This window comes from Dendrobates tinctorius, unplaced genomic scaffold (genome assembly GCF_039654945.1).
Source record: "Dendrobates tinctorius isolate UK_male_01 unplaced genomic scaffold, ASM3965494v1 ptg000196l, whole genome shotgun sequence".
In the NCBI taxonomy this organism is placed as follows: domain Eukaryota; kingdom Metazoa; phylum Chordata; class Amphibia; order Anura; family Dendrobatidae; genus Dendrobates; species Dendrobates tinctorius.
Window position 1 is genome coordinate 10,647,659 of NW_027361863.1, and position 72,089 is coordinate 10,719,747.

General features: G+C 48.4%; 1 protein-coding gene across 2 annotated transcripts; it reads right to left on the reverse strand.

Moving 5' to 3' along the window:
- Positions 1–11,910: 11,910 nt before the first annotated feature.
- PPRC1 (PPARG related coactivator 1) lies at positions 11,911–44,996 on the reverse strand. Of its 2 annotated transcripts, none has more exons than XM_073552879.1 (14): positions 44,951–44,996; positions 34,775–34,924; positions 34,380–34,523; positions 34,072–34,152; positions 31,113–33,831; positions 30,341–30,394; positions 29,783–29,840; positions 28,777–28,844; positions 26,614–27,418; positions 14,591–14,770; positions 14,446–14,503; positions 14,158–14,279; positions 13,117–13,268; positions 11,911–12,340 (listed from the first exon to the last, which is right to left on the reverse strand). In XM_073552879.1, exons 1-14 carry the CDS (start codon positions 44,951–44,953, stop codon positions 12,237–12,239), a joined length of 4,698 nt encoding a protein of 1,565 aa, XP_073408980.1. In that variant the 5' UTR covers positions 44,954–44,996; the 3' UTR covers positions 11,911–12,236. The 2 variants fall into 2 exon arrangements, with proteins under 2 accessions (XP_073408980.1, XP_073408979.1); XM_073552878.1 differs by lacking the exon at positions 44,951–44,996 and adding an exon at positions 41,441–41,721.
- Between the last annotated feature and the right edge of the window lie 27,093 nt (positions 44,997–72,089).

The window sequence follows — 72,089 nt, forward strand, 5'->3', positions numbered from 1 at the left end:
CCTTCCAGGTATGATAGTAAATCCTGGCTGAAGTTGGCTTTCGAGCCCTGATCATGGTGTTAACGACTTCCGGTGAAAAACCTGCTTGGGTCAAAACCCAGTTCTCAATGGCCACGCCGTCAAATTGAGAACTCCTGAGTTCTGGTGGAAGAACGGGCCTTGTGACAGAAGGTCGGGACGTGTGGGGAGACGCCAGGGAGCGTCTGCTGTGAGTTGCACGACGTCGGCGTACCATGTACGCCTGGGCCAGTCTGGAGCGATCAGGATGGTGGGAACTCCCTCTTGCTTGATCTTCCTCAGGACTCTGGAGATCAGGGGAAGAGGTGGAAAAATGTACAGAAGCTGGAACTGGGTCCAGTCCTGAACCAGGGCATCTGCTCCGCAGATCGCGCGTCCTGGCCATGAAATTGGGAACCTTGGCATTGAGATGGGATGCCATTAGATCCACGTCCGGGGTGCCCCAACGATGACAGATCTGACAGAAAACTTTGGGATGGAGAGACCACTCCCCCGAGTCCATTCCTTGTCGGCTGAGATAGTCGGCTTCCCAGTTGTCCACACCCGGAATGTGGACCGCAGAGAGTACCAACCTCGCATTCTCCGCCCATTGTAGGATACGTGTTACTTCGGTCATCGCCTGGATGCTGCGGGTGCCGCCTTGATGGTTCACGTATGCCACTGCCGTGGCATTGTCCGACTGTACTCTGATATGAGAGTCTGCTAGCAATTGATGGAAGGCTTTCAACGCCAGGAAGATGGCCCGGATTTCCAGGATGTTGATGGGCATGGTCGCTTCCATTGGTCACCACCTGCCTTGCGCTCGGTGATGCAGGTACACCGCGCCCCAACCTATAAGGCTTGCGTCGGTGGTCAAAACCTTCCATTGACCGGAGAGAAAGGATTTTCCCCTTGCAAGTGAGGTTGGCTCGAGCCACCAGTGCAGGGACCTCCTGGTTTTTGCTGATAACCGGAACTCCCTGTCGAGGGAGAACAGATTCCTGTCCCAGGACTTGAGGATGGCCAGTTGAAGGGGTCTGAGGTGAAACTGGGCAAACGGTACCGCCTCCATTGCTGCTGCCATCCTGCCAAGTACTCTCATGGCATACCGGAGATATCTGGGGGACTTGCGGAGGAGTGTGTGAACTCCCAGACGGAGAGCCAGTGCCTTGTCTCTGGGAAGAATCACCAGACCCTTGAAGGTGTCGAATAACATCCCCAGGAAGGTCAGAGACTGACTCGGGGTAGTCGAGGACTTCTGTAAATTGGCTAACCACCCCAGGCGCCTCAGAGTGTCGATCGTGATCGAGACGTTGACCTCGCAGTCCTTGAGGGTGGGGGCCTTGATGAGAAGGTCGTCCAGGTATGGAACGACTACTATGCCTCTGGAGTGCAGAACGTCCATGGTAGCGGCCATGACCTTTGTAAATGTTCTGGGAGCCGTGGCGAGACCGAACGGGAGGGCCACAAACTGGTAATGGTCTTGGTCGATTGCGAATCTGAGGAACTTCTGATGGGAGGGAGCAATCGGTATATGCAGGTATGCGTCCTGTATGTCTATGGAGGCGAGGTATTCTCCTTTTTCCATGGACACAACGATTGACCGGAGGGATTCCATGCGAAAGTGACGAACTCGAACATACTTGTTGAGTTGCTTGAGGTCTAGTATGGGTCGGACGCTGCCTCCTTTCTTGGTATCACGAACAGGTTGGAGTAGAACCCTCGGAAGCGCTCTTCTGATGGGACCGGCACTATGACTCCTGCTTGCCGGAGGGAAGAAACCGCTTGACGGAAGGCCTGAGCTTTGAGTGGGGATTTTGGAGGGACAGAGGGAAAAAACCTGTGCGGTGGGCTGGTAGTAAACTCGATTTTGTATCCTGAAGACACTATTTCCTTGACCCACTTGTCATCTGTAATAGGCAGCCAGACCTGCTGAAAGAGTAGCAGTCATCCGCCTACAAGTGGGGTGTCTTCCGGAGGGCATGAGTCAAGATGAGGGAAAAGTCTGAGGTTTTCCTCCTTTAGATTTCGCTTGGCTTGCCTTTGACTGCCAGTTCCTGTCCGGCCTCTGTGCCGCACGTGTGCTGTCCCTGCGGGGGGAACGACTACGGTTTTGTGCTGGGCGTGAGACGGACCAGCCTGAAGAATTCCGAAAGGATCAGAAACGAGATTGATTACGTCTTTTAAACGTGCGTTTTGGTCTTAATTGAGGGAGGGAAGTACTTTTGCCCCCGGTAGCATTGGATATCATTGTATCCAGCTTTTCACCGAAAAGACGGCCACTGAAGTACGGGAGATTTGTTAGGGACTTTTTTTTTTTTGAGGCCGCATCCGCTTTCCATTCTCTTAGCCAGAGAATACGCCGGATTGTGATGGCGTTTGATGCTATTGCCGCTACCCCTCTTGCAGAGTTCAACGCTGCATGGACCATGTAATCTGCCACCATTGCAATTTGCACCGCCTGGTCCGCCAGCTGAGGATTTGAGGCTTGAAGGCCCTTTTGCAAGAGATCAGCCCAGGCCATGATGGCCTTGGCTGCCCAAACTGAAGCAAATGCGGGAGCCAGAGAGGCACCTGCCGCTTCAAAGATTGAACGAGCCATGCATTCAACCTGCCTGTCTGCTGTGTCCTTGAGGGTTGAACTGTCCGGCAGCGAGAGAAGCGTTTGTGCTGCTAGTCTAGAGACTGGAAGGTCCACTTCAGGCGGATCTGTCCAATCCTTGGTGTCTTTCTGTGGGAAGGGGTACTTTGCTTCCAAATACTTGCGATTGGCGTTTTTTGAAATTCCGGGTGATTAGGGAAGACCTTCGATGGTTTCTGAACACTTTCAAAGGCAACCTTGTGTTCTGGTGCATCCGGGGTTGGATCTGAAATATCCAGCACCCGAAGGATGGAAGAGACGATATCCTCAACTATCGCAGTATTGCTAGGGGGACAAGGGAGCAGAGCGGCCTCTGTTTCGTTATCTGAGTTGGAGTCACATATGCCCTCTGAGTCTTGCGCATCGCTAAGGAGCTCCCTTGCGGGCGAACTAGAGCGGAGGTTTTCCCTGGTCTGGGATTGTGGAGACCCGCATTGTCTTTCCCTATCAGGGGACGGCCTCGGTGACCTGGAGCCACTGTGTCTCTCCCTGGAGGGGGAAGGCCTATTGCTATGTGAGGACGCAGATGAACGCGACCTGTGGGTCCGCTTACGCCTCGAACTGTCGGAATGAGACCGGACGTCCCTTTGCTGGGTAACGTTCATAGCCGAGACATGACCCTGCAGAGCCTGCAGTAATGTGGAGGTCAGGTTATCTATAGACTGTGTCATAGACTGCGACATCTGAGTTGCCCATTCCGGCGCAGTAGCGGTCGCAGAAACGTTGGTAGGGACTTCTTGGGGTTCTGCTCCGGTTTTTTGGGTACAGTCCCGGCAGTGCGAATACGTGCTGCCGCTGGGGAGAGTGACCTTGCAGGCTGTGCAGGCTGCATAAAAGCAGTCTTGCCTGGTTCTTTTCTTTGAGCCCGACATAGTACCTAGGCTGATTAATAGAGGCCCTACAGGGGTATCTATGCAGAGGAAAAAGGAGTAGGAGAGCGCTATATGGTATAGGAATTCACAGCTGAGTACCAAGGACCCAGCTGTGATCTTACCCCACCGGTGCTCCCCTTAGGTCCAGCGCTGATAAGCCCCACGTCCTGTGCCCCCCGGAGACTCTGTGCTGCCTTCCTCCAGGTGCAGCAAGATGGCCACCGGATTCTGAGGTGGAGAGGGAAGGGGGCGGAGAGCTGGAAAAGGGCACGCTGGGCCATGTAAAAGCGCGCCCTTCCTGCCTCGATCCGCCCCTTCTATGACACTGCAGTGTCGTTTTCGTCATCCGGGGGGCGGGCCGGGGGCGGGGAAAAGGCGGCGGCTTCGGCTAGGCTGAAGCCGCGGTCTAAATTAGAGGCCTGATGCCCAAGAGGGCTCCAGAGCGGCGCGGTAGTCCGGGAGGGGGTCGGATTTGCATCGGATCCCCCCGGATTGGGCGACTGGCTAGCGGTGGGGGCAGCAGGGCTAGCGGTTCCTGTGTGGGGGGGTCCCTGGAGCGCCATGGAGCCACTGCTGCTGCAGAGGCAGGGGCGCAGAAAGCCCTGTCTCTGCTGTGCCACGTCTGCCTGCACCCTCCCCCGGCCCCAGCAGGATCCCACAGCTGGTCTGGGGTCCCTGGTGCAGAATGATGTCTGTACTCCGACCCTACCTGCGGCGTCTCAACCTAATGCCCCCTGCGGGGGATTAGGGAGGGTGCGTCTGTCACCGTCAGGGGGTCTTCATCCTTGCCTCAACCTCAACCCAGACCCTGAAGGGGGTTGGGGAAGGAGGGGGGGTCTCAACTTCGGACCAGTACCCGAGGGACTGGGGAAGGAGCGACATGGGGAACCGCCATCTCCACTTCAACTGGGCACCCCTAAAAAGGGGGCCAAGGAAGGAGCCATGCCGGGAGTCTCGCTGGAGACCCACTTTTCTTCATCTGTTCCGACGAAAGGAAAAAAAGAAAAAAGGTGTGCCTCCTTGCGACACTAAGCAAAAACTGGAGAAGGCTGACGCCGTCCAGGGGTGTATACTGCAGAGGAGGAGCCAAAGTTAATCTTTTTCAGATTATGCATAGTGTCGCCTCCTAGTGGACAGCAGCATAACACCCACGGTTCTGTGTCCCCCAATAAGGCGACAGAGTAAAGAGTCTGTCTTCCGGAACGCATCGGTTCTAGTCAAGTAGACCTTCGTCTCCCTGACCAGGTCCAGTCTGTTCAAGGAGCGTTACCGGGAATGAACTGGAGCCAGGCAGAAAGAAGGTAGAACGATGTCTTCATTCAAGTGGAAAGCAGATACCACCTTGGGAAAAAAGGACGGCGGAGGCCATAGAACAACTTTATCTTAGTGAATCACTAAAAAAGGAGGTTGACAAGAAAGAGCTGCTAACTTCGAGACACGTCGGATGGAAGTAATGGCCACTAGAAAGGCCACTTTCCAAGAGAGAAGAGATAGAAAAAACTCCTTGAGAGGCTCAAAGGGGGAACCTTGTAGAGCCTCTAGGACTAAATTGAGATCCCAGGGATCCACTGGAGCCCGATACGGAGGAACTGCATGGGCCGCCCCTTGTAAAAAGGTTTTTACCTGCGGCAGAGATAGCGTCTTCTGGAAAAGAATTGAAAGCGTCGAAACTTGCCCCTTTAGAGAACTAAGGGCCAGACCCACATCCAGGCCTACCTGGAGGAATGCTAGAATAGAAGGGAGCGAGAAAGACATTGGCAGAACGCGATTGGACTCACACCAACAAAAATATGCCTTCCACGTTCTGTAGTATATTTTGGAAGACGAAGGCTTCCTAGCCCAGATCATTGTGTGAATTACCCGATCTGAAAACCCTGACTTTTTCAGTACCGCGGTCTCAATGGCCACACCGTCAAATTGAGCGACCGAGAATTGGGGTGGTAAATTGGACCCTGAGACAGCAGATCTGGTCTGTCTGGAAGTGTCCAAGGAGCGTCCGCGAGAAGGTTGACGATGTCCGCGAACCAAGACCTTCTGGGCCAATCCGGCGCGATGAGGATAACTGGTAACCCTTCTGCCTTGATCTTCAACAGCTTGGGAAGAAGAGGAAGAGGAGGGAACAGATAGGGGAGCGCAAACTGTGACCAAGGACTGGTCAGAGCATCGGCGCCCACCGCGAGGGGATTGCGGGCCCTGGATACGGACCGTGGAACTTTCTTGTTCGGACGGGACGTCATCAGATCCACGTCCGGAGTACCCCAACAAAGGCAAATCTGTTGGAAGACTTCCTGATGCAGGGACCATTCCCCTGTCGTTATCCACCCCCGGTATGTGTACGGCAGATGTCGCTGGGACTGACATTTCTGCCAAATGAAGTATCTTGGATACCTCGGCCAACGCCGAGGAACTCCGAGTCCCTCCCTGGTGGTTGATATATGCCACCGCTGTGGCATTGTCCATCCGAATCTGAATTGGCAGACCTTTGAGCAGCTTGTTCCAATGAATCAGGGACAGGGAAATAGCCCGTATCTCTAGGATGTTGATCGGAAGAGTCGCTTCCTGCCTTGACCAACGGCCCAGTACTGTGAGATGACAAAACACTGCGCCCCAGCCCAGAAGACTGGCGTCTGTCGTCACTACTTGCCAATGTACCGGAAGGAACGATCGGCCCTGGGCGATAAGAGATGTTAGCCACCAATTGAGGGACAGCTTGACCTGAAATGAGAGTCGAATTGGAAGATCCAGTGAGGAGACAGACTTGTTCCACTGCGACAGAATGGCCAGCTGAAGCGGTCTTAATTGGAATTGGCTGAATGGAAACGCCTCAGACGTTGCAACCATCCTCCCTAGAACTCTCATGGCTGATCGGAGGGAAATGAGTCGGGGGCCCTGAAGCAAACGAACATTCCGAAGAGTAAAGCCCCCGTTACACACTGCGATATCGCTAGCAATATCGCTGTAAAGTCACCAATTTTGTGACGTTGCAGCGATATTGCTAGCGATATCGCTGCATATGATACTTACCTCCGACCGGCTCCCCCGCTGGTTATCGCTGATCGCGCGAGAAGCTGCTGGATCATTTCTCGTCGGCCACTTCCTGCTGGGGCTTCCTGTGGCGCCGGGCAGGACGACGCAGGATCGCCTCGTCTGACAGGTAAGTAGTGATCCCCGTCCCCAGCGATGTCGCTAGTGAGATCTGCTTGTGTGGCAGCTCACTAGCGACCACCTAGCGATGCACCAGCGATCCTGACCGCGTCATATCGCTGGTGCATCGCTAGGTGTAACGGTACCCTTACTCGTCGTCGGGAAGGAAAACCTTTGCCTGACTAGTGTCGAAAAGCATGCCTAGAAACACAAGGCGTTGTGTTGGAACTAGGCAGGACTTTGGGTTGATGATCCACCCGAACCGAGCAAGAGTGTCGCAGACAATGGTCAGACTTTCGAGAGCCTGGGGCAAGGATGGAGCTTTGATGAGGATGTCGTCGAGGTACGGGAAGCGCACGAGACCTCTGATCCTCAAAATGGCCATCAACACTGCCATGATTTTTGTAAAAACCCTGGGGGCGGTGGCGAGCCCGAACGGCAGGGCGACAAACTGAAAGTGATCCCGATGTATCGCGAAACGCAGGAATTTTTGATGACCCAGGAAGATATGGATATGTAGATAGGCGTCTTGAATGTCTATGGAGCACAAGAATTCTTGTGCCTCCATGGAAGCGATTACTGAATGAAGGGACTCCATCCTGAAAGGTCGCAGACGGACCCTTTTGTTCAGTAGTTTTAAGTCTAGAATGGGCCGAACCATGCCTCCTTTTTTCGGCACTACAAACAGGTTCGAATAGAAACCTGTGAAATCGCTCTTTTTCTGGTACTGGAACAATTACTCCCGACTTGAGAAGAGAATCGATGGGTGTAAAGAAACCGGGAACCAAGGCGGGGTCTTTCGTGGGTCGGGATTCGAAGAATCGATCCCGAGGACGAAAAACAAATTCTATTTTGTATCCTGAAGATACAACTTCCCTGACCCAAGCGTCTTCCACCGAGGCAAGCCATACGTCCCTGAAGGCAAGACGACGGCCGCCCACCTAGAAGTATGCTCCGGTGTTCTCATTCTAGTCATGCGGAGGAAGATCTTTCAGGTCTAGGTCTGGTAGATCTACCCTGGGAAGAATGAGATCGCCAGGAAGGAGTGGGCCTAAAGGAGACTCTTTTCCTATCTTGGCGCGGTTGAGGCCTCTGCTGGTGGGAAGACTATCTGCTGTCGTGAAGCGACGAAAAGGCCGAAACTGAAGTTTCGGAGGAGGTCGACGAGATTTTGACTGGGGAAGAAGGGAGCTTGTGCCCCCAGTGGCATCCTTAATGATCTGGTCCAGCCCATTGCCGAAAAGACGCGATCCCTGAAACGGTAAACTGGTGAGGGACTTTTTTGACGATAAGTCCGTTTGCCAAGCCTTAAGCCAAACTGTGCGCATAATAGCCAAGTTGCTTGATGCCTGAGCTGCGCAGGATTTGGCATCCAGGGAGGCCGAAACCAAATATTCGCCTGCATGCAAAATTTGGTCAGCGAGATCCGCCAGCTGCTTTGGCTGGTCTCCAGCCAAAATGCCTTGGCAGAGGTCCTTAGGCCTTTTCGCAATGGCCTTAGAAGCCCAAGTAGAAGCGAAGGCCGGGCTTAGAATAGAAGACCCCGCTTCGAAGGCTGACTTAGCAAAAGATTCTGACTCGGTCATTAGTGTCTACTAGAGATGCTCCCCCAGAAATCGGAAGGACCGTGCTGTTAGATAGTCTTGAAACCGGAGGGTCCACGGTCTGTGAAGCTGACTAGTCTGCAATGAGTTCCGGCGAGAAAGGATATAACACCCCAAGGCGTTTTCCTCTTTGAAAACGCCTGGTCGGATTTTCTCTCTGGAAAGAATCTTCTGGAACTCTGAATGATGAGTGAAGACCTTGGAAGGTGGTTTCGACCGTCTGAAAGAAACTTCCTGGTCTGCGGGTTCCGCAGGAGAATCTTTGATATTGAAGGACTGGTTAATCGCTGCAATGAGGCTCTGAACTATATCCCTCATATCAGCGATTTGGTCCGAGTCCAGCTCCAAAACATCTTCGGAGGGTCCATCCGAGAAAGTCTCACCTGGCTCAGCGGAGGAAGATCTTGATAAGGGAGGCTGTTTGTACGGACTATGGGGCGATGCGGAACCGGACCGGTGCTCCAGTCTGGCTCTTTTGCGGCTAATATTAACAGGCTCGACAGGAGCATCCTGTGACCTGCTGGGTCCTGCAGAAGTCTGTAGTGGCAACTTATCCAGTACAGACACCAAGGTTTGGGACACCTTGGTGAGATCCGCCACAGATTGAGACAGGGAGGAAGCCCACCCTAGGATAGGGGCCTCAACCTCAATCGGGACAACCGGGGGCTCCTGGGCGGAGGGTTCAGTGGGCTTGCTGCAGTCCTGACAGAGGGGAGGGGACTGACCTGATGGAAACTTGCGTTTGCAAGAACATGCAAAATGACTGACTACCACAGAGGAAGAAGCAGAGCGAATTGGTTTAGAATTAGACATTATGAGCTAACCCACTAACATTGCCAGACGGTTAGGGGTCGGATAGCTGAGAAGGGTGTCAGTCTGCAGCGCAGAGCTACTCACGGAACCTGTGTACACAGCACGCTGAAGCGGAGACGAGCAGCTCACAGGCTGAGGAAAAACTGTGAGGTAAAAACGCGCTCCTGAATGCTGTGGGTGGGAATCAGCTCACCAGAGGGGGCGGAGCTAACCGCTGTTAGGAGCCTAAGAAAACTCCACTCCCTCCTATACTGGGAGGAGTGGGCAGGCCCCTGCGACGCCTCTAACCCTCAGAAGCAGTGGGCGGCACCAGACGGGCGGGACTGTTCCTCAGAAGAAAAAGACCGCCTGAAAATGGGGGCGTGGCCTCGCCTCAGAACTAGGCCCGAACTAAAGCTGGGGCCTGGATTAGAAACGGCGGCCGCCGGAGGGCACGGGGCGGCGCGGAGGTCCAAAGAGAACCGCAGTTTTGCGGCACTGGGAACGCTAAATACAGGTAATGCCGTTTAAGGAAGCTTGCCCGTTCCCCACCGCCCAGGGGGGGGTTACCATCATGGGAAGGAGGGGTTCAGCCTGCTGATACTTACCTCCTGCAGTCCTGACTTACCCCATTTCCAGTTGCAGACCGTGTCTCCATCCACCGACAGGCTCTGGTAGGCGAGTGGGTGAGAGACAGAAGGCGAACACGCATACGTGTTCCTGGCCGGGAGACATGAGGATACGGGGTGGCAGTACAAGCTGTACTCAGTCTCTTTGTGGGAGTACAGATGCGACTATTCACACTGTATCCCTCCGGAACCTGTAAAGAAACGACGCACACTGAGGTAGATAAGGGTCTAATGAAAGACCCGTGTTCACCTCCTACTGACACTAAGCTAAACTAAGTAATTGAGCGCCAGTCGGTGGGGTGTATACTACAGAGGAGCTAACTTTATTTGCATAGTGTCAGCCTCCTAGTGGCAGCAGCATACACCCATGGTTCCTGTGTCCCCCAATGAAGCGATAGAGAAAAACATTTTTTTAATTTTATTTTTCCATAACTAAGGGGGTGATAAAGGGGGGTTTGATTTACTATATATGGCGGGTTTTTATGTTTGGCAGCTGTCATACGCTAAAAGACGCTATAATTTTTCCATATTTTGGCCTACAGAGTCATGTGGGATCTTATTTTTGTTGACGTTTTTATTGGTACCATTTTCGGGCGTGTGACTTCTTTTGATCGCTTTTTATTACGATTTTTGTAGAATGAACAAAAGCCAGCATTTCATGAATTTCTTTTTTTTTTGGGGGGGGGGGGGGGGTGCGTTTACACAGTTCCGCATGTGGTAAAATTGATAAGGCGGTTTTATTCTTCGGGTCAGTACGGTTACAGAGATACCTCATTTATACCTTTTTTATGTTTTGCTCCTGTTATACAATAAAAACATATATAAAAAATTACTTTTGCATCGCTTTAATCTGCGAGCTATATCTATTTTTTCGCTGATGCTGAATGGCAGCTCGTCTTTTGCGGGACAAGATGACGTTTTCAGCGGTACCATGGATATTTATATCAGTCTTTTTGATCGCGTGTTATTGCACTTTTTGTTCGGCGGTTAGAAAGCATTGTTTTTTTGCCCTTTTTAAGGGGTTCAGTAAAGGGGTTAACTAGTGGGACAGTTTTATAGGGCGGGTCGTTATGGAAGCGGTGATACTAAATGTTTACTTTTTTTGTTTTACATAGAGAAATGTATTTATTGGGCAATATTTTTTTCTTTATTTAGGATTTTTTTAAAAACAATTTTACACGGTTTTTTTTTTTCCACTTTTTTACTGTCCCAGGGTGGGACATCACTATATAATGTCAGATCACTGATTTGACACTTTGCACAGCACTGTGTCAGATCAGCGATCTGACAGGCAGTGCAGGAGGCTTTCTCAGCGTCTGCTCTCAGCAGGCACTGAGAAGCCACCTCCCTGAAGGACCCTGCGGCCATCTTGGATCCGGGGTCCAGCAGGAAGGAGGCCTTCGGAACAACGCGATCACATCGCTTTGTTCTGAGGGTCTCATGGAAGCACGCAGGGAGCCCTCTCCCTGCCTGATGCTTCCCTATGCCACCGGAACGCTGCGGTCATGTTTGATCGCAGTGTGCGGGAGCAGTCCTTGACCGCTCCTGGCACAGTGCCGGGTGTCAGCTGTGATAATCAGCTGACACCCGGCCGCGATCAGCTGCGCTCCTCCCCCATGAGCGCAGCTGATCGCGATGACGTACTATCCCGTCCAGTCATACGGGCCCGGGTCACCTGGATGGAATAGTACGTCAAATGTCAAAGAGGTTAAAATCACAAATAAGACACAAGTATAATGTCCCTGTAATGATAACGACCTGCACAACACAGCAATCAGGTTTACAGGAATCTGTAAATTACATAATTGATATTTTTTCCTCTATTGAAAACGCAAGCCTGAATCCATTTTCACACATAGCGTAGAGGTCAGATTTTTTTCCTGCATGTGTCTGCACCACAAGACGCAGTGACAATCTTCTCTGATTATTGCATGTTTGCTGGATTTCTTTTAGTCGTATTCCCCCTTATTCCACGTCTTTTTGGTGCAGATGTGAATTTGCGTTTTTAATGCTTTTTACACTGCAGAAAAGATTTGGTTTTGCTCTCACAAATACAGCGGCTTTTTTCTTCATGCACTTTTTTAGGAGCCTATTGGGCACAAAAAGGCAGTATTAAGCCTTTCCTACTGAGCAGAGTTTGGCTGAATATATTGTTTCGCCCCTCCACAAAAATGAATCACCTGCCAAAAGATCACGCCGTCCACTCCGAACCTAAATGATGACACAAGGAGGCCGCTGAATGTTATGTTTATTAGCGATCTGCATAGTGATTCCTCATCAGATCTGGGCAGTGCACACTAAGCGTCCGTTAAATAGGTTAGAAAAAAAAAAACCAAAAGTATCAATATTAAAAAGAAAAAAAAAATTATGACCTTATAACTTTTTTTTGATTATTTTTTTTTTAAAATTTAATTAAAAATGAAAAATAATCCAGCATTTGTCTCCCCGTCTGGGATGTTGGGAGTCTCATGCTCGTATTTAGTGAATGGCCTTCTCTCCAGTGTTTGAGGTAACTTTGTTATACGTGATTCTTCTGTACTGACGTCCGGGCGTGGCGTTACCTCCGGTGATTCTTTTGCGCTTGTTTTAATAAGGTATCGAAATCTAAAGCTTCATATTTGCTTCTAACCGGCGTCGGATCAAAGTCGTCACGGTTCGAATCTGCGAAGAAAAAAATAAAATAAAAATGATGGTAGTTGACATTTGCCTTCCTGGCTCGATAAAGACCCATTGGGTTTCTGAAATTGTATCATGGGGACCAAATGGAGGAGACAGGTTCAAATCGCTTAAAATGCCGAGGTCGCTGATCGTCACAGAATCCTGGTGAAGCTGCTACAACCAGAGCGAGCTTAGATACCGGCGAGTTTCTGCTGTGTAAATTATCCAGCATCCACCAAGGATGGAACAGGCTGTAAACTTTATCCATACATAGACAGCAAGTGTTAGAAATGGGTGGACGACGGGCACGGGAGATGCCAATTGGCACAGACACCTTTTCCCCAGCTTACGAGCACTTTAGCAGCTGCACGGCCTGAACTGAGGCTTAAGGGTATCCAGTCCAAGAATTATCTATTCACTGGATAGGCTATAATTTTTGGATCACCAGATGTAGAACTTATATCCCGTTCTTCCCTGGCTGACAAATTGCCATTCGTCCTGACTACAGAAGAAAAATCATCATCATCTATAAGTCCCCAGTTTGGGAATTATTACCTATCCAGTGATCAATTTTGGAAACAGGAATACCATGCCCGATACACATGCGAACACGAATGTGCACAAGTCTTGTTCAGCCCCAAGCGCAGATGAGCTGAGGAAGCGAGGAGCAAAAAAACACAAATAGAGGTTGTTTTCTGATCAAGCCTTACAACGCAGTGTCAATGCAGACATTGCTTGGGTATGTGCCCATGTCACACCACCAGTACGAAGGTACTTACCAAGGTCAGCATAATTACTTTTACAAAATTGTCTTCTGCCTCCAAAGCAGAGATCAAAAGGCAACTCGTCTGGAAGGCGCAGTTTGTGGCCATTTTCTATAGCAGCAAAGGCTTCCCTGGTAGAGCTGTAGGTCACAAAGCCATAGTTATCACTGTGGGAGAGAAAAGATGAATGCACATTACAAGAGAGGTAACCAGAGCGCCGGAGGAGCAATGTGTCACTCACAGTGTCGTGTGGCTTCTGGAGACGTGCACAATTTATTTCCTACTGAGTGCGCCTTCCTTTGAGCCCGGATGTTGGGCCTTATATGGTTAACAGGTTGGTTGTCCCAACTGGAGAAATCCTTCATTAACGCAAGCTGCGGAGACCCTCAGCAATCGGTACACAATCCATAACGGGAGTACCCTACATGGAAATGGCTGGGAGCTTGTGTGCATCGCGATAGACTGGAAGCAGCGAAGATGGCGGAAGATCGACAGGAGTTCAGTGATCAAAAAGTCTCATGAGCTGGTCCCTTATGGCAGCTGAGGTCCTTCTGATTTTCCGCCGTCTTCACTGCTTCCCCATGTAGCAAAGTCAGATTAACCAGCTTTCCTCCCATTGCTGCTGTTGGAAGCAGATGCCGACTATGTAAGAGTCTATTAACAAGACGTCTTTTTTCAGTGGATTCCCCCTTGGAACCCAACAAAGAAAGTGCTGAAAATAACAGCAATAAGAATCAACAGCAATGACAAAACCACTTGCAGTGCACACGATCCGTCACTTTTTTTTTGGAAGCCGCCACTATATTATACACCACCGACATTTTCCTGATGAGTGTTCCTATAGTAAAAGCAGTGCGGGTCGCCGGCACCTAATCTACGTCATGTGCACAAATCCCAGCACAGTTCATAAATCTGCTCCACACACTCGCATATCTGTGCCATACGGTAGAAAATCCAGTCATATCCTGATTCCAGGAATTGGCACGGAACCACGACGTGGAGCCGCAGAGGTGTAGATTAGGGCCCTTACTTTCCGGCTTCATACTGATCACATACCCCTCCTCTCTGAAGTGGATGGTGCACTCCTCTATCTCCCCAAAAACAGAGAAGCGGCGACTCAGCTCCGATCTTGTCATGAGACTGTTGATTTTGCCGACGTACACGACCCTCCGCTCCTCCTGAAAAGTAAGGAGCAGTCATCTTAACCACAGGTAACGCACACAACAGCAAAAATCATACACAGCCTAAACATGGGACAGCGTATTATTTCTAGAGAAAAAAAAACTGTCAATCTCACAATAGTCTTGCGGGGCGGTGCACAAGGGCCTGGATGGAAGTACTTACGATGGCTCGCTCCTTGTGAAACATTTTCCTCCTGTTATAACTTTCTCTGGATTCGTACCTGTCAAACAGATGTCACATTACAAATGGCAAAAAAAAAAAAAAACATAAGACCACAGCCCATAGTTACATGTACAACCAAATTTACCTCCGACTTCGGCTCCGACATCTCCGCCCGTAGGGGGATACAGATCGTGACCGGGATCGACTGGAAGAAGGAGTGCAGGATCGGGATGAACATGACGAAGATCTAGAGGAGCCGCTGGTGCCATAACTAGATCTGGAGGAGGAGCGAGACCTGCGCCTGCTTCTAGATCTGTATCTGGAGCTATGAGAAAGAAAAAAAAAACAAAACATAAAGCCGTGTGCCACACCGACCATTACTGTATAACCAGGTGCATACATCCTGCTTTGATATTCCCCTTGGGTGATTTTAGACTCTCACTTTCAATCGTTTCATAAAGAGTTTTCACAATTCCTTATCATCAGAGGCAGGATTACAGTGATTGATAAACACCCCCATACACAGCAGGATTGATGAAGGTTCGACCATTGGGACTTACAGTTATCACATAAAGGAGGCCACCAAACGCCCCCGTCGCAATGGAGTGGTAGTCCCTCATGCATGCCACCGCCACTCCATTCATCAATAATAGGCTCCCTAAAAAAAGATGAGCACTGTACTCCATCTCTGGCAGTCCTGTCGGCAATACCCATAAATAGTTTTAGTTTCTAACCCGACAAAAATTAAATTTAACAACTTTCCAATAGGCAGAAAGTCTAAAAAAAAAAAAAAAATGTCCAGCCGTTGTGTCTGCAGCTCAGATTCTCCAAGGTAACAGCAATGTCGAACAGTATTTGGCAGCAGGCCATGCGACTTCTATGGAGGCCCGAAAGCCATCAGGCTCTGTGTTAGCGCCCGCACCGGGCCCCCTCTTAAAAGTCAGCACGAGCAACGATGATGGAGCAGACGCTTACACCCCCATCATTCCAATGTAACATCATTCTGCCTAGGAGTCTGACGTGTCAGAGCAGCAGACGTGATGACATCATTACAGCGTGCCCACTGTTCTAACATGTCCGGCGCTTCACACTAAAGGCTCTGGAGACCGGAGCATCAGGTGGAATGAGGAAGGGCGAGTATTGTATTTCAAAATCAGTGACTGGAGGCCATAACAGTACGGGGGACCGCGAGGGGGCGCATCATACTGTACGGAGGACCGTGAGGGGGCGCATCATACTGTACGGAGGACCGTGAGGGGGCGCATCATACTGTACGGAGGACCGTGAGGGGCCGCATCATACTGTACGGAGGACCGTGAGGGGCCGCATCATACTGTACGGAGGACCGTGAGGGGCCGCATCATACTGTACGGAGGACCGTGAGGGGCCGCATCATACTGTACGGAGGACCGTGAGGGGCCGCATTATACAGTACAAAGAACCACGGGGGGGGGAAGCACATTATGCAGTACGAAGGACCGTGGGGGGCGCACTATACATTTCAAAGGACCACCGGGGGGGGGGGGGCGCATTATACAGTAGGAACCATAGGGCAAATTATGCAGTACAAAGGACCATGGGGGGGTGCATTATACAGTACACGGAGGACCACGGGGGGGGGGGGGGGTTTGCGCAACATACAGCAGAGGATCAGGGGTGGGGCGCATTATAATACAGGGTGGACCAGAGGGGAGAGGCGCATTATACTGTGCTGAGGATTATGTGGGGCACTTTATGGTGTGCGGAGGACCATGGTGGTGCATTATACTGTATGGAGGACCAAAGGAGGAGCATTACAATGTACGGAGGACCATTGGGGGCGCATTATAGTGAACAGGGAGGACCATGGGGGTTCATTATAGTGAATGGAGGACCATTGGGGGGAGGTAGCGCATTATTGTGTACGGAGGACCATGGAGGGAGCATTATAGTGCACGTAGGACCATGGGGGAAAGTATTATACTGCAGGGAGGACCATGGGAGGCAACCGGGGCAGTTGCCCTGGGCGCAGCCGGCAGGGGGCGCAGTCCGGGCCGGAATGCAGCAGTCCGCAGTGTCCTCTCTGGCGGCTGCGTTCTGCCGCCCCCCCGGCCTGAGAGTCGGCGGTTCTCTGTGTCAGCTGTCAAGCTGACAGCAGGCGCAGAGAAGGTGCGCGTGCCGGCTCCCAGGGAACAATTGTACTGACGTCTGTATAGACGCCAGTACAATTGCAGCTCTGACCGCGCCGGGCCAGAGCGACGTCAGCAGCGTGACATGTCATGTGATCACGCTGCTGACGTCACTCCCCGGCACCCAGAGTGAACACTCAGCACTGGTGGTAAGTGTGCTCCAATGTGGAGCTGAAGAAACCACCGAAGATGAGGGGTGTTAATGTGTGGCGATGGGGTTAATGAGTGGGGATGGGGTTAATGAGTGGGGATGGGGTTAATGAGTGGAGATGAGGTTAATGTGGGGATGGGGATTAATGTGTGGGGGGGTTAATGTGTGGGGATGGGGGTTACTGTGTGGGAAGAGTGGGGATGGGGGTTAATGAGTGGGGATGGGGGTTAATGAGTGGGGATGGGGTTAATGTGTGGGGGGTAAAGAGTGGGGATGGGTTTAATGAGTGGGGATGGGGTTAATGTGTGGGGAATGGGGTTAATGAGTGGGGGGGTTACTGTGTGGGGGGGTAAAGAGTGGGGATGGGGTTAATGAGTGGGGGTTAATGAGTGGGGGGTTAATGAGTGGGGATGGAATTAATTTGTGGAGGGTTAATGAGTGGGGATTTGGAGTGGGAGGGTACATAGTGTGTTGGGGGATTTGGGAGTATGGACGGGGGGGTTAATGAGTGGGGATGGAATTAATGAGTAGGGATGGGGGTTATTGCTTGAGGGGGTTAATGAGTAGGGATGGGGTTAATATGTGGGGGGTACATAATGTGTGGGGGGGATTTGGGAGTGGGGATGGGGGTTATTTAATGTGTGGGGGATTTGGGAGTGGGGATGGGGGTTATTTAATGTGTGGGGGATTTGGAGTGGGGGGGGGCGCCGAACCAAATTCTTGCCCCGGGTGCCAGGAAGCCTAGATACGCCTCTGGGGGGCACATACTGTACGAGGACCATATAGGGCTTATTATACTATAAGGAAGGCTATATTGGGCCATTATAATATTTGGAAGGCTACATTGGGGGGGGAGGCAAATATACCGTATGCTGTTGTGAGTTCATTTTTCCCTTCAGTATTGAGGTCTGATGAACTCCCTCCTCTGGTGAAGGAAGGTGGTGAGGCTGATTATCAGACACCTGGGCAGCTAGATGATGATTGGGTGGCTGGAATTGAGGACTGGCTATAAGGCTGCCGACGCCCTTCTTCCTGGCTGGTGATTTACCTGCTGGATTCTTGGAGACCAGTCTGATTCCTGCATCTCAAAGCTAAGTTTTTCTGCTCTGCTTTGTACTCTTCAGTTTTGTTTTTGTTTTGCCTTGTTTTTTGGGAGTTCTGCCATCCCCGGCCGGGGGTGAGCTGAATTCCATTTTTGTCTCTGATCTGTTGTTCTTTTGCTCTGTCTTCAGAATATACCTGAGTGCTGATATAGTCTTTTGAAGCCTAGCGACTTCAGAGCCTGTTTTTCCTATCAGTCGGTTGGCTCATTTTTATAGGGTTTTTGCGGATGGCAGACAGCAGCTTTCCTATCCTGTCCTATGTAGTTAGCTTGGGCCCCATCATTTGCTCAACCTATCTATCTGTGTTAGTGCTTTCATCTTGCTTCACCGTCATATGTTGGGGGCTGCCTATTGCTTTGGGGTCTGCTCTGGGGCTGTTTAGTTTTTCCCCTTTCTGTCTTTAGGCTATATAGTTCTCCAGCTGTGATCGAGGGGTCTAGGGCACCGAAGGAACCCCCCACAGCTACTGCTAGTTGTTGTGATAGGTTCAGGGGTCTGCAATCCGATAGCTGCCAACCTCTCTGGTTTTTCTGGACTTAGCTGGTATTTTGTTTTTTCCTCCTTCGGTGACTCATCATAACAGTATGCCAGCAATTTTACAGCATGAAGGTTTGTCTGCGGTCCATCATACTGTGTGGAGGGCTGTGTGGGATCTATTATACTGTTTGGAGGGCTAGTGCGCGCCATTAAGCACCGTGGAGAGGTTTGGGGCCATTATTTTGTATGTAGGCCCATTTTACTGCATGGAAGGTGTGTGCGTGTGTGTGTGTGTGTGTGGGGGGGGGGGGATGTTATATTATGTTGGGGTCACCATGCTTTGCCTTAAGAGTTGATGTTGGGTACAGTTGGGTCGTTATACTGTGCATGTGGAGGAATTCACCATGGGGGTATCATACGGTGTTCGAGGACACTTTTGTTGGTGTCCTACTTTAAGGGGACAATAAAAGAGGAATCTGATTTCAGCAGGAGGAAAGTTACTATGTAAAGGCGAAAAAAGTTGTGAGATTTGCTTTTTTGTGACCCTGACAGGTTTAGTTTTTTTTTGTTTTTTTTTTTAAGGGAGCCCAACTAGAACTTTTGCTATAGGGCCCCATGCTTTCTATGTACACCCCTGGGTAACACAGACTACAAATAAGACCCTATGTAGTCTGATCCTGCAGTCATGTTTCTTTCCATTTGTCCTCTACTTTATAGTTGTGTACGTTTTGTAGATTATCTAGAATAGCTGGACATATAGGAGATGACTGCCGGATCAGACTACAAACTATTCCTTTGTAGTCTGTTACCGTGGAGACGTAGAATGTTAGGGAGCTGTAGACAAAACTATAGGAAATAGGTTTGCAGGGGTTCAGGTTTCGCGTTGGAGAGAGTGCAGTCACCACAGGAGAGTATAGGTGTTATTTTAAAAGGGGGAAAAATGCAAGTGGTTGTCCCAAGTACCAGGGCTGTGGAGTCGGAGCTCATTTTAGTGGCGTCGGAGTCATTGAAACTGAGAAGTTGGAGTTGCTTGGAGTCAGAAGTTTGGCTTACAGACTCCACAGCCTTGCCAAGTAGATGACAACCCCTTTGGCTGCAGTTGGTTTAAAAAAAAAAAAAAAAAGCTTTATTCACCCTCCCCGCGCCAAGCCAGAGTTTCCCGCTGCTGTTTCCTGATGTTTGTTATTGTCTGCAGCCAATCACTGAGCTCAGCAGCTTTGCCCAGGCTGAGCTCATTGACTGGCTGCAGCGTTGTTGACGTGACATCAGCACTACACACAGACACCGGGAGCAGCAGTGGAGACTAAGAAATGGACATGGAGAGGGAGGGGGAATAGAATTACATTTGCCGGTAATTTGGTTTCTAAGACCATCCATGACAGCACACAGGAGGTTGCCTCCCCTCCTAATTAGGAACAAGAAACAAGAGGTTTAAAAAGCCATCCCCTTCCCTCAATCCCCAGTGTTTTCCAAGGACCACACGGAACGGATGCTTGAGTTGTTTTCTAATTTACACTAAGGAATCAAATGAACATATTGGGGGGATGGGGGGGGGGGGGGGAGAAATTACCCGTACTGTCGTGGAGGGTCTTAGAAACCAAATTACCAGCAAGTGTAATTCTATTTTCTCAAATTCCTTCCACAACAGCACACAGGAGAAATACCAAAAAATGGTTAGGGAGGGACAACAGCCTGTAGGACTTTCCTGCCAAACGCTAGATCTCTTATAGACAGATCTAATCTGTAGTTTTTAGTGAAGGTATGGACCAAAAACCAGGAAGCAGCTCTGCAGATCTGCCCAATGGGACGCATTGGCCCTTTCCACCCTGGAGTTGGCTCTAGTGGAATGGGCCTTTAGCGATTGTGGAGGTGATAGGTCCTGATTTCTGTAAGTGTCTCTGATTGATTTTTTGATCCAATTCGCCAGAGAGCTCTTGGAGGTTTTCTTTCCCTTGTTTGGTTCACCATACTGGACAAAAAGATTCTGATCCTTCCTTCTAAGGTTTTGTTTGACTCAAGTAGAAGAGAATAGTCTGCTGAACATCCAGTGAACAGAATCCTACTTCTCTCTCATCCTTTGGATTGTCACAGAAGGGTAGAATTATTTCTTGGGACCTGTGAAAGTCAGATGACACTTTTTGGCAAAAATGACGGGTCTAGGTGGAATATTATTCTGACATCCAGAATTCTTAAATAAGGTTCCCTAAAGGATAGGTTCCATACACTTGCCAGTCCTACTCTAACATGAAAACCACAGAGAGAGGAAAGAATACTCCAATATTTGAGAAAAAACCAAAACAGGCAGAGATGCTTACTTGTATAGACATGTCTCAATACAAATGCAGCGGACCCAAGTAAAATGGCAGCTGCACAGGTGCAAAAATACCTAATGAAACAGCCAGCCTACAATCAGGGATTGGCCGTATGGTACACCAGTGCAAAAAAATAATCCGTATGTGGCAATGTTCACACAGGGAATGCAGAGCATATGGTTCACAGCCTCTTAGTAACACCATAAAGGGGGGCTGCCTAGTGCTAACTATAATGCATCCCGTGTGAACAGAGGCCACAGTTTACAGAACCATTTGGGCCCAACTGCACCCTGAAAAGATAAAGTGCACAAAAACATATCAATATACAGGGGTTGGACAAAATAATGGAAACACCTGGAAACATCAACAAAAGTTAGTTTAATATGGTGTAGGTCCACCTTTTGCAGTGATTACAGCCTCAATTCTCCGAGGTATGGATTCATACAGGGTGTGAATTGTTTCCAAAGGAATTTTAGCCCATTCTTCAGTTAAAACACCCTCCAGTTCTTTGAGCGACGATGGCGGCGGAAATCAACATCTAACTTGAATCTCTAAAATCGACCATAAATACTCAATAATGTTGAGGTCTGGGGATTGTTGGGGACAGATGAGATGCTCAACTTCATTACAATGTTCCTCGTGCCATGTTTTAACGATTCTAGCTGTATGAATTGGTGCATTATAATCCTGAAAGATGGCGTTCCCCTCCGGGAACAGTGCTTGATCCACAGGATTCACTTGGTCGCCCAGAAGTGATGTTCTGCCCAAATGAAAATTCTTGCTGAGACCTGCTGCAGACTCTCGAATTTTGTGCTGCCTTGATGACCTAGATGAGCCACGTGGTCGTGTTGTCGGAGTAAACTCGGACATGGGTTCCCTGGAGTATTGGTTTTGCTGCTCTCGGGGCCTCCTCTCAATTCTCTGAAATTGGAGGAAGGGTTGTCCATCTATTTGGGCTAGATTCCCTGAAAGACTCCTCGAGATGTCACTGCTCCCCAACCGCGTTTGCTGGCGTCTGTTGTTACTGAAGACATTGGATTCTGGATCCAAGGTATTCCCTTTGCCAGATTTTCTCGGCTGAGCCACCAGTTGAGGGATAGTAAAACATGTTGGAGGAAGAGAGATTCTTGTACCGAGTGTCCCCTGAGCTTTGTGCCAGCGAGAAAGGATACATTTTTGGAGGATCTTTGAGTGAGCCTGGGCCAAGGGAACTGCCTTAATACATGATATCTTTGATCCCAGGACTGACTGACATTGCAAATCTTAAGATCACCCTCTTCTGGGTTATTAGGGTCCGAACCCTTGATCTTATGCATAATTGTTTAGTGACCGGAAGAAAGGATTTTTGGTTTTGGGAGTCTAGGTGGTTTCCTAAAGACTCTCTCGATTGATGGGTTCACATCTGATTTCTGCTGATTTACGATCCAGCCTAAAGATGTTAGAGTATGTAGAAATGAATGGAGATGCCCTCTTACAGTAGCGCTGGAGGGAGCCATGACGAGAAAGTCGTCCAGGTAGGGAACGATGCAGATGTCTTGCTTTCGGAAAAAGGCTACTACTTCCGCCATCATCTTTGTGAATGTTCGGGGTGCCAATAATATGCCGACGGGAAGGACCTTGAACTGGAAGTGACAGCAAACCTCAGATACCGATGGTAGCTTGGATGAATGGGTACATGGTAGTATGCCTCCTGGAGGTCTATGGTGGCCATGGCAAAGTCCTTCCCGATCAACAGGATTGTAGTTTTTACCGACTCCATTTTGAATCGTTGATACACAATTATTATTATTATTATTTATTGTTATAGCGCCATTTATTCCATGGCGCTTTACATGTGAGGGGGGTATACATAAAAACAAGTACAATAGTCTTAAACAATACAAGTCATAACTGGTACAGGAGGAGAGAGGACCCTGCCCGCGAGGGCTCACAATCTTCAAGGGATGGGTGATAATACAGTAGGCGAGGGTAGAGCTGGTCGTGCAGCGGTTTGGTCGATCGGTGGTTACTGCAGGTTATAGGCTTGTCGGAAGAGGTGGGTCTTCAGGCTCTTTTTGAAGGTTTCGATGGTAGGTGAGAGTCTGATATGTTGTGGTAGAGAGTTCCAGAGTAGGGGAGATGCGCGAGAGAAATCTTGTATGCATGCACAATGTATTGATTCAACAGTTTCAGGTTGATAACCCAATAATCTTTACTCAGCTTCTTTATAACGAGCACCCGGGAGTAATGACCCTGGCCTTGCTCTGCTTCCAGAAATGGTGATATTACCGCAGAGGATAGTATTTGCTGGAGCTCTGTGTACAGAATTTTCTGTAGCCTTGAAGATGGAAGGAATGTCACCTCTAGTCTTTGTGGGGAAAAGGAGGAAAATTTTATTTTTACTCATCTTCTGAGTCCAGGATTTTGTAGTCTGATGTTACCTCCCGTCATCTTGAGTAGTTTAAAATCCTGCCCCCTACTCGTTTGGAGTCATTTTCTATCTGAACGGGGGGTTCTGAACAGGGCTGTGGAGTCGGTAAGCCAAACCTCCAACTCCACCAAAATGGGCTCCGACTCCACAGCCCTGGTTCTGAAAAATATTTCTTCCTTTACCCCCATTCGGGTAGCTCCACCGTCCAGTTTTAACTTTCCCTCTGTATTGAGGGGTCTGAGTTCGAGGTGGACGAAATGGCCTCTTCTTGAGGGTTTTTTGCTCTGGAAGATTTTTCTTTTTGTCGGTCACCTTCTCCAGTAATTCGACCAGCGCAAGTCTGAACACGTATTCTTTGAAGTGAATAGAGCATAGTTTAGACTTGGATAGGATGTCTCCGCTCCACATCTTTAACCATAGCGCCCCTCGGGTGGTGTTGGAGAGTACCGCCGTCCTCGCAGCAATGCGAACTGACTCAGCTGAGGCGTCTGCAAGGAAACCAGCAGCTTTCTGTAGGACAGGTAATGAGGCCAGGTGGTCTTCTCTGGGGGGTACCACCCCTAACCCTTAAGGACAGGAAAACACTGGGGACTGAGGAAAGGGGAGGGCTATTTAAACCTCTTGTTTCATGTCCCTAGTTAGGATGGAGAGGCAACCTCCTGGGTGCTGTTATGAGGAGATTAGAAGAAAAAAAAAAAAAAAAAAAAGAAAGAATCTGCAGCAGGGGAGAGAGGTTTTCTGAAACTGGAAAAGTTTTTAAATATACTTATCAATGTGAAAAAAAGACCCAAAACATCATAACGTAACAATATGCAGAAAAGGAAGATGAAGAAAAATTATAAAACACGAAGTGGACAAAAAAAAAAAAAAAAAAACCTAACCAAAAACTAAATACTTGACATTTTAGGAATAAAGAAATAAGTCCCTAATAACAAAAATACAACAAAAAATAACTACATAAAAACTGGGGTTATTCTAGTTAAATCACCACATGTGAAAAATTATTAAAATGTTGGGGCCGCTTCTCTGGAGGACCTGCCTTCCCTAATCACCTTACAGACAGAGAAGAGTTTTCAAAAGGAATGGTGTAATGCTACACTTCTCCTCTGGGTGTGCTGCAGAGTAAGTGAATACTTGATCCTCTTCAGATCAGAGGAGCCTAGAGAGCCCCTATACACATTAGATGAAAGTCGGAAGTCCCTGAAGTGTTAGGCCAGATTAATACCCTGAGATCAGCTCATATCAGGTAAGAGGGCCACATGTAACGGTGCCTTTCATGTAGCCACACGGCCCAACACCGAGCGGAAGAGTGAAAGTAGAAGACCGTCAATTACTTCTGTAAAATCCACTCATTTTGCTACTCTACATCCTGTGCAGGTGTTGCATGTGGTTGGGGTGAAGCAGATATGCGATTTACACCCGACAATTCTCCAATGTCTGTGCACCCGATGCAGCCATGGAGGACGGAGCACCGAGAACATACATGCACTGCAAAGAGTTAAATCCACAGTAAAAAAAAAAAAAAAAAAAAAGGCATTAAAAAAAATGCTGCCTGTTTACAGTCTGCAGTGTGTGACGGAGCTTACAGAAAAGTCGCATACAGGTTAAAAACAAACTTCATTGTACTCGCCACTGTCCACACTCTAAAACCCAGAAGCCCAGCACTATGCTACACAGCCGACCCGCTCTCCCAACGAGACCCTGAACTTCTCTGGTCTGTACAGACTTGCAAAGTGAACGAACAATTAACCGGCGCAGTCAGCAGTTATCCGGGCGTCATGCTATGTTTTGACACCTCTGCTGCACACGCGGCTCTAATGTGATCATCAGGCAGACACGGTGTCAAAACATTCGACTTGTATCTCAGCGGCACATTAGAAGGGTTTTCCCACATTCTGCTGATAAAGCTCATTCATGCCATTTCCAGATCTCCGCTTGCAGTCAGTGAATGGAAACCTGTATTGTTTTACTGCTAGAGTGCTTTTCTTTCGACTGAGACCCGCTCCACACGAGCAGGATGGGGTCTCCTGGAAGTAAGCCATGAAGCCACTGATGGGCAAGAGGAAAGATCTTGATAATTGCAATTTGATGCAGACCTAAACACCTAAAGCTTTCACCTTGGACCACTAGGCAGTAATTAGGGCAGTACAAGTGGCAGGAACCAAACATATAACCACAGGTGGAGCGGACGGCAAAAGAGGGGTTCAAAGTAGACAACCTCTTAATTAAAGGATATAAGGTGTTTGTGTTTTTTGGCTAAAACAATTTTGCAACAGAGTTTCATTAAAAATGTTTACTACTTTGACCTGTTCGCCCCTGTAGAATGTAAAGGGCAGGGTCCTCTCCCCTCTGTATCAGTCTGTGATTGTTAGTTTGTTTACTGTAAGTGATATCTGTAATTTGTATGTAACCCCTTCTCATGTACAGCACCATGGAACCAATGGTGATATAAATAATCTCTGCGCATCCCTGCATGTCCCCTACGCATCAGACAAGTGTATAAGCTCTTCTGATGGTCTGACAAGTCGTTGACAATCGATTTGCACATCCGGATGCTTCAGCCACAGCAGTAATTGTGACCGCATCAGACTGTTCTTTCCATTACCCAGACTGGAATGACGCACATATAATGTTACACTAGGCCGGCTAATAAAAAAAAAAGCTTCGGACAGCATCAGGTAAGCAGCGGCTCTTGGGGCACCTGTGCAACAGTGTTATAACACCAACATTTGTGACTCCTATCTCTCTTCTCCTGAACTGTCCTCTAAGCTCATTTCAAGTTGAACTTTGATGTGGTCATAAATGAGCTAAGAAGATAACTCCGAAAAAGCGAGATAAGAGTAAGGGCCCCGTCACACATAGCGACTCACCAGCGATTCCGACAACGATATAAACTTGTCAGGATCGCTGGTGTGTCGCTACATGATCGCTGGTGAGCTGCCAAACAGGCAGCTTCACAAACGATCAGGACAGGGACACGCGGGTAACAAGCGACACACGTCGCTTAGTTATCCGCAGTGTACGTTAAGATACTAGCGCGCTGGTGCAGGGAGCTGGTAACCAAGGTAAACATCGGGTTTCTAAGCGCCACGCGGCGCTTGGAAACCCGATGTTTACCTTGGTTACCAGCTCCAGCTCGCTGGTCTCCCGCCTGCCACACGCAGCGATGCGTGCTGGCCACTGGGAGACCAACAATCAAAAAAATGTCTAGGCCATTCGAGCACGATCAGGGATACCCAGCAGGGGGGGGCGGTCGCTGATAGGTGTCACACACAGCGATCTCGCACGTGAGATCGCTGTGTTGCGCCACAAAACTTGTGACTCAGCAGCGATCTAACTAGCGAGATCGCTGTGTGAGACGGGGGCTTTAGGCAATCCCTTCCATCAGAATCACCTCTTTGACAAATTTGCAGTAGCTATGTACAGTGATATCGAAAGGAAGTAGAAACCAAAGCTTGAGAATTCTTTAGGAAACCCTTTGACAAAAATGCTTTATAGCCAATACATGCAAGTATAAAAAGTAAAAGCCCCTAGAAGAGAAACTTACGTTCTTCTCCTCTTTGATGCAGGCGACCCTGACAGAGACCTTGAGGACGAGGAGGAAGAGGATCTTGAGCCTGAGCGACTAACACTAGACCGGTCTCGCAATGATTTTTGGGGACTGGGGGAAGCCTTGTATTTCCTATAGCAGCGCAGAGCCCTCCGTGAAGAGGCGTCTGCTCTTTTCACATCAGTTCTACTCTCTCCATTTTCACTACGACAAGGCGAGGAGTCCGGTGACATTAATACTGAAGCTGGTGCACTGGCAACTGCCAATTCGGCCATAACCTTAGTCCTGTGGTCCAGGGGGTCTGTGTTAGCTTTTCGTATGCTATCACAAGGTGCAATTGGTTGGACGGGGCCACAGGTGGTGCTTTGGTTGGAGACTGCTGAAGGTGCACTTGGCGCAGGCGGTTTTGGGCAAGCTTTGTGCTGCTGCCGTTTGTTGAATTGCACTATGGGTTTTATGATGATATTTGGATGGTGCTTGACGTTCCAGCGAGAGCCTTCTTCACAGGAGGCAGATGACGGAGTAGCGGTGGCCTTGTTCTCTGCCTCCTGGCTCGGTAAGATGCAGTAATCATGGTCACCAGAGGCCACATGGACAGGAGGCACGGCGACAGCGGGTGAAGGGACAACACTGCGGCTTTTCAGACGGCTTTGTGGCAATGGCTTTGGCGCGATGAGTTTCACAGTTTTCAGAGGTGAGAAGGTCTTTTCTTGGCCATGCAAAGTCCTGGACTTGCCAATACTGGACCCAGTAACTACAGACTTCCAGAGCTGATGTGGTGGAGTTGCAGGAGGGGTAAGACCTTCAAGAAAAAAAAATGGTTTTATTTTTTAAAGCCTTTTACACATCCTAGAAAATATCTCTAATATACAGCAGAGTATCATCGAAACTCCCATAATGCAGATCTTCAGCAGCATGACAATCATGGCAATACAGGGGGCCATGGGTGTTCTGCTTAAAGGGAACCTTTCACCAGGTCACCAGGTTTGGCCGATATGAGGTTAGACCTCCACCTTTTAGAGCTGATACACAACGTTTTATAATGCTACATTTCTGCCCTCAACTTTACCTGAACGAGACCTTTTACTATACTCACTAGCGGGGTGGTCCGGTTAGAGCGGTGTCACTTCTTGAGATGCCGCCCTCCTTCTGTGCTTTGTGTGGATGACACGTCTCTACGTTATCCAGTTTCTCCGGGCATCGCGCTCCTGCGCAGGTGTTTTTCTCTGCCCTATTGAGGACAGAGTAAAGTACTGCAGTGCGCAAGGGCCGAAAAGGTCAAAGAGCCGCTGCGCATGCGAACTGCAGTACTTTACTCTGCCCTAGTCAGGGTACAGAAGTACGCCGCAGCAGGAGCATGATGCCAGGGGACAGTGTGTGGCTGATGTATGTAGGGAGGCATCATCCACACCAAACAAGGAGGGCGGCATGCAAAGAAGATGGGAGGCGCAGGAAGAAGAAGCAAGAAGAGCAACATCCCTCAGGCCGGTATAATAAAAGCTGTTTTTCTTCTCTTTCACATGGGGTGGGGGCATATTATATATATATATATATATATATATATATATATATATATATATATATATATATATATATATATACACACACACATACATATACACATACACACACACACAGCATTATAGAATGCTGTGTATCAGGCCTGAAAGGTGGCCGTACCTCATATTGGACAAACCCGGTGACATGTTCCCTTTCAACCTGTACGTAGCGAGCTCCCCCTAGTGGTGGTTGTATACATCTATAGGCAGCGAGCTTCCCCTAGTGGTGACTGTATAAATCTGTAGGAAGCGAGATCCCTCTAGTGGTGGCTGCATAAATCTGTATACAGCGAGCTCCCCCTAATGGCAGATGTATAAATCTGTATACAGTGAGCTCCCTCTAGTGGCGGCTGTATAAATCTGTATGCAGTGAGCTCCCTCTAGTGGTGGCTGTAGAGATAAATATGCAGTGAGATACAGCGACTGGTAGCTGCAGGAAGACACAATTGTAGGATTTAATAGTATGACAATGAAGAGCAGCTGCACAATCAGGAGTGTGACATTACAAGAGCATTCAGCAGAGTTCTGCACCTCTGATCAGCATCATTAGTGTATTTACCGAAGGCAAGCGTCGACTATACGTGCGATAGCGGCTACTCACCAGCTGTGTTCACCAACTCCGGCGCCAACTGTTTCTCATGAACTTTCTTCTCCAATGTTTTCCCGGTCCTGCCAAAGAAACAAAGCGCATCACAATGACAATCATCACTGCCCCAGATACTCCCAACAAGGAGCTTCAAACCAGTGTGTGATTGTTAAGAACGTCCCAAATGAATGTAGCATTTTTCAGACCTACATGTAAAGTACATGGGGCACCAAGCTTTAGCAAGATGTCGAGGGTGAAAGAAGGATCGGGGTGATCCTTAGCTCTCATACTGTAAACCACCCCTCTCTCCACTGAGCCAACACTTGTGCTTTTTGCAATGGAAACAAGCACCCAGCTCACAGCTAAGGTGCACGGCCGGTTTCAGACTATCCTGGTACGGCTAGGCAGAGGATAAAGGGTTATTACGGCACAGCTCACGTCCACACGGAGACGAGCAACTTCGGTAGCTACCTGGTGACCGTGCACGCGCCTCAGCAACGTGGTCAGCAATGCAAAAGTGAACGGCACCGGACTTGCCACTGAAAATTGCCTCCGATCGCTCCCCCATAAAAATAAAGTGCTTTTTTTGTTTTATCGATTTTTAAATTTTAAAGTTTGGATCTTCCAGAACCGTACTGATCTGCAGAATAAAGTGGTTAGGTCATTTTTTTTACCATGCAATGAATGCCGTAAAAAAAATTAAAAAAAACAAAAAAACAAATGGCTTTTTTCCACCCTTTCAGTCCACTTGGAATTTTTAGGTAGAGAAAAAAATGAAAAAATTGCCCACGGCCAAGAGTTCTTTAGGATTTGCACAGTGTATTTTCTGTACGAGCGGCTATGATTATGCCGGGTTCCGCTGCTCATCAGATTCACGCGAATAGGACAAACTGCGGTAAATGGAACGAAACCTAGAAACGTTTCATACGTCGTCCGTGCGGTCGGGTACTTATGCAGGAACGTCTGCACGCTCTGCCGCAAGCAGCGGGGAGAGCAGCTGTAGGGTAACTCTCCTACTTACCCCGAGTTTCCTACAGCCAATCTATCAGGACTCTGAGGGAGCCGCTCCTCCTCTTTAGCTGCAAAGAACCAAATGTGTTAAACGTCTGTAATCAGGACGCGGGCGAGATCGACAGGTCATGTGCAAGACAAGAACGGAACGGATAACAAGATATAAAAATTACAGCCTGGAACTGGCAGCGTGCCGCTCATCATCGCTGCCATGACTTTTTCGAAGGACTAACCCTGCGGCGGTAAAAAACGAGGATTTTGCAATTTTGTATTAAAATCAGAAGATTCAACACAAATATATATTTCTTTTAGTATAGTCAAATATTAAAATGGGATGGTTGCCACTTGTGCACAAAAGACTAGGGTTAGGTTGTCATTGTATGGGCATGTCTCCATTTTACAACCTGATCCCATTAAGTATTTACCGCAGAGCAAGCCAACCCCAATAAAAGGAGCTGCTCCAGACTGAGCACATTCTCCCCGAGACAAAGGGACGGCACTGCTCCCGTGTGTCAGCGGCAGAGAACTGTCAAAAAGGGAAAAGTAAAAAATATGGACCCCGGCTTACCTTCTGACTTCTCAAACTGCTCCAGCAAGCTGGTGAGATCCGTCGCTTCAATGCCTGGAAGAAATAACAGTCAATTCCCATCTATACGTCGCATCCTTAGATAACACTATCATTTTCCTCCCACACGATTTTTTATTTTTTTTCCTAGAGCCAAATCAGACCTTGACTTTTTGGATATTGGTGACATTCTAAGAATATTCTGTCCCCAGAAAACCCTTTAAAGTATCCATGATGATTTAGCGAATCCTGTTTTGAGCAGGGGGTTGGACCAGATGGCCCAGGAGGTCCCTTCCAACTCTACGATTCTATGATTCTATAGATGACGACGCCTCCATACCAGAGCTAGAACTTGGCAAAATTAGCATAGAACTGCATAGCGCACAACTCGAGACCACTACTCAGTTGCGTTCCTCAGAGGAGGGATTATAAAATAGAAATGAGCCAATCAATTATCAAGGCACAGGTGCAGAGGTCACAGAGTCTGTGGCCACTGGACAAAAGCCCCGTCAACCTGCCGACATCCTTTGCACATTTTCTGACTAGTAAGCCTAGCACGATGCCATACACGCATCACAATGATGCCACAGAGGATTCTTGCAGGTATGAGGACTGTTTGCAGAGCTCACGTCCAGCAGCTACAAACAGACATGGTTGCTGGACCCAGGTCCTGGGAATAGATTGGCGCATCTCTATAAAACATTACCTTTCAGGATTTTATTGCCTACTGATCAACACAAAGCCTTAAAGGTTACGGTGCACCCTGACTTCTCACCTGATTCACAAGTAAAGCTTTTCTCAGGTTCCTTCGGGTCAGATTGGACTGTAGTTTGGAAGCCTTCCTCAGACGTACAGCTGGGTTCAGCACGAGGGAGGACGCAAGGCTCTGCAGCTACGGATGCCACCTTATCTTGTGCCGCTTCTTGGGCGGTACCCCTTCCAGTGGCTGGAATCTTCTCAATTTTTGTCTTCTCGACCTTAGTAGAAACAACTGGTAGCGGAACAGTTTTTTCTTGTGAGGGTAGGATGTTTACTACCTGCATCTTAACATTTGCAGGAACCGTCTGCTTTGGCTGCTCTGGTTTCAAGCCCGATACAGACGGTGGCACCTGAATTCCTGGTTGCGCATTGGCAATGTTGGCATCGGATTCCGGCTTTATTTGGAAACCTAATTTCTGGGCTTTCTTCAAAATTTCCATTATTTTAAAAACCATTTGGTTTGCAGATTTCATATCTGGAATCAGAATATTTTCCTTCTTGGGTTCTGGGACGGGCGCATTTTGGGGTTTCTTAGCAACTTTCATGGACAGCGAGGACGCATCAGACTTTGGACATTTAGGTTTTGCACCCTTTTTGGGCTCTTTTGGCCCTACACTGTTCTCTGGCTTCATCACTGGTATCCTATAAGCCTGGGGTCTGCAATCTACAGCTGGGACTGCACTTTCCTTCCTTCCTTCTGGAACTGGTAGCACATGGAGACTGGATGCACCAAAGGGAACAGACTTTTCATAAGAGTTAAGAAGGTACTGACTTTCATGCATTGCTTGTGCCATTTGTGCATTAGGCCAATAAGGTGTTGGTGGCCCTGGTACCCAGCCAGTAGGATGTACTGGTGGCATTGCAATAGGTGGAGGTGGAAACGGAGGCCAGCTCATGACAGGTGGTGGTTGTACAGGCATACTATTTGGATAATGAGGCACTGCCGCCATGGGTGGCATGCCAGGGTAAAAAGAAGGATGCGGAGGGACAGTCGGCCACACGGGTGGATAAAATGGAGGTGGCAAGCTAGGCTGGGGAGTTATTGGCGGTGGAGCAACATATATACCAGCTGGATGTGGTTTCTCATTTAAGTGGTGGACTTCTTGACTCGTCATTGGTGCAGGAACCGAGGCTAAACTTACTGGACATTCCTGTCCAGAACTGATAGCTTTTTTTGGTGGACATGGTTTCTCTTCTACTGATGGCTTCTTTGATTGCTCAGGTACAATTAAGCAGGGTAGTTCTGCCAACTCTGTCGGGGGCTCGGGAACAGTTGGCCACTTGCTACATGACAGGTTTTCATTTTCTCGAGTAGGATTCTGTTGCCGGTGCTGAAGTCGTTTCCGATATTCACTTAAACTAAGAGACTTGGGCTTCGCTTCCTTTATCTTCAAAGAATCACCATCTTGCGCATCTTCAACCTTCGAGGCTCCAGATTCTTCTCCGACGCAGATATCAGAAGAACCTAAAGCATCTCTGCCATTATCCGTACCAGACTGTAAAATTTCAACCTTGGCGACAGGCTCTGAAGTCTCAGCAGAACCAGGATTCTCAATTTTGGGGTTTTGCTCCAAATTGTTCCCAACATTTATTGCACTCTTTGCTTGTTCGCTTTCTTTAGACACAGGCTTTACTTTCACCACTGCGACTTTTTTCTCAGTGTTGGAAGCGTCCATGCTTGCACGAGTTCTCGCCTTGGCACGGCCGGTCTTGGAGGAGCGGAGCTCCATCTGGGACTCCATTTTAACCTGGTCTAATGTCTTAACCAAAAAATCAGATTCCTGCAGAGAGGGGTTGGTTGGACGGCTCGAGGGTGGTTGGACGATGCTTTGCACCGTTACCGGTTCTGGTGCATTTGGAGGTTTGTCTTCAGTGACAATCTTAGTTTTACTTTTCGACTTTGTTTTAGAGGGTTTCTTAGCTCTGCCAGTTCTCCTCACCTTCTGTGGCAGGTTTTCATGAGCCACTATCGGAGCAGCGATAACCGGTTCACTATTATTTTTTTGATCTGAAACCACTTCCTCCGAGTTATGGGAGTCGTCATTATCCGGAGACTTATTAACCATTATGTCAGTCGCTGGAGGTTGAGGGGGTGAATCCCCTAATTTAGGCACAACTGTAGCGTCCATCAATTCTTCATGGACCCCATCTGCTTCTTTTATGTAAACATTCACTTTTCCATCATTCATTTCTAACTCTGGGACAGCCTTCTCCGGTGAGGACAGGTGATTAGGTAGATTTTCAATTTCAACATCCATTCCCGTCATTCCATCTAAAGACTCCGGACTTAAGATGTCTGCCGGCGGCTCCACAACTACCGGGACTTTTATACATTCTCCTTCTTCGGACACAATCTCAAGAAACACTGCGTCCTTTAGGTTTTCGTCATCTTCTGACTCTAGGCACATAGTTATGGCAGGTAGGCAGTAAGGGTGCATGTACTTGACCAATTCACTGAGGGCGAATTTTTCCGTATTTATGATGCACGGCGTTCCGTGCATTAGGATCTGATCGGGATCCCCGTCATTAACGTTCAAGTCATTGTCATGTGTTAGTAAACCGGGGCTTTTATCAGTAACACACTGCAGTTCTTCATCCTCTCCATCGCTTCGTTGGTGGGTTTCCTCCGCTTCTGCCCTTCGCGGTAAGCACGCTACGAAGCTTTTAAGTCGGGGGCGTCTCTTTGGTGTGGAGCAGATTGTATCTGGAAACAGTTCCCAGTTTGGCCCAGAAATCTGTAACGAAGCATGAATATCATGAAGTCTACCAACGTAAAGCTCTATAGGACACTTGTCCTAGAAATGGCGCTTCTGCAAGGCGTTGTGCAGCCCCCTTCTCCTCCACCTTAACGTTATGCAGGGAAAAGACCTGGTGGCTAGGCCCATCCGACATCTTGCACGTATCGAGCGAATATCTGGCAGCTGAGTCAGAGAAGGGGCTGCAAAACCTCTTAAAAAAATGGTAAATTTACTCACTTTGCTTGGAGTAGCTCTTCGCTGGCTGTCCAGGGAGAACATGTCGTGATCAGGGGGTGTACGCGACAAGGCAAACAACTTCTGCAACAAAACAAGGAAACAAATGTGAGCTTCTAAAAACAGGTAACAGCATTTCATACCGATTCCCCCCATACACATGCACGGACACTTCATCTGAGCATGCATATCACTGCCGGAAAAATAAATAAGCTGCTGCCAGACATATCTGTGTGGGCTGGGGGTTCAAAGCCAACAGAGGACACGGCTATACTTGCTGAAAGCCCAAATCTGTCTACATCTGGACTTACCGCGCCGCCCTCCCGCGGTGACACCAGCAGCTCTGAATCTGGAATGGAGTCAAACGGCGACATATTTTCGTCATCGGCATTGTCCAGGATTTCTGTTAGAGCTGTCAAAAGTGACAATTCGTTTTCATCGTCGTAAAGACCTTTCTGTTGGGGGAAGAAAAAAAATTAAATGGGATGTAAATGGCACAAAACCATGATTGTGGCGCCATATCTGACCAAAGGTTGAATGTGGCATTGCAGCTCATCCTCCAATGTGTGGAGGATGAGTGTGGGTGCTGCAGCAATGCTTTTTGCGGATTGTACGACCACAAGAGAATCGAGGTCCTGCCACAAAGGCATCAGTATCATGGCGGCTAGACAATGCGTGGAGATGAGAGCCGCTGCACGCCTCGTACCTCGGTCTGTGCAGCAGGATCGTCGATGATGGAAATGATCGAGTTGTCGATGTAGCCTTGGAACGTTCCCAGGATTCCTCCTGCGTCCAGGGATGACAGCGTGAGGTCAGCGAGGCCATCATAGGTCTCGTCTTCCTCCAGGTCGTGACACTGCAAAACAAAGGGAAATGTGAAACACACCGCCAGGAGCAAGAAGGCTCTAATAACCTGCAAGACACTTTAAGAAAGGAGAAACATGGAGACTTTGGCCAATACACCGGTCGCGGGGTCATAGATCGTTCTTACATTGCAGTATATCCTGAGTATACGTATATCACTGCTTATAGAGGAAAGGAGGGAGAGAGGAATAGACATGCAAATAGAATAAAATATAATTAAAAAAAAAAAAAAAAAAAAACACATTAAAATAAATGTATACACCGGACCAAAAATAATTATTGGGATAGAGAGAATAAGTCATTAATTAATTCCACTTTACTAATGGGATATAATTTACCTTATGTAATTAGAGACAGTATTAAAAGTATTATATTTTAGATTAGCACTGAGTTTAGGAATCCCTAAAATGGTTGATGGGAATAATGGTTTATAATATAGTGCATAATCCAGGACATTGTCCTATCAGTTACTTTATACAGCTGGATCTATTGTATTAGTAGTTAATTTGTAAAGTTTGGACTGACTATGTTGCAACTGTTGCATTTACAAGTGTATAAAGGAGGTGTTACAGCGTTTACATATCTCTTAATCCCTTTTGGGATGGGTTTTCAGTCCATACAATAGCAGAGGAGATAAATACTGTGAATAGTTAGTACACCTTAGTATTCACAGTCTCTGAAGAAATAAATACAAAAGCTGCTATAGATAAACACTGAGGAGTGAACTATGAATGGTCAGGGATTTAACAGTCTCAGGAGAAGCTCTGCTCTATGCCAGGCTGTTAGAGGAAGAGGACAGTTGGTGCTTTTAAACTCCCATGAAGGGGAGATGGGGGAGGAGCTAGTGGAACACAGACATTCTGCTGCAAGTTCATTATAGAATGTTCTGAGCACCAACTGTCATCTCTTATCTCAGTAATGGGAACTATCAACCCAGGGGGAGAAAGAAGCAGATTTCTCCGATAAGAAATATTACAAAGTTTCTTATTTTCATGTTTACTATTGATGTAAAAAAAAAATTAAACTTTAAAACGACGGTTGCTCTCCAAATATAGCCTGAAACAACGGACAATGATTATTTTCAGCCATCAGTTCAGTGTCACGGATAGTGTTTGCATTGTGTTGAAGGAGACGAAAAACTGTCACGTTATGTTTACGCCAATAGAAAAGAAAAAAAAGAAAAGAAAGTGAAGGCAACCCTTTAGTAGGAACGTCAGGCCACATGGACGCTCCATATATAGCCCGAGGAGTGATTCTAACACCTAAGCCAGACTCAGGGCGTCCTTAAAACCAAGACAAGAAATACAGGTCTGACGGGAAGTCGGCGTGAGACACAGGAGTAGGAACCTGCTGCACTTTTTGTTTGTACCTATCTTGGTTAAGGGCCTGTTAGAAATCGCTAAAGCGTCACCGATTTTGTGATGCAACAGCGATCTCGCTACATGTGACGCTCACCTCCGACCGCCCCCCCCAGCTATCGCTGATCGCGCAAGATCGGCCTGGTCCATTTCTCGTCGTCGGCTTCCTGCTGGCGCCGACGAGCGAGCCATGGACACAAGCGGAAGACGGTCATCATCGCTGCGTCTGACAGGTGAGTAACGACCGCCGCTGCATCGCTGGTGAGATCTGCCTGTTTGGCAGCTCACTAGCGACCATTTAGCGATGCACTAGGTCGTATCGTTGTCGGGATCGCTGGTGCATCACTAAGTGTAACAGGGCCTTTAGTCTCTCCCATGGACTCAATTCAATAACTCAACAGCCAAGCCAGCCCCCTTCTCTGTGAATGTATCATCCATGACTGTGAGACAAGGGGATGGCTTAGCTAGTCTTCATGAGCACGACTGTGATGGGGACTGCTTGGATCATATCAATAGCTGAGCCAGCCCCATTTACAGCAATACATCATCCAGAATGGAGAAGGGAGCTGGTTTAGGTATTGCACATGAGCACTGCCATGAACTTAAAACTGGCTGGGTAACTTCACAAGCCCATCCAGCCCTTTTCTTTGGCAAATCATCATCCATTACTGTGAAAGTAGCTAGTCTGGCTGCTGAATAAGAGCAGAGAGCCAGCCCCCTCAACTCACTGCTTTGGCCATGTACAGAAACAGGAACCTATGTACTTTATAAAGAACAGGACCAGGAATGCTGTCGAACCTGAGATGGGAGAGACCCTCGGCACAGAAGCCTATGTGACACTTCAAAGACTTTAAGCCCAAAAGTGGAACATCTCTTCACATAAACAGCGAAAACAAAAACAAAAAAAAAAAAAAAAACATCCTGACAAATAATATAAGAACGAGACGCTAATTCATTGCACTGGCAGCAAGTCATTGTTTCATGTGAAGCAGTAAAACATTACACCAAGTGACTCAGGAAGCAATTATTACAAGGCCAAAGTGTGGGAAATTCAACTTAAAGGGGCAGCACTGTGTAATGCTTCGTGTCTCCTGTGGTGGCGCTGTGGAGGAACTGAACACTTGCACAATCTAGTGGGTGCAACTACAAGATCAGCAGCGGAAGGGGCGCCGCATTACACTGCCGAGATCGGAGATAGCTCTGATCTCTTCCATTAATTTTAATAAACAAAATGCATTAATTGCCAATAAAATTGGCAGGGAAAAAAAAAAAAAAAAAAACACACACACACACACAACAACCCCAAACTGCCAGTAGTTCTGGCACATCACTAACTTCGATGTCAACATGAGAGCAGCTCCACGCTCGGCACATGTGTCTGCAGCAGGGGTGTGTGCACATGGCCGGGGTCCTCCCCACACCACTAACACCAGACACAGGAGACAGAAATCCACACATCAGCAGTCTGGAGTGGACGCCACACCCGCTGCAGACACGTGGGACCCCGGCGTCTGCTACGATAACATATGGAAAGAGCCGGCCGCGCCTGAACCAGCACGGGTCCTCCAGTACAGGTGTATATAAAGCTGCACTTGGAGCACTGCTGAAGGGGACAGGGAACCAACAAGAGCTCTCCCCATTATCAGTGCAGGACGTCGCACTCCAGAGCGCCCCACCATAACTGGCAGGCAACACTGACCCATTAGTCTTTCACCTGCTGCAATATTACAACTCTTAGCATGTCAGGCAGCTAGCTGGGCATTGTAGTCGTCCAACAGTTAGAAAGCGTTTCTATAATGCTCCAGGGTGGCCAAAAAAAAAAAGAAAAGTATCACGCCAAGTAATAGCAGCCAGACCCCCATGACCAGTCCCGGCAGTCATCCAGGGCTGGAATGAGCTAATTTCTGGGGTCCAAACTACAGAGGACTCCTGAAAACCGTATTAAGTGTGCAACCCCGGCCATAGTAGCGTTATACTACCGCTGGGCTGATCATCTGGAGACAGTCCACGAGTCCAGAGCGCTGGGGGGGTCACCTACACGGCAGAGGATGAGCACTACAAATGCACATCTGCCTCCTCCCATCACGCTTCCCTGCAGGGCTCCCCAGGTATCCGACTACTCCAAACATACAAGGAACAGGATGGTTGTGGGGGTGAAAGCGATTATAGAAGGGAGGAGGGAGGTGCAGCTGCAGGATTGGAGGAACTGTTATTAATAGGAAAAGTTATAAAATGATTTATAGACTGGGAAAAGAAGTCGGCCGGGTATTACTCCTCCAGTATTAGAGGCGCTGTTACAATTATTAGTGGGTATAATGATATTATAGATGGGGGAGGAGGGAGGTGCAGCTGCAGGTTATTACTAGGGCAGGATTACAGGCAGCGTTAACAACAGGAATTTAATTATTATCAGAGAATTACAGACCGAGGAGGTCCAGACAGATACACGGTATTACAGATGTGTGGGAGGCAGAGATATTATATGGTATTACAAGTTTGCAGAGGGGCAGCGATATACAGCAAGACAGATGTGCAGAGATTACACGGCATTACAGATGTGCAGATATGCAGCGGTACAGGTGTGCACAAAGGCAGATACACGGTACTACAGGTGTGCGGAGGAGCAGATATACTCGGGGGTCGCACCGGCGGGGGGCATTACTCGGGGGTCGCACCGGCGGGGGGGGGCATTACTCGGGGGTCGCACCGGCGGGGGGGGGGCGCATTACTCGGGGGTCGCACCGGCGGGGGGGGGGCGCATTACTCGGGGGTCGCACCGGCGGGGGGGGGGGCGCATTACTCGGGGGTCGCACCGGCGGGGGGGGGGGGCATTACTCGGGGGTCGCACCGGCGGGGGGGGGGGGGGGGCATGCATTACTCGGGGGTCGCACCGGCGGGGGGGGCATTACTCGGGGGTCGCACCGGCGGGGGGGGGCATTACTCGGGGGTCGCACCGGCGGGGGGGGGCATTACTCGGGGGTCGCACCGGCGGGGGGGGGGCATTACTCGGGGGTCGCACCGGCGGGGGGGGGGGGGCATTACTCGGGGGTCGCACCGGCGGGGGGGCATTACTCGGGGGTCGCACCGGCGGGGGGGCATTACTCGGGGGTCGCACCGGCGGGGGGGGGGGGGGGCATTACTCGGGGGTCGCACCGGCGGGGGGGGGGGGGGGCATTACTCGGGGGTCGCACCGGCGGGGGGGGGGGGGGGGGGGCATTACTCGGGGGTCGCACCGGCGGGGGGGGGGGGGCATTACTCGGGGGTCGCACCGGCGGGGGGGGGGGGGGGGCATTACTCGGGGGTCGCACCGGCGGGGGGGGGGGGGGGCATTACTCGGGGGTCGCACCGGCGGGGGGGGGGGGCATTACTCGGGGGTCGCACCGGCGGGGGGGGGGGGCATTACTCGGGGGTCGCACCGGCGGGGGGGGCATTACTCGGGGGTCGCACCGGCGGGGGGGGCATTACTCGGGGGTCGCACCTGCGGGGGGGGGCATTACTCGGGGGTCGCACCTGCGGGGGGGCATTACTCGGGGGTCGCACCTGCGGGGGGGGCATTACTCGGGGGTCGCACCTGCGGGGGGGGCATTACTCGGGGGTCGCACCTGCGGGGGGGGCATTACTCGGGGGTCGCACCTGCGGGGGGGGCATTACTCGGGGGTCGCACCTGCGGGGGGGGCATTACTCGGGGGTCGCACCTGCGGGGGGGGCATTACTCGGGGGTCGCACCTGCGGGGGGGGCATTACTCGGGGGTCGCACCTGCGGGGGGGGCATTACTCGGGGGTCGCACCTGCGGGGGGGGCATTACTCGGGGGTCGCACCTGCGGGGGGGGCATTACTCGGGGGTCGCACCTGCGGGGGGGGCATTACTCGGGGGTCGCACCTGCGGGGGGGGCATTACTCGGGGGTCGCACCTGCGGGGGGGGCATTACTCGGGGGTCGCACCTGCGGGGGGGGCATTACTCGGGGGTCGCACCTGCGGGGGGGCATTACTCGGGGGTCGCACCTGCGGGGGGGGCATTACTCGGGGGTCGCACCTGCGGGGGGGGCATTACTCGGGGGTCGCACCTGCGGGGGGGGCATTACTCGGGGGTCGCACCTGCGGGGGGGGCATTACTCGGGGGTCGCACCTGCGGGGGGGGCATTACTCGGGGGTCGCACCTGCGGGGGGGGCATTACTCGGGGGTCGCACCTGCGGGGGGGGCATTACTCGGGGGTCGCACCTGCGGGGGGGGCATTACTCGGGGGTCGCACCTGCGGGGGGGGCATTACTCGGGGGTCGCACCTGCGGGGGGGGCATTACTCGGGGGTCGCACCTGCGGGGGGGCATTACTCGGGGGTCGCACCTGCGGGGGGGGCATTACTCGGGGGTCGCACCTGCGGGGGGGGCATTACTCGGGGGTCGCACCTGCGGGGGGGGCATTACTCGGGGGTCGCACCTGCGGGGGGGGCATTACTCGGGGGTCGCACCTGCGGGGGGGGCATTACTCGGGGGTCGCACCTGCGGGGGGGGCATTACTCGGGGGTCGCACCTGCGGGGGGGGCATTACTCGGGGGTCGCACCTGCGGGGGGGGCATTACTCGGGGGTCGCACCTGCGGGGGGGCATTACTCGGGGGTCGCACCGGCGGGGGGCATTACTCGGGGGTCGCACCTGCGGGGGGGCATTACTCGGGGGTCGCACCTGCGGGGGGGGCATTACTCGGGGGTCGCACCTGCGGGGGGGGCATTACTCGGGGGTCGCACCTGCGGGGGGGGCATTACTCGGGGGTCGCACCTGCGGGGGGCATTACTCGGGGGTCGCACCTGCGGGGGGCATTACTCGGGGGTCACTACTCCTCACAGCAGCGCACGTGCCCGGCACACACATTACACGTGGATTGGGTCACACGGGCCGTGTCTCGGGCGCCGCGGGTCACGTTGTGCCGGTCCCGGCTGTTCTCACGTCACGGAGCCTCCACGTGTTTCCCCGGCCGCAGACACACGGAGGAGCCGCGGTGAGAGCAGCGCCCCCCGCCGCCCGGCCCCGGCACACACGCGTCTCTCCCATCCACGTGTCACACACAGCGGCTCCTGCAGCGCCCCGCGCCTCTCCCAGCGGCCGCCCCGGCTCCGGGGCTGCTCGGCCGGACGCCGCCTTCCCCGCACTGTACCTGGAGGGATCCTGCGGCGGTGAAGAGCTCCATTCCGCCGATGGTTAGCGTCCCGTCTCCAGCTCCCCACCGCGCCGCCATCTTGGCCCCACAGCTCCGATCCTGAGCCGGCAGCAGTGCACTGCCACCCAGGAACACGTGGTCCTTGCCGCATGGGAGGGGGCGGAGCCAGGAGTTAGTCACTGCCGGGAACACAGCGGCTGGGAGGGGAGCGCCGCCATCTTGGTTGTGGCAGAGAGGCAAATAAATCTCCCAAGATGGTGGAGGCGCAGCGGATTGTGTGTGAGATATAAATTATATATCCATAATTAATCCTATAATGGTGCAGTGGAATTACTGGGAACAGCTACAACTAAATGTAAACACTGTCCTCATGAGAGTGACTTATAAGAGCGACCGCCACCGCATCCCCATAAGAATAACCGTCACCATGCCCCCATAACAGCGACCTATAAGAGCAACTGCCGCTGTGCCCCCATAACAGAAACCACCAGTTCCCCCATAAGTGACCTATAAGAGCGACCGCCACTGCGCCCCCATAAGAGTAACCTTGACCCATAAGAAGGCCCGTTACTATGCCCCCATAACAGCGACCTATAAGAGAAACCGCTGCCATGCCCCCATAACTGTGACCGCCGCAGCGCCCCAGAAGAGCGTCAGTCACTGTGTCCCCATAACAATGTCCATTGCAAACAAACTGAGGGCACTACAACTATATATACGTACAGTATAGATCAGAAGTTTGGACACACCTCATTCAAAGCGTTTTCTTTATTTTCATGACTATGAAAATTATAGATTCACTCTGAAGGCATCAAAACTATGAATTACCACATGTGGAATTATATAATTAACAAAAAAGTGTGAAACTGAAAATACTGTATGTCTTATATTCTAGGTTCCTCAAAGTAACCACCTTTTGCTTTGATTTCTGCTTTGCACACTCTTAGCATTCTCTTGATGAGCTTCAAGAGGTAGTCACCGGAAATGGTTTTCACTTCACAGGTATGCCCTGTCAGGTTTAATAAGTGGGGCTTCTTGCCTTATAAATGGGGTTGGGACCATCAGTTGTGTTGTGCAGAAGTCTGGTGGATACACAGCTGATAGTCCTACTGAATAGACTGTTAGAATTTGTATTATGGCAAGAAAAAAGCAGCCAAGTAAAGAAAAATGAGTGGCCTTCATTACTTTAAGAAATGAAGGTCAGTCAGTCCGAAAAATTGGGAAAACTTTGAAAGTGTCCCCAAGTGCAGTTGCAAACACCATCAAGCGCTACAAAGAAACTGACTCACATGAGGACCGCACCAGGAAGGGAAGACCAAGAGTCACCTCTGCTGCGGAGGATAAGTTCATCCGAGTCACCAGCCTCAGAAATCGCAGGTTAACAGCAGCTCAGATTAGAGACCAGGTCAATGCCACACAGAGTTCTAGCAGCAGACACATCTCTACAACAACTGTTAAGAGGAAACTTTGTGCAGCAGGCCTTCATGGTAAAATAGCTGCTAGGAAACCACTGCTAAGGACAGGCAACAAGCAGAAGAGACTTGTTTGGGCTAAAGAACACAAGGAATGGACATTAGACCAGTGGAAATCTGTGCTTTGGTCTGATGAGTCCAAATTTGAGATCTCTGGTTCCAACCACCGTGTCTTTGTGCGACGCAGAGAAGGTGAACGGATGGACTCTACATGCCTGGTTCCCACCGTGAAGCATGGAGGAGGAGGAGGTGTGATGGTGCGGGGGTGCTTTGCTGGTGACACTGTTGGGGACTTATTCAAAATTGAAGGCATACTGAACCAACATGGCTACCACAGCATCTTGCAGCGGCATGCTATTCCATCTGGTTTGCGTTTAGTTGGACCATCATTTATTTTTCAACAGGACAATGACCCCAAAACACCTCCAGGCTGTGTAAGGGCTATCTGACCAAGAAGGAGAGTGATGGGGTGCTACGCCAGATGACCTGGCCTCCACAGTCACCAGACCTGAACCCAGTCGAGATGGTTTGGGGTGAGCTGGACCGCAGAGTGAAGGCAAAAGGGCCAACAAGTGCTAAGCATCTCTGGGAACTCCTTCAAGACTGTTGGAAGACCATTTCCGGTGACTACCTCTTGAAGCTCAACAAGATAATGCCAAGAGGGTGCAAAGCAGTAATCAAAGCAAAAGGTGGCTACTTTGAAGAACCTAGAATATAAGACATATTTTCAGTTGTTTCACACTTTTGTTAATTATATAATTCCACATGTGGTAATTCATAGTTTTGATGCCTTCAGAGTGAATCTACAATTTTCATAGTCATGAAAATAAAGAAAACTCTTTGAATGAGGTGTGTCCAAACTTTTGGTCTGTACTGTATATGGGATCACTAGCCACATATCTGAAAAGGCAAAATAGGAGGGGAAGACAAGAAGCATGTAAGCAGAGGCAAGGATTGCTATTTATAAGGAAATGACTAAGAATTATTGAAATGCAAAAATATAATCAAAACACTTTTACAATTAAAAAAAAGCCAAACAGACAACACACGAATCACAACTGGAGGGCCGTGCGCGGAGACTGAGAGGGCCGTGCGCGGAGACTGAGAGGGCCGTGCGCGGACCACCCAGACACCTCCACTGTGTGCACCGGGGTGTGCTATAATGAAGCGCGCGCTAAACGTATCCTGGAACGGGAACTATTGGAAATGATAATAACAGTCCGTGAATTATACACCAGAACAAGAACAATAGTGAAGAAGCTGACACAATGGGGCCCGAACAACAGAAATCCCTAATAGAAAGTAGGGTTGGCGGGAGGAAAGTAGTACCCTAAATAATGAGCACAGCGACCACAAATGGAAGGACACAAGGAACCCAGAAAAGTAGGTGGAGTAAGACCTGATGGTGGAGGCGTGAGGGTCACGGGGTCATCTCATGCTATGTGGCGGGAGAAGAGCTTCAAGGGGATCGCCACACTGCGTGGCTGCCTCAGGGGAAAGTCAGAAGAATGTCCACCACAGCGCCAGATGCAGCGCCCTCAGTAGAGCGTCAGCCGTCATGCCCCCATAACAGTGACATCTGCAACACCCCAGAAGAGCGCCAGCTGTCGTGCCCCCATAAGAATATTTGCCTCAGTGCCCATAACAGCAACCGCTGCTGTGCCTCCATACGACCGAACGCTGAAAAGCCCCAGTCATTGTGCCACCATCACATCTGCCTCAGTGCCCCCATAACGACGGCCACTGTGCCCCCATGTGCGACTGCCGAAGGGCGTCGGTCACCATGCGCCCATATTTGCCACAGTGCCCCATAACAGGGACCACAGCTGCACCCCCCATATGTACGACCGTCGAAGAGCCCCCATAACAGCAACCTATAAGAGCCACTGCCGCCGTGCCCCCATAACAGCGACCTCCATTTTCATAACCCCCTTGTACATAGAAATGGCGGTGACACCACACAGGGGGCAATGCTGCCAGGGCCGAGATCACTGCAGAAAACGTCTATGACAAAGTTATCAACTGTGATAAAGACCATTAACACCAGAGGATTACAGAGAGCCGCGCGACCTCCCCCCGCCCTGCAGAGCATCGCTCCCGCCTGTGTCATCCCAGTGACGTCACGGATATGGCGCGAAACCAGCAGCTGCGTGCCCGCTGATTGGCTGCAATGTGTGACGGCCACGCCCAGACGCTTGTTTTCCCGCGAAATCAGGGTTTATCTTTTTTTTTCCCGGGACTGGAGCGGTCCACATGGTCGTGCAGAGGAGGAAGTGAGGGGGGAGGGGCCGACTGCCGGGCTGCACCGGGTCACTGTAACCCTTTCATGCCTGGATGCTGTCAGCAGTGCTGGTTGTGCACTCTCTGCTCCGTCCAGTGGTTTTTTTCCTCCACTCCCTCTTCTCACGGACAGCCATCACTGTTTTTTTTCCTTAGCCCATGTTCAGGGCTTGTTGACGCATTTTACCATATAATGTTCTGAGCAATGGTGGGAAAAATGGTAATTAATGCAAAAACCCTGCACTTCCATCTTTGCTTTTTTTGCATTTAGTTTTTCCAGCGTCCATTGTGTTAGTAATGTGACTCTAGGGCCATTGTTATGCTTTTAATGGTCACAAAAAAAAAGTTCAGAGCTCTGTAAAAAAAAAAAAAAAAAAGTTGCTGATTTCTGAGGCCGGTAATGTTTTGCTTTTTTTTTTTTTTTTTTTTTTCTTCTTCGGTGGATGGAGACTATTTTTTCCTGTACGCTGTTAGGGATTTTTGAATGATATGTTTCCATAAATGTTATATTTTAATATTTGTTCATGACTGGGGTGCTCCAAGGTTTTTCTGCTTTATTTTATTTTTTTAAATACACTAAAAACGTTTTTTCTTTTACATTGGACGTTAATCTTTTGTGCAGCTCTCCGGCACAGTGTCAAAATAACCATCTCCTATATGGGTGTACCAAGATGGCGGCAACAGGGGCGGTCAGAAATCAGCACCCTGAGATTGTGTCGCAGGGGGAGGCTGGTCGGCTATGATGCTATAAAGGAGCCATGTAAATGCCGCTGTTAAGAGATTGACAGCAGCGGTCAGAACGCCACGGGCAGTCTCGATAGTGTGAACTTAGCCTAATGATTGTCTGCAGGAACAGTGATGTAGGGTGGAGGGTCCTGCAAGTTTGGGGCTGCATTTTAGAACATGTTGGAGATTTGGTCAGGATTAATGGTGTCCTCATGGCTGAGAAGTCCAGGCAGATACTTATCCATCATGGAGTCCCCTGATTGGCTCCAAATATTTTCTGCAGCCGGAGAACGACCCCAAATATCCATCTAATGTAATTATTAATGAGGAATCCAGGAAGTGATGATCCAGCCCCCACAGAACCCTGATCTAGCCCCCACAGAGCCCTGATCCAGCCCCCACAGAGGCCTGATCCGGCCCCCACAGAACCCTGATCCAGCCCCCACAGAACCCTGATCTGGCCCCCACAAAGCCCTGATCCGGCCCCCACAGAGGCCTGATCCGGCCCCCACAGAACCCTGATCCGGCCCCCACAGAACCCTGATCCGGCCCCCACAGAACCCTGATCCGGCCCCCACAGAGGCCTGATCCGGCCCCCACAGAACCCTGATCCGGCCCCCACAGAACCCTGATCCGGCCCCCACAGAGGCCTGATCCGGCCCCCACAGAACCCTGATCCAGCCCCCACAGAACCCTGATCCGGCCCCCACAGAGCCCTGATCCGGCCCCCACAGAGCCCTGATCTCACATCATCCAGTCTGTCTGGGATCACACGAAGAGACAGAAGGTTCCGCACAAGCCTCATACACAGAAGATCTGGGGTCAGTTCTCCAAGATGTTTGGAACAATCTCCTACTGAGATCCTTCAAAAACTGGGTACCAGTGACGAGAACCAAGAAGAACTGATGAAGGCAAATATTGATGACATTAGCATTTCTATTTTGCTCATTCACTTTGCACTTTGTCAATTGATAAAAATAAACTATCAAACTTCCATTTATGATAGATTCTTCTTACCGGGCAGCATTTTTTTCCACATCTTTCTAAAACGTTTGCACAGCGTTGTACATTTTTCATTTTTACATCACCCGACTTAAAATATTAAAAACGTAACAAAAAAAAAATACTGACCCACTTTGCGGCAGATTTACTAACCCTGTGTACATTTGTAGTCAGTGTAAACGTACACCGGATAGCCAGAAAGTGCGCTGTATTGATTGTAGCGGCTCATGCTGGATTATAGAATGGGGCATCCGTAGACCACATCGTAACATTTTTTTACACCATTTTTCTTTGACTTATAGTGTGCCAAAATTTTGCTCCACAAAGTTTTCATCCGAGGCCTCACGTTTCGATAAACAGGGCACAGAAAATGTCTGAAACACAAAACAGCTGTGGTAAGGTCGATTTTGCCTCCAGAATTCTCAGTTTAACAAATTTCCCAGATTAATTAAAAAAAGAATAAAACAAAAGGTTATTAAAAATTGCAAAAACAAAGTATTTTCTTATCACATCTAGTAATTGAAAGAAACACAACAAGGCATATGTGGCCCCATACGCCATGGACAGCTGATGGCCAAATGATGGTTTGGCTGATCAGTTAGCAGCTATCTCTCTTGGCCGCTCCATACATAGGAGCGCTCAGTTGCTATGCGAGAGCTGCTGTCAGACTCCTCAGGGGACAACCTACTGTGCTCTATGCGAGAGCTGCTGTCAGACTTCTCAGGAGACAGCCTATTGTGCTGTCTATGCAAGAGCTGCTGTCTGACTCCTCAGGATGGCCTACTGTGCTTTCTGTGAAAGAGCTGCTGTCAGACTCCTCAGGGAACGGCCTACTGTGCTCTCTATGAGAGCTGCTGTCAGACTCCTCAGGGGACAGCCTATTGTGCTGTCTATGCAAGAGCTGCTGTCAGACTCCTCAGGGGATGGCCTACTGTGCTTTCTATGCAAGAGCTGCTGTCAGACTCCTCAGGGAACGGCCTACTGTGCTCTCTATGAGAGCTGCTGTCAGACTCCTCAGGGGACAGCCTATTGTGCTGTCTATGCAAGAGCTGCTGTCAGACTCCTCGGAATGGCCTACTGTGCTTTCTATGCAAGAGCTGCTGTCAGACTCCTCAGGCGATGGCCTACTGTGCTTTACATGCAAGAGCTGCTGTCTGACTCCTCAGGGGACGGCATATGTTGCAGTCTATGAGAGAGCTGCTGTCTGACTCCTCAGGATGGCCTACTGTGCTCTCTATGAGAGCTGCTGTCAGACTCCTCAGGGGACAGCCTACTGTGCTCTCTATGAGAGCTGCTGTCAGACTCCTCAGGGAACAGCCTATTGTGCTGTCTATGCAAGAGCTGCTGTCTGACTCCTCAGGATGGCCTACTGTGCTTTCTGTGAAAGAGCTGCTGTCAGACTCCTCAGGGAACGGCCTACTGTGCTCTCTATGAGAGCTGCTGTCAGACTCCTCAGGGGACAGCCTATTGTGCTGTCTATGCAAGAGCTGCTGTCAGACTCCTCAGGGGATGGCCTACTGTGCTTTCTATGCAAGAGCTGCTGTCAGACTCCTCAGGGAACGGCCTACTGTGCTCTCTATGAGAGCTGCTGTCAGACTCCTCAGGGGACAGCCTATTGTGCTGTCTATGCAAGAGCTGCTGTCAGACTCCTCGGAATGGCCTACTGTGCTTTCTATGCAAGAGCTGCTGTCAGACTCCTCAGGCGATGGCCTACTGTGCTTTACATGCAAGAGCTGCTGTCTGACTCCTCAGGGGACGGCATATGTTGCAGTCTATGAGAGAGCTGCTGTCAGACTCCTCGGGGCACGGCCTACTGTGTTCTCTATGCAAGAGCTGCTGTCAGACTCCCTGGAGGACAGCCTACTGTGTTCTCTATGCAAGAGCTGCTGTCAGACTCCTCAGGGGACGGCCTACTGTGCTCTCTATGAGAGCTGCTGTCAGGCTCCTCAGGGGACGGCCTACTGTGCTCTCTATGCAAGAGTTGCTGTCAGACTCCCTGGAGGACGGCTTATATTACAGAAAACAAAAGAATCGGCCATTGGAAGTTGGACACCTCGGATCACTTTCGCCCCCAAAATCACCTTAGGACAGTTCAGGCCCCCATACAGGAAAACAAGAAAATATATTGAGGGCTACACTTAAGGAAATTTTAATACTCCATGTTATCTAAAATAGTGAATTATTTATTTGCTTTTCCAGTATACGAATTAGTGGGAAAAAAAATAAGGAACATAAACAATCCAGAACTGACAAACACACCATCAAATGCAAAATGATAATTAATTAGTAGGAGTCTAATTATATAAAAAAAATCCTTTAATGCTTCAAACATTAAATGTATTAGTGGAAAAATTATGCAGATAGAAAAAATAATGTGCATACAAAAAACGAAAATGAGAAACATTTAAAAAAGTCATCAGCTGGTCGTTAAAAAAGCAAAAACAATAGCAACTATTAATATTTAACATTTAGTAAATAGCTGCATCTAAAAATGTATAAATTAGCCGACTTTAGTGTTTAAACTGCTAGGAGGTGAAATAGTCGCCAACTGTGCGATAAATGTAATCAGGCAAACTGCGCAGACATAGGGGGTAAGTGGTGTAAATTCAATTATAGGGAGACAGCTGTAAATATCTGAATCAGCATTCAAAGAGTGTATCCTGGAAGTGAGGGAAGGGTGTTTTTTTGCACAAAAGACCTTGGTTTGATGCCATTAAGCTGAGGTGTACACATGGGGACTTGTATGTTAAGTATGCTAATTAGATGCACTGACCACCATTGTCAGATAACCTTTAAATAGTGTTTACCTTTTCAGCATGGCCCCTGGCTGAAGGACTGTCTAGAACTAGAACTTCACAATAGTCACACTGCCCATTTATTTATGTATTCATTTTATATTCTATTGCCTCCATTGAATCTCCATGCTCATTGATTAAACGTGTGAATATGGCTCTACAGAAAACACCTTTTCCTCACTTCAAGGGTTGTTTAAACTCTTTGCTGAATCAGATATTTACAGCAGTCACCCTATAATTGCATTTAAACCACTTGATCTCCCATGCCTGCACACTGTTTGCATGATTACATTTGTGGTAATTTTTTTTTTAGCGGCCTCCTGCTCGATCTGGAGCCAATGGCAACTTGTTGGATGAAGATCGATCTTGTGCAAGCCTAGATAGGTCCATAAGGGATATGGAGTCTTCTCAGCATCACTCCGTCAGCGGATACGATGTGTCCCAGATGCTCAATTTGTTTGCGGAAAAGGTGACACTATTGGGGCTTCACTTTCAGGCCATGTTTCTGCACCTGACTCACCATTTGCTCTATCTGCCGGAGGTGTTCTTCAAAGGTGGCCGCATAGACAATGATATCATCCAGGTAAATAAGGGTTGCTTCGAAGTTCGAAGTTCAGATCCCCCAAGCACTTTTCCATCAAGTGCTGAAATGTCCCAGGAGTAGTGTTGAGCATTCCGATACCGCAAGTATCGGGTATCGGCCGATACTTGCTGTATCGGAATTCCGATACCGACTTCCGATATTTTTTCAATATCGGAATTCGGCATCGGAATCGGAAGTTCAGTTGATTGACAGCCTGACGTCATCATGATGCGCGGTGTGTGCGCATCATGATGCGCCGTCATTTCGGGCCTTCCGGGGGTCTCTGCCGGCCTGCCGGGGGGGCTGTGCCGGCCTGCCGGGGGGCTGTGTGGACTGCCCGGGGTCTGTACCGGCCTGCCGGGGGGCTGTGCCGGCCTGCCGGTGGTCTGTGCACCCTGTGGGGGTCTGTACCGGCCTGCCGGGGGGCTGTGCCGGCCTGCCGGTGGTCTGTGCACCCTGTGGGGGTCTGTACCGGCCTGCCGGGGGGCTGTGCCGGCCTGCCGGTGGTCTGTGCACTCTGTAGGGGTCTGTACCGGCCTGCCGGGGGGCTGTGCCGGCCTGCCGGGGGGCTGTGCTGATGTCCGGGGGTCTGTGCAAGCATCGTCCGATGGGACTACAAGTCCCATCTGGCGATGCCTGCTACCATGACAGTGATTGACACATTAGCCAATGATGGGACAGTAGTAGTCCCATCATCCGGCTAATGTGTTAAATGTTAAAAAAAAAAAATACTACATACATACTACATGCTACATACATACTACATGCTACATACATACTACATATATACTACATACATGCTACATACATGCTACATACATGCTACATACATGCTGCATGCTACATACATACTACATACATACTACATACATACTACATGCATGCTACATGCATGCTACATACATACATGCATGCTACATACATACATACATGCATGCTACATACATACTACATGCATGCTACATACATACTACATGCTACATACATACCACATACATACTACATACATACTACATACTACATATATACTACATGCATGCTACATACATACTACATGCTACATACATACCACATACATGCTACATACATACTACATATATACTACATACATACTACATACATACTACATGCATACTACATACATACTACATGCATGCTACATACATACTACATGCATGCTACATACATACTACATGCTACATACATACCACATACATACTACATACATACTACATATATACTACATGCATGCTACATACATACTACATGCTACATACATACTACATGCTACATACATACCACATACATGCTACATACATACTACATATATACTACATACATACTACATACATACTACATGCATGCTACATACATACTACATGCTACATACATACCACATACATACTACATACATACTACATACATACTACATATATACTACATGCATGCTACATACATACTACATGCTACATACATACCACATACATACCACATACATGCTACATACATACTACATGCATACTACATGCATACTACATACATACTACATGCATGCTACATACATACTACATGCTACATACATACCACATACATACTACATGCTACATACATACTACATATATACTACATGCATGCTACATACATACTACATGCTACATACATACCACATACATACTACATACATGCTACATACATACTACATATATACTACATGCATGCTACATACATACTACATATATACTACATGCATGCTACATACATACTGCATGCTACATGCATGCTACATACATACTACATACATACTACATGCTACATACATACCACATATATACTACATACATACAATACATTCATACAATACATACATAGACATACAGTACATATAACATAGAGTAACATACTTACCAATACTTGTCACATTGTTCCCCGAAGCCATTGTCTTTTCCGGAATAAATATTAACATAACAAACCACAAAAATACTCACCCACGATCCGAAGCAGTCCACGAGTGTGTCCCACGACGATCTTGGGTAGAGAACTGCAGCATCAGATGATGCTGCCGTTCTCTACGGGCTGCAGGAATCCAATGACGGAAGGTAGGTATCCTTCCACACTGTATTCCTCCGCCACTTAAAAAAAAAAAAGTCCCTAGTCTCACTTTATGCCATTGCTGTGTGGGAATTTCCTTTTTTTAAGGAAACCAGGATGGGTGAACACAGAACTTAAGCACATGCTAAAAAGGAAGAAAAAAATGTTTATAAAATGGAAAGAGGGAGGCATATCTAAAGAAGAATATAATGCTGTCTGCAGAATCTGCAGGGCACAAATCAGATTAGCTAAAGCTGAAAATGAATTGAGGCTTGCAAGAGATGTCAAAAGCAATAATAAAGGATTTTGGGGATATGTCAAAAGTAAAAGAAAAGTCAAAGATGCTATAGGATTTTTACAGGATGAAAATGATGAAATGGTAAGACAGGATGTTGAGAAGGCTGAACTTTTAAATTCCTATTTTGCATCTGTTTTCTCTCAGAAAGGAAATGTAACACCAACTGTTATTCACTGTCCTATTAAGGGAATAGAAGAATCCAGGATATCTATAAACAGAAAGATAGTGAGGAAACACTTAGCTAACCTAAATGAATTCAAGTCTCCAGGTCCAGATGAATTACACCCCAGAGTACTGAAGGAGATAGCAGAAGAAATTTCTGAACCACTCTCCATAATCTTTGAAAATTCTTGGAGAACAGGAGAAGTGCCAGAAGACTGGAGAAGAGCAAATGTTGTTCCTATCTTCAAAAAGGGGAAGAAGGTGGACCCAGGCAACTATAGGCCGGTGAGTCTGACTTCTATACCAGGAAAGATCTTTGAACAAATTATTAAACAACATTTAAGTCAATACCTGGATAAGAATGAAGTGATCAAACAGAGTCAGCATGGGTTTGTAACTAATAAGTCATGTCAGACTAACTTAATTTCCTTCTATGACGGTATCACTGATTGGGTGGATCAAGGAAATGCTGTAGATATAGTATATCTTGACTTCAGCAAAGCATTTGACAAAGTCTCTCATACAATCCTTATTGAAAAAATGACTAAGTATGGAATGGACAAGGCAACTGTTAGGTGGATTCATAGCTGGCTTAGTGATCGGACCCAAAGAGTGGTCGTAAATGGCTGCACATCCAGTTGGAAGAATGTCTCAAGTGGGGTACCACAGGGCTCTGTCCTGGGCCCTGTATTGTTCAACATCTTTATCAACGATTTAGATGAAGGAATTGAGGGTAAACTGATTAAATTTGCTGATGACACAAAGCTAGGAGGGATAGCTAATACTAGAGAAGAGAGAGAGAGGATTCAAAAAGATTTAAATAAACTGGAGAAGTGGGCAGTAACTAACAGAATGGTTTTTAACAGGGAGAAATGCAAAGTACTACATCTGGGCAATAAAAATGAAAAAAGCATATATAGAATGGGAGGAATAGGGCTAAGTGACAGCACATGTGAAAAAGACTTGGGTATACTAATAGATCACAGACTGAATATGAGTCAACAGTGTGATGCAGCAGCAAAAAAGGCAAATGCAGTTCTAGGATGTATTAACAGAAGCATACAGTCTAGATCACGTGAAGTCATTATTTCCCTCTACTCCTCTTTGGTCAGACCTCATCTGGAATATTGTGTCCAGTTTTGGGCACCACATTTTAAAAAAGACATCAACAAACTGGAGCAAGTTCAGAAAAGAGCGACCAGAATGGTGACCGGTCTGCAAACCCTGTCTTATGAGGAAAGGTTGCAGGATTTGGGAATGTTTAGTTTGCAAAAGAGAAGACTGAGAGGAGACTTAATTGCTGTCTACAAATATCTAAAGGGCTGTCACATTGTAGAAGGATCAACTTTATTCTCATTTGCACAAGGAAAGACTAGAAGCAATGGGATGAAACTGAATGGGAGGAGACACAGATTAGATATTAGAAAAAACTTTTTGACAGTTAGAGTGATCAATGAGTGGAACAGGCTGCCACGAGAAGTGGTGAGTTCTCCTTCAATGGAAGTCTTCAAACAGAGGCTGGACAGACATCTGACTGGGATGATTTAGCGAATCCTGCTTTGAGCAGGGGGTTGGACCAGATGGCCCAGGAGGTCCCTTCCAACTCTACGATTCTATGATTCTATGATTCTATGATTCTATGTATGTATGTAGTATGTATGTAGTATATATGTAGTATGTATGTAGCATGTAGTATGTATGTAGCATGCATGTAGTATATATGTAGTATATATGTAGCATGTAGCATGTATGTAGTATGTATGTGGTATGTATGTAGCATGTAGTATGTATGTAGCATGCATGTAGTATATACGTAGTATGTATGTAGTATGTATGTAGTATATATGTAGTATGTATGTAGCATGTAGTATGTATGTAGCATGCATGTAGTATATATGTAGTATGTATGTAGTATGTATGTAGTATATATGTAGTATGTATGTAGCATGTAGTATGTATGTAGCATGCATGTAGTATATATGTATGAATGTATGTAGCATGTAGTATGTATGTAGCATGCATGTAGTATATATGTATGAATGTATGTAGCATGTAGTATGTATGTAGTATGTATGTGGTATGTATGTAGCATGTAGTATGTATGTAGCATGCATGTAGTATATATGTAGTATGTATGTAGTATGTATGTAGTATATATGTAGTATGTATGTAGCATGTAGTATGTATGTAGCATGCATGTAGTATATATGTAGTATATATGTAGCATGTAGCATGTATGTAGTATGTATGTGGTATGTATGTAGCATGTAGTATGTATGTAGCATGCATGTAGTATATACGTAGTATGTATGTAGCATGTAGTATGTATGTAGCATGCATGTAGTATATATGTAGTATGTATGTAGCATGTAGTATGTATGTAGCATGCATGTAGTATATATGTAGTATGTATGTAGTATGTATGTAGTATATATGTAGTATGTATGTAGCATGTAGTATGTATGTAGCATGCATGTAGTATATATGTAGTATATATGTAGCATGTAGCATGTATGTAGTATGTATGTGGTATGTATGTAGCATGTAGTATGTATGTAGCATGCATGTAGTATATACGTAGTATGTATGTAGCATGTAGTATGTATGTAGCATGCATGTAGTATATATGTAGTATGTATGTAGCATGTAGTATGTATGTAGCATGCATGTAGTATATATGTAGTATGTATGTAGCATGTAGTATGTATGTAGCATGCATGTAGTATATATGTAGTATGTAGCATGTAGTATGTATGTAGCATGCATGTAGTATATATGTAGTATGTAGCATGTAGTATGTATGTAGCATGTACTATGTATGTAGCATGCATGTAGTATATATGTGTTATGTATGTAGCATGTAGCATGCATGTAGCATGCATGTAGTATGTATGTAGTATGTATGTAGTATATATGTGGTATGTATGTAGCATGTAGTATGTATGTAGCATGTAGTATGTATGTAGCATGCAGTATGTATGTAGCATGCATGTAGTATATATGTAGTATGTAGTATATATGTAGTATGTATGTTGCATGTAGTATTTATGTAGTATGAATGTAGCATGTATGTAGCATGTATGTAGTATGTAGTATGAATGTAGCATGTATGTAGTATGTAGTATGAATGTAGCATGTATGTAGTATGCATGTTGTATGTATGTAGCATGTAATTTTTTTTTTTTACATTCAACACATTAGCCGGATGATAGGACTATTACTGTCCCATCATTGGCTAATGTGTCAATCACTGTCATGGTAGCAGGCATCGCCCGATGGGACTTGTAGTCCCATCGGACGATGCCTGCACAGACCCCCGAAGCCTGCACAGCCCCCCGGCAGGCCGGCACAGCCCCCCGGCAGGCCGGCACAGCCCCCCGGAGCCTGCACAGACCACCGGCAGGCCGGCACAGCCCCCCGGCAGGCCGGCACAGCCCCCCGGAGCCTGCACAGCCCCCCGGCAGGCCGGCACAGCCCCCCGGCAGGCCGGCACAGCCCCCCGGCAGGCCGGCACAGCCCACCGGAGCCTGCACAGACCACCGGCAGGCCGGCACAGCCCCCCGGCAGGCCGGCACAGCCCACCGGAGCCTGCACAGACCCCCTGGCAGGCCGGCACAGCCCCCCGAAAGGCCCGTACAGACCCCAGAGAGGCTGTACAAGGGCAGGAAAGGGTTTTTCTTATTCCGATACCGGAAGTCCCATAGACTTGAATGGGACTTCCGGTATCGGAATCGGCGATACCGATACTTTTTTTAAAGATCGGCCGATACCATCCGATACGATACTTTGAAGTATCGGACGGTATCGCTCAACTCTACCCAGGAGTGTTGGTCAGGCCGAAGGGCATCCGATTAAATTCAAATAGTCCCATATGCAGAATGAAAGCTGTCTTCGGCTGATCATGTTCAGCCATGGGCACCTGCCAATATCCGCTCGCCAGATCTAGAGATGAGAAATACTTTGCCTTCCCCAAGGCAGATAGCGACTCTTCAATTCTGGGTAGAGGGTATGAATCTCGCACTGTGCAGGCATTCAGTTGCCTGTAGTCAACACAAAAAGGCAGGGTCCCATCCTTCTTCTGAACTAACACAATGGGGGCTGCCAAAGACCCTGTCTCCCCCGGACGAATCTACTCTGCAGCATGTGCGCCAACATTTCCTTCACCTCTTGGTACATGTGAAGCGGTATCTGGCGATATATCTCTCAGATCGGGGTGGCACTTTCTGTAGCTATTTCTTGGGTTATGGCAGTAGTACACCTGAAGTCGTCTTCATGACAGGGGAAGACATCCTGGTAGAGCTCCAGCATGGTTTCCACCTGTTGCACCTGTTGTGGGGAGAGTTCCAACAGTTCAGCCCACATCTGTTTCAAGATCCAGCGTCCTTCTCTTGTACTTCCAGGCGAGTGCTCTGGGGCCATGGTAACAGCTACAGTCTATGGATCTCCTTGTTTCACTGCTAACTGGACAGTCTCTGGCGGCATCAGTTCCTCCGACATACCCAGCACCTGTGCTTCTTCTCTCTTGGACGAGAGGGTCAAATTGTCTTCTCCCAGGTTGACACACCGCACCACTACATTACCGTCACAAACGGTGGCCAATGTCCGAGCAATGAGGAGTCCTGGGGGTATCTGGTCCACGAAGGTTGGCTCGATCTGGACTTCCACCCCTTCAAGCGGCGTACAGGCTCATACGGGTAGCGTGAGTACCATCTGGCCAGGTGGTAGAACGAGTTTAGCAGCAGCAGGGACTACCACCTTTCCTAGGATCTTCCCCTCACTTGACGTTTCTTGCACCTGGGAAACTTGAATCAGCTGCTGGAACACCTTCTTTTGGGGGGTTCGGGGGCTCCACCAGTCCAGAAAGGCAACACCTTGGTAAAAGTGTTCCGCTCGTGCGAGGGCTGAAACATCACAGAGCACCTGGCTTCCCCGTCCAGGGCCATCACAGTAATCTCTGCCTGCATAGCGGGTGTCATCGGGTGCATCCTCAACATACCCTTGATTCTCTCGGTCTAGTCCCACAGCAGTGAATTGCTCCCTGTGAACTTTGGGAGATTGCTGAGCATGGACCCCAATGGTAAGCTGGCCCTTGGTGCACTCATGGCCGCTTGGTCTGCTGTCTCTGTGCTTGTAGACTGCATCCTGCCGAACACACCAAGTGTAAGCAGGTTGCGCGATGCAGTGACGCAAGAGAGGCAGACCAAGGGTTAACAATTTAATTTAACAGTGAAATACTCCTCGCAGGGAGATAAACAGTTAATTTGTAAAAAAAAATGCAGCGTAAGGGCCCCGTCACACATAGCGATGCACCAGCAATCCCGACAATGATATTACCTTGTCAGGATCGCTGGTGAGTCGCTACATGATCGCTGGTGAGCTGACAAACAGGCAGCTTCACCAGCGATCAGCACCAGCGACAGGAGGTTTTTTTTTTACGACATTTTTTTGATCGCTGGACTCCCGCTTAGTTGCCCACTGTGTACCTTAGTTACCAGCGCGCTGGTGCAGGGAGCTGGTAACCAAGGTACACATCGGGTTTCTAAGCGGGAGACCAGCGATCAAAAAAATGTCCTGGCCATTCCAGGACGATCAGCGATACCCGGCAGGGGGGCCGGTCGCTGGTCAGTGTCACACACAGCGATCTCGCTGGTGAGATCGCTGTTGCGTCACAAAACTTGTGACTCAGCAGCGATCTCGCTAGCGAGATCGCTATGTGTGACGGGGGCTTAAGTGAACAATTAAAAGATAACAGAAGTTCTTTCAACAACTTATCTTCAGAGATTCCCCGGGCTGCAGATGATGCTTAGAAGGCTGTAGAGCTGACGACTGGCGCGGTTTTCTCCCCGGGAGGTCCTGCACACAACGGTCCGTCTTCTGACGGCAGCGGGCGGTCTCCGGTTTTACCCCATGAGCCCCTAGTCCATAAGCTGATGCAGCTATAGTCAGTGAAGCTGCAGGCAATCCTTGACCCGGGAAGAGTGGCGTTACACTGTCCTGCACAGAGGGTTGCAGCGCACAGTCCTGTACCCTGCCCTGGCTCTTATGTTTAAGTGTGGCGCTGAGCTAGACGGAGCTGCCGGCCCTCTCTCTGCAGCCGCTGCGGCTGCTGGCCCTGGTGGTGTCCTTGCTTTGCGTTGGCCACGTTTCGTTGCGGCCTGGCTGCGTACCCCGAGGAGCATGCTACGTACACACCTCTCCTCTGTCACCGCCGGCGGGAACCTGTCTGACGCTGTGCGCGCTTTTATTTTTAACCGGACTCCCAGCTTCCAGGTGAGGAGATCTGTCCGGGCCCTTATACCTTCCCCTGGAAACCATGGGACGCAGCCTCGGCAGTTCCAGACCTGGATTGGTACAGGTACTCATCGTCCGGTCTCCCTGCTTACACTTGCTCCACAATATTACCACAAACTAGTTACATGCCTGAAGGTCGATTTCACAAACGATCCTATCTATCTGAAGTAGCTGAGAATAAACCGCCTACCTAACTGACTACTTGCAGTAGCAACAGGAACAGCCTCTCTGCTCTGTTACACTGACAAAATGGCGCCAAAACAACATGTCCGCTTTTGGACATGTTGTGACTTCCGCGTCCAATGACAGAAGCCTTTGTGTCTGGTCAGTTTGGATGGTTTCTGCTCCCTGATTGGCTGCTGGAATCTCCACCCATAAATTTAAAAAAAATTACACTCCACCACTACTCTGACCCTCCCACCTCGCATTTTTGCTGTTTTTTTTTTCCGCCTGCAAAATCTGCTCTCTTGGCAGTAAAGGAGCTGCTTACAAAAAGCAGGTTTTGCTGAGTTTTTACTGCATTTTTATTGCTGCATTTTTGTTGTCTCCAAAAACGCAGCAAAAACTTATACCGGCGTTTTTTCGCTGCGTTTTTGCACTTACTTATTGTTTCATATGGGTGAAAAAATGCTGCAAATACCCTGAAAAAAAGCTGAAAAAAGTGACATGCTGCAGTTTTCCAAATCAGTCAGGAAAATAAACCAAGGTGTGCATGAGATTTATGAAATCTCATAGACTTTGATGGTATTGTAAAACGCACCTTAGAAATTTCCATTAAAAAAACGCATCAAAAACGCAACATGTGAATATAGCCTATTGCTGGAGCTGTCTTTATAGGATCTTCAGTGGTTTTTTGGCATGAGGTATGAGCGCAATAGTCCACTAGTTTCCACAATCTGTAGCATCTCCCTTCTTTGTAACAGGGATAAAAACAAATCTTGTCCAGTCCTTGGACCGTTTACCAGTTGACCATATCTGTTGACTCTTGATGACATCAACTACTGATTCAGAAGAATTTATTAGCTCTATTGGAATATTGTCTCATCCAGGTGCTCTGTTGTTTGACAGGAGCGTTATCATTGCAACGACTTCGTCTTTCAGGATGTTCGGCTCTCTTCTCATTTCCAGTCTGTTTCTCTCCATACCACTGAGTTTTTCCAGTAGAGGTGCTCCATGTATTCTTTCCATCTTTCCTTGATCTGTTCTTTCTCAGTTAGTTTTTACCCGTTGGCGTCTTTCAACATTCCCACTCTGGGTTGAAACTTTCGCTGTATCTTTTGGTACGCCTTCATAGTCTTTACCTTCACATTTTCTTTTTCTATCTGTTTACATAATCTTTACAAAACTCTTTGCTCCCATGGCTCTTTAGTCTTTTATGTTGTCTGTGTCCTGCTTGTTAGCTTTTGTGATTCATCTTTCTTCAGTGATCTTTAGGGTCTCATCAGCTAACCCTGGGTGCATGAGGGGGTCTCTTCTACCTCTTATATATTGTGTTACTGGCTTCTTCAGTAGTAGGCTTTATATATGTCCATAATTCTTCAGTAGAGATCGGCGAACCCGAATAGTAAAGTTTGGCGTCTGTACTGAACACTTACTGTTCGGGCACGGACACTGAACAAGGACTTCACCAGGAAGTCTATGTTACTGTTCGGGCCCACGAACACCGGCTGTTTGTGGCGCTGTAATTTGCATGACAGCGTGGCAAACACCGCTTCTGATCGGCGGTAAAATCATCATCATCATGAAACTTTCTCACTGTGTTAGCGGTGTGATAAAACACTCCGGGATCGCCTTTGTTGGGGTCAAAGGTCACGTGCGTTCAGCATGAAACTCAGGCGCAGAGCTGGGATTCGGGTATAACTGACACTGGGTCAGGTTTATTAATGGTGAAAGCAATGCATAAAGAAATAAAACATAAAACAAATCCTTGCCTGTCCGGCACTAACTAAACAAAGTACAACCTAACTACCAACTGGCGGGCTTCTCCCGTCCAGCCAAACCACAGTTGCAGTGGGCACTGCTTTCACTCACGTGTGTCTCTCACACAGACAGGCTCTCTGTGTTCCCAGGCTGAGACACACAACCACCTGGCATCCTTTTATATCCACCTCCCATTATTCATTAGCAAGCAGGTGCGATACTGACCAGACTAGGCCACATAGGAAAGGAATCTGGGCGAGATATACCTGCCCTCATCCACTATTCCTACATGATTCTCACATATCCCCCCCCTCTGCTCAGACCTCTCCGGTCGAGCAATGACACCCGCCAAACAGTGCACTCGGGACAGGGTATCTGCATTTCCCATCTGTACTCCTGGGCGGTGCTCCACCGTAAAAGTGTAGGCCTGCAGGGCAAGGAACCACCGGGTCACCCGGCTATTCCGTTCCTTGTTCAAGTGCATCCACTTGAGAGGGGCATGGTCCATGATCAGCCTGAACTTTCGGCCCCCCAGGTAATATTTGAGGGCCTCTAGAGCCCACTTAATGGCGAGGCACTCTTTCTACGACTGCATACCTTTGCTCGTGTTTATTCAGCTTCCTGCTGAGATAGAGGACTGGGTGTTCCACTCCGTCCCTCACTTGTGAGAGTACTGCCCCGATACCGGTATCAGAGGCATCTGTTTGTACCACAAACTCGCTGCGGAAGTCCGGAGTCACCAGTACGGACTGAGAGCAAAGTGCCCGTTTTAGGCTATGGAAGGCTTCTTCAGCCGCTAAACTCCATTTAATCATGACGGAGTCTTTCCCTTTTGTAAGATCTGTCAGGGGGGTAGCGATGGCTGCAAAATTGGGTATGAACCGGCGATAATAGCCGGCGATCCCCAGGAAGGCTTGCACCTGCTTCTTGTTGACAGGTTGTGGCCAGTCCTGAACCGCCTGAATCTTATCAACCTGGGGTTTAACAACTCCCCTCCCAATTACATACCCCAAATACCGGGCTTCTTCTAGCCCGATGTGACATTTCTTGGGGTTCGCGGTTAGACCTGCCTCCCACAGGTCGTCAATCACAGCTTGTACTTTCTGGAGATGAGTCTCCCAGTCCAAGCTGTAAATGACAATGTCGTCCAAATAGGCCGAAGCGTACTGCCTATGTGGCCTCAGGACTCGATCCATCAGTCTCTGGAAGGTCGCCGGTGCTCCGTGCAGTCCAAACGGCATATACACATACTGAAATAGACCTTCTGGGGTAGCAAATGCCGTTTTTTCTCTGGCAGCCTCCGCCAGAGGGATCTGCCAATACCCCTTTGTTAGGTCTAGGGTCGTAATATACCGGGCTTTTCCTAACCGATCTATTAACTCATCGACCCGGGGCATAGGGTAGGCATCAAATTTTGAGACCGCATTCAGTTTCCTGAAGTCATTGCAGAACCGGATGGTGCCGTCCGGTTTAGGAATTAGCACAATCGGGCTGGACCAAGCACTGTGCGATTCCTCAATGACACCTAACTCTAACATTGCCTTCACTTCTCGGGAAACGGCTTCACGGCGCGCTTCCGGGATTCGGTAGGGCTTTACGTGAACTGTGACACCAGGTTCTGTTACGATGTCATGTTTCATTAGCGTAGTCTGCTCGGGTTTTCCTGAGAAAAACTTTTGGTTGTGAAGTAGAAACTGCCTGACCTCAGTCTTTTGCCGCTCCAAGAGAGTCTCTGCAATCCGTACCTCCGGTACGGTATGCGAGCAGACGGGACGGGCCAGCTCTGCTGACAAGGCAGACCGATCTTTCCAGGGTTTTATCAGATTTACATGATAAATCTGTTCAGGTTTCCGTTTACCTGCCTGGTATACTTTGTAGTTTACTTCACCAACTCTTTCCTTAATCTCAAAGGGGCCCTGCCACTTTGCCAGGAACTTACTGTCCACCGTGGGAACCAGGATCACCACCTTATCTCCGGGTGCGAACGTACGGATCTTGGCGCCCCTATCATAGATTCTTTTTTGGGCTCCTTGAGCCTGCATCATGTGTTCTTTGACTATAGGCATAACAGCCGCAATACGGTCCTGCATTTGTGTGACGTGATCTATCACCGTTTTAAACGGAGTGACCTGACCCTCCCAGGTTTCTTTTGCAACGTCTAACAGTCCGCGAGGACGTCGGGCGTACAATAACTCGAAAGGCGAGAATCCCGTGGAAGACTGGGGTACTTCCCTGATGGCAAAAAGCAAATACGGAAGTAAATAGTCCCAGTTCTTCCCATCCTTGTCTATCACCTTTCTCAGCATCTGCCTCAGAGTTTTATTGAACCGTTCGACCAACCCGTCTGTTTGAGGATTATACACGGATGTGCGTAACGGTTCGATTTGTAATAATCGGCAGAGCTCCTTCATTACCCTGGACATAAAGGGGGTCCCCTGGTCGGTGAGTATCTGTTTTGGTATACCGACCCGACTAAACACATGCACCAGTTCCTTGGCAATCGTCTTGGTGGCCGTGTTACGCAAAGGGATGGCCTCCGGGTAACGAGTGGCATAATCCAAGATGACCAGGATATGTTGGTGTCCACATGCAGACCGTGGAAGGGGTCCAACTAAATCCATCCCAATCCTCTCAAACGGGACTTCAATAATAGGTAGGGGTACCAAAGGGCTACAGAACCGGGGCTTAGGTGCAGAGGCTTGGCAGTCAGGACAAGACTCACAATATACACGAATATCGTGATGCATGCCTGGCCAAACAAAACAGTGTAATATCCTTTCGGTGGTTTTCTGGACTCCCAGGTGACCTCCCATCACATGTCCGTGGGCCAGGTCCAGCACCTGCCGCCGGTAGGGTTTTGGCACGACTAATAGTTGCACCGTACCTTCCCCCTTTTTCTCTATCTGATAGAGTAAATCATTCTCCAGAACCATGTAAGGATATGCCAGCCTAGAGCCAGGTTCTACGGGTACCCCGTTTATCACTTTTACATTTGTCCTAGCCTGAGAAAGGGTAGGATCCTTTATTTGCTCGCTTTGGAAGTCATCTTTCTGAACTTCTAAATCCAGCAAACGGGGAGGTGGACGGCTGTCGGCCTCCTCCTCTTCCCCGGTCTCCTCCGTATCACCCGCCATGACTGAAAATGGGAACCGCAGGTCATTTCCCGCAGACTCTTCCCCCGAGTCTTCCGGGGAGACCTCTTCCAGGGGTTCAGGACCCCCACGCGCCCTGGGAGAAGAATCATGTACACGATTACCCAAGGGCATCAACTGATTCTCCCACAATTGCCAGAAGTGGGGAAAATCCCGGCCCAGGATAACATCATGCAATAACGCCGGGACGAGTCCCACTTTATGTTGCACAGACCCATAGGAAGTAGTAATGCATATGACCGTGGTGAGGTACGAACAGGTGTCTCCATGCACACACATTACAGAAAATTTGTCTGATGGTCCAGTCGGGGCTGACACCAGACTGGCCTTCACCAGAGTCACCACACTTCCCGAGTCTAACAATGCCACCACATTTTTGCCATCAACAGTTAAATCACACAAGTGTTTTTCCGCATTCCTTTGACCGGCATTCACACTCACTACCCGTGCAACCATAGACATGCGGTTTTTAGAGTCTGTGACGTCGCACTGCATGGGTTCAGTAGTGACCAGACAGTTCGCAGCAATATGTCCCATCTCTTGGCAGCGGAAACACCTAACGGGCCCCTTGCTTAGACCATAGTTCGTTACTCTTGGCCTCGCAGTGCGGGCAGTCCCATTTTCCTACCCCACTGTCTTAGGGATTTTTCCATCTCCCCTACTCCCTGGAACAGTCTTACCGGTTCCACGTGGAGATGATGAAGAACGAGGTGGGGTAACGTCGTCTCGGAGTCCTTCCGCCACGGAGTAACGTTCAACCAGATCCACCAGTTGATCTGCCGTCGTAGGATTTCCATGGCTTACCCACTTCCTCAGGGCTGGCGGTAGAGCTCTCAGGTACTTGTCCATGACGACTCTCTGGATTATCTCTGGCGCTGTCAGCACCTCGGGTTGTAGCCACTTCTTCGTCACGTGGATCAGGTCGAACATCTGTGACCGCGGTGGTTTATCCGGCTGATAAGTCCATTGATGCACTCTCTGTGCACGGACAGCGGTCGTCACTCCCAGCCGGGCCAAGATCTCGGCTTTCAGTTTGTCAAAGTCCTGCGCAGCTTCAGGCTCTAAGTCATAATAAGCCTTTTGGGCCTCACCGGAAAGAAACGGGGCAATCAGGCCGGCCCATCGTGCCTTCGGCCATTTTTCTCGTACCGCCGTCCGTTCAAACGTGGTCAGGTATGCCTCGACGTCATCTTCGGTCGTCATCTTCTGCCAGTACCGACTCACGTGAATCACTCTCGACTCGGCTTCCAGGTTAACCTCATGTAGGCTTGCCAGGCGCTGCGCCACCTGCTGGAGAAGCGAACGATTGGTAGCTGTCATGTCCACCAACTCCTTCAGCTGGGCCATCATCACCCGATTAGCTTCTTGCTGGACGGCGGTGGACTGTACCAGCGCTTTCACCACGTCCTCCATGCTCATGCTTGCAACATGATGCCCGCGTTCTCCACCACAATGTGATAAAACACTCCGGGATCGCCTTTGTTGGGGTCAAAGGTCACGTGCGTACAGCATGAAACTCAGGCGCAGAGCTGGGATTCGGGTATACCTGACACTGGGTCAGGTTTATTAATGGTGAAAGCAATGCATAAAGAAATAAAACATAAAACAAATCCTTGCCTGTCCGGTACTAACTAAACAAAGTACAACCTAACTACCAACTGGCGGGCTTCTCCCGTCCAGCCAAACCACAGTTGCAGTGGGCACTGCTCTCACTCACGTGTGTCTCTCACACAGACAGGCTCTCTGTGTTCCCAGGCTGAGACACTCACACACCCATCCTTTTATATCCACCTCCCATTATTCATTAGCAAGCAGGTGCGATACTGACCAGACTAGGCCACATAGGAAAGGAATCTGGGCGAGATATACCTGCCCTCACCCACTATTCCCACATGATTCTCACAGCGGGTATCTCACCGAGGTCACCGCAGTTCATTGGCCTGGCTGGGAACGCAGCTTCAGTGACCAGCAGTAACCTCACCGCCGGTCACTGATGCTGCTCTCGCAGCAGCTCATTCCCCAGTGGTTCTCAGCCTGGATAGTCGCATATTGGCACCGTCCAGGTTGAAAACAGCTTTTCCTTCAGACATTGATTACGGAGTGGGACAGAACAACGGACAGATGAGGGATAATGTTGATTTTTTAATTTTGTTTTCTTAGAGAAGACGAGGGATTCGGTGAAATAGGAATTAGATGAGTATAACTGTATTTGTTATTTTTAAATAAAAATGGAAAAGTGTGATTTGTTTTATTTCAAATTAAAGACTTTATTCTCGCTGATAGGTGTCTTATAAATGCCTTTCCATTGCTAAGCCGTGGGCTTGATATCACCTGACAATACAAATTTGACATGAACCCCACAAAGATGAACCCCATTTGCCACCGCCACACTGCAAGTGGGAAGAGCCAGGCAAAGCTCCAGAATTGGCGCATCTAATAGATGTGCCTTTTCTGGGCAGCCGCGGGCTGCTATTTTTAGGTTAGTGGGGGCAAAATCCAAGGCCCTTACGAGCCAGAGAATACCAGCCCCCAGCTGTCTGCTTCAGCAAGGCTGGTTGCAGGGGCGGGACTACCGCAGTCACAGAGGTCGCAGCCACGACGGGGTGTTTAGGGGCCCGATCAAGGAGCTGCAGCCGCTCATTGGCTGTGCAGCTCCTTGCTTTGAGTGACTGTGTGCAATGGCTGCACACAGGACCTGTGATGAGGTCACAGGAGGTGAGGAGTCAGGGGTCACATGATCAGGAACCTCATGTATGCAGGACTCTGCTGACCTGGTTGCCATGGTGCTGGCTGGATGAGGGTAAGTTTATGTGTGGAGTCAGTAGGGGTTTACAGGGTGGATGTAGCAGAGCCGTGTGTGTATGAGGTGTACGGAGCGGAGCCATGTGTGTACAAGGTGTACGGAGCAGAGCAGTGTGTGTACTAGGTGTACGGAGCAGAGCTGTGTGTGTACGAGGTGTACTGAGCGGAGCTGTGTGTATGGGGTGTACTGAGTAAAGCTGTGTGTGTACAGGGTGTACTGAGCAGAGCCGTGTGTGTACGAGGTGTACGGAGCTGAGCCGCGTGTGTATGAGGTGTACAGAGCAGAGCCGCGTGTGTACAAGGTGTATGGAGCGTAGCCGTGTGTGTACGAGGTGTACGGAGCGGAGCCGTGTGTGTACGAGGTGTATGGAGCGGAGCCGTGCATGTACGAGGTGTACGGAGCGGAGATGTGCATGTATTTTGGCATGGGGGGGCCCCATTTGAAAGTTCGCACCGGGGCCCATACCTTTGTAGTTACGCCACTGGCTGGTTGTCAAAAATGAAGGGGGGACCCCACACCGTTTTTTTCAATTATTTATTTAAATAATTTAAAACATTGGAGTGGGAAACTGTTATGAATGGGTCACCGAGGAGGAAAAATAAACAAGATAAGTCACAGAAAACCAGAGAAGTTGGTAACTATGCAGATTGCAGACTCCTGATCCTAACCACACAACTAGCAACAGCCGTGGAGCGTACCTACGATGAATCTAGACGCCTCGTTACAGCCGGAGGACTAAATAAGCCTAAAGCAAGAAAAGGGGAAAACTAACTGCCCCAGAGCAGACCCCAAAGGAACAGACAGCCCCCACACATGTAATGACGGTGAAACAAGATGAAAACACAAACACAGGCAGGAAAATAGACTGAGCAAACGATGGGGCCCAAACTAACTAGAAAGGACAGGAAAGGAAAGACACTGTCTGCAATCTGCCCAAAAAACCCTACAAAAATAATGTCCAACACTTCTGATAACAAAATTAGCCTTGAAGTCACTAGACTTCTCCCACTATATCAGCACTCTGAAATATTCTGAGACAGAGCAAAAAAGAGGCCAATCTAATAAGGGACAAAAAGCAAATTGTCAAATACAGATAAATAAGAGTGGAAATTCAGCACAGCCCCAGCCGGGGCTGGCTGACCACACAAAAAACTGAATAGACCAACAAAATCAAGTGTGAACATTAGCAGAAACACTTAGCTTGAGATGACTGGAACAGAGCTGAAAACCAAGACCTGAAAAGCCAGAAGGAATCACCAGCACCAGAATAGGGCGTTGGCTGTCTTAAATCCAGTCTGAGATTCCAGAGATCCAATCGTTATCCTCATCATCAGGTGGCAGATCTCTACTAATTAAATCAACCTCACTACCTCCTGTTACCACCAGAGGGAGCCCGGAAGGAGAACTCACAACTGGTAGACCAGAAAATGAGTTCACACCAGGGAACCCTCTATTCTTGATATCTAGCCTTGTTGAAGCTGACAACTGAGAGTTGCAGCCACCAGCTGTGAGTTTTGTCTGGCTGGTTATCAAAAATACAGGGAAACCCATGGCGTTTTTTTTTAAATTTATTTACTTACAGCGCAGGTGCGGCTACTGAATACTTCCATTTTCCGCTCCTGCTCTCACTGTTATTAGCGGCTGCAGGTGTTGGATGATGGGATCAGTAGTCCCATCCGCTGACACCAGTGACTGTGGGTAAACTTTATACTTACGATCAAAGCTGCGCGCTCATGCTGTCTTTTAACAGGGTGGGAACCACGGCTGTCTGACCAGCGGTGATGATTTCCCCGCCGATCAGAAGTGGTGTTTGCCGCGCTGTCATGCACATTACAGCAAAGCAAACACTGGATGTTTGAGCCCCCCATTCCAGTGAATGGGGTCCGGGTACTGTTCTGGTACCCGAACCTGAACTTTTTGCAACTGTTTGGCCGAACCCGCTTGACCCAAACATCCAGGTGTCCGCCCATCTCTATTCTTCAGGCTTTCTTACATCCATGTCCAGTGATGTAAGTCGTTTGTGTAGACCATTCTAAAAAAACTTCAGGTATGTTTCTCAAATTGAAATTGGAAAAAATCTATTGTCTACTCCATTTGCGCAGCTTGACTCTAATCTTTGATGTCAAAAATTCATGATCAGTTTGACAGTCAACTCCTGGCCTTGTTTTCACAGTCATGATCAACGACCTCCATCTTTGGCATACACATATGTAGTCACTCTAATTCTTCTAAGCCCCATTTGGTGATGTCCATGTGTAGAGGTTCTGTTTGTAATTTCGGAAGAAGGTCTTCATGATGGACAGTTGATTTGTCTTACAAAAGTCAAAGAATCTTCCTCCAGCCTCTTTTCATTCACCAAGTCCAAAGTTTCCAACAACAATTCCATGTTTGCCATGGCCCACGTTGACATTCAAGACTCCTATGATAATGAGTAAGTCTTGTTTTAGGCGTCTTGTCGATTTCCTCTTGAACGCGATTGTAGCATAGTACAATGTCCTCCTCCTCAGCATCTGTTGTTGGTGAGTAGACTTGTATAACGGTGGCATGGATTGGCGTGGCTCCTTGCAGTTGTATCGAGATGACTGTATCACTAACTGAATTGTTTCTTCTCCGATTATCGTAGCCAGAATAGTAGACCCAAAGTTCATTTGACTGGATTGAGTCCATCTTAGTTCATGAATTCCGAGTAAGTCAAGTCCTGTTCTGTCCATTTTGGCTTTGACAATGTTAAGTTGGCCTTGGTTCATGGTTCGTACATTCCAAGTTCTGAACTTCATGAAATCTCTGCAGCTTTTGATTTTCCTTTTCCACCAAGCAACATGAGCACCAAGATGACCTTTCGGCTTTGATTCTGGCTCGTCATGAGTATTGGTCATACTCAGGTCAACCACTGGCTCTTTCTCAGTACCTTGTTGAGTGCCTTCTGACCTTGAGGCGCATCTTGTAGGAGTACTCTCTATCAAGTTTTCTTGGCATAATACGGAAGTAGATTGCCTGGCCTCTCTGCCGATCAGTAATGTGAGTCTCGTGAAGGAGCCACACTGAATCGGCATTATAAATTGTCAATATAAACTGCCTTACCACGCAATGTCCTGCTGCTGATATTGGTGCTGGGCAGAATGCTTATTACAAATGCATACAACAAATACACAAAACAGACAAACAAAATAAACAAATACAACTCTATACAGTGCTAGAATAATACCTAATATATAGAGCTCAAATAATATGTACTAAAAAATACCAGCCAAATAATACTAAAATACAGTGCTCAAATAATGTAAATCAAATATTACCAATATACAGCGAAACAATTAGCAATATACAGTGAACAAATATGCACCAAGAAATCCCATTCAATTAATACCAATATACAGTGCAGTATAGTACAGTGCCCAAATAATACAGGCAAAACCACTATACAAGGCTATTATAGCATCAAAATACAGAGCATGAATAATAGCAACATACGGTGCCCAAATAATATGGATATTCAGTGCTCACATATTACCAACCAAATAATATCAATATACTGTACAGTGGCCATAATACCAAATAGCAACACATAAAACCGAAATAATACCAACATACAGTGCCCAAATAATGCCAACCAAATAAAACTGACATACAGTGTCCATGTAATACAAACCAAATACCGATAGGCAGTGCTCAAATTTCAGCCAAATACCAACATATATTTCCCAAATATTACCAATATATAGTGGCCAAATATTACAAGCCAAATAATACTAATGTACAGTGTCAATATAATACCAACAAAACTAATACCGATATAGAATGCCCAAATAACACTAATATATGGTCACCAAGATTAGTAGCTGCGGAGTAAAAAATGGATGAGAATGAGACCGATAATTTATACGCTAGTGTGAGTGAACCCTAAGGGTATGTGCACACAACATCTTTTTCAGGTGGATTCTGCCTGGAACTTGCCTGAAAAAGCCCAAAACAATGAAAATAAGCACAGTAATGTCAAAACGACTTATTGAGTACATGTTTAGTCTTTTGTTACTTCTTTTAATCGCTGCAGGCTATGTTCATATGTTGCATTACTAATGCATTTTTTTTTCTTCAGGGAAAACCTGCTTTCTTGGCAATAAAGAATCTGCTTACAAAAAACAGGTTTTGCTGTGTTTTTGCTGCTTTTTTTTGGTGCTTGTTTTGTTGTGGTTTTTTTTTATGCGTATTATGTGTTATTTGTCTACGGTCTGCAGTCCATGTTTAACAAAGTTAGGTTTATTATATCCAAAAAACAGGAAAAACACATGGCTGCGGGGGTTTTTTTGCAGCATTTCTGCTTTTTCTCATTGCTTTCAATGGTGAAAAACACTGAAAGAATTGACATGCTGCAGTTTTCAAAAATGCAACTCAGTCAGGAAAAGAAAAAAACAATCTTGTACATGAGATTTCTAAAATCTCATAGCTTTTGCTGCTACTCTAAAAAGCAGCTTTTAACTTGCATAAAAAACACGCTGTAAAGCCTTAGGCCAAAAAAAGACGATAAAAGATGTGACTTCACCATTTTTCTGTTGGCTTTCTGTATATTATACAGTTGTGTGAAAAAGTATTTGCCCCCTTCCTGATTTCTTATTCTTTTTCATGTTTCTCACACTTAAATGTTTCCGATCAGAAAAAAATACAAATATTAGACAAAGATAACACAAGTAACCACAAAATGCAGTTTATAAATGAAGGTCTTTATTATTAAGGGAAAAAGAAATCCAAACCTACATGGCGCTGTATGAAAAAGTGATTGCCCCTCCCGCACTTTAACCCCTTCCCGACTTTCACCATATTAGCACTGCTCTGCGGGAGGTGACACCCCGCAGAAGCACTCACAATCGTTGCTAGCATCGATCGCGGGCATTTAGCCCCTTGATGCCACTGTCAGTAGTAACAGCGACATAGAGGGGCATCGCGCAGGGAGGGGGCTCCTTGCACGCTTCTGTAAGGAGGTGGTAGGAACCTCTTTCTCTCCTATGTGTCGACCCGGGGAACTTTGTTGAATTAACTACTGTGCTGTTCATTGCTGTCGTGTATGTTAATATGTGTC

What these genes read in the sequence shown, in the direction of transcription:
- PPRC1 (XM_073552878.1), bottom strand. Translation starts at nt 41,521, where the DNA reads ATGGCGGCGCGGTGGGGAGCTGGAGACGGGACGCTAACCATCGGCGGA. An exon ending in GGAGTTGGTGAACACAGCTG is followed by an intron (nt 27,419 to 28,776) that starts GTGAGTAGCCGC and finishes TTTTTCTTGAAG; the next exon opens with GTCTTACCCCTCCTGCAACT. An exon ending in ATCCACTTCAGAGAGGAGGG is followed by an intron (nt 13,269 to 14,157) that starts GTATGTGATCAG and finishes TCTCTCCCACAG; the next exon opens with TGATAACTATGGCTTTGTGA.